Here is a 62102-nt window from a genome sequence, read left to right on the forward strand (position 1 = left end):
CTGTAATCGCAGCTACTCGGGAGGCTGAGGTAGGAAAATCGCTTGAACCTGGGAGGCGGAGCTTGCAGTGAGCCGAGATGGTGCCACTGCACTCCAGCCTGGGGGACAGAGTGAGACTCCGTCTCAAAAAAAAAAAAAAAAAAAAAAAATCAATGGTCAAAAACATCTCAATAGGAGGAGGAGTGGAGAAATGACCATTCTGAGAAGTGAAGTGTCTTGTAAAATGTGTGCCCAGGTCTGTGGACAGCAGCTGTAGCTGTCGATGATCTTATGTCCACTGAATGGAATGTAGCATCAGTCCTAGCAATAGCATGCTGTTAACTTGTAACCAAAGGCTCACGTCAATGTTAGAGTCTCCAAAACACAGAGAATTATGAAGATGTAAGACTTCAACTTTTCCTTGAGCACAAAGTCAAACTTTCTTGGTTCTGCACTCCTTTAAGAAGGTTTTCACCAAGCCCAGCACATGCTTGATTGGCAGCTTGGGTTGAGCCTACAGCATGGAAGGACGGGAGAATTGCTCTTGTAATGGGTGGCTGCTCCTGTCATAGTTAATAGCTGTAAAGTTGAAAAGAAGTCTGGAAATGAAACTGTGTTGGTTAAAAATTTGATAATTGTGCTTGTTTTTTCCCACAAAAAAAATAATCCAACAATTGATCAAACGCAACCCATCAAACGCAAAAGACGCCTTCAGACTCTTCACAGAACCTTAGGTAAATGAAAACTTCGTCCATACTGACGATAAGAATAGGCAGTGGCTCTTAATTCTGTCGTCTTCTGCCTCCGGTGGAGAAAGAGTGAAAATGTGTTCCCGTGTCAGGTCTACCATTGCTACAGCTCTGTGGAAGAGCAAGCCGAGCGCGCCCCCTAGTGGATAACTCGATGCTCGCCAGGGCTTTCTGTCTGCGGCTGTTAGTCTCTGGATTCCGATTTGACATGTTTCATTTCAAAAGTCAAGTTAATTATCAGTCTTATTAAAGTGGGAGTTTTCTCTCTTTTCTAAGCCAAGTTGAAGAAGGAACAGATTTCTCTCTTTTTTTCAGGAATAACTAGAACTTCATGAGACGGTTATCAGACGCCCACATGGTAGTCTTAATCATATTGTGATAATTTTCTGTTATTTTATTTTATTATTTTGTTTAATTTTATTATTCTTTTGAGACAGGGTCCCGCTCTGTTATCTGGGCTGGAGTGTAGTAGTGTGATTATAGCTCTCTGCAGCCTTGATCTCCCGAGTTCAAGCCATCTGCCTATCTCAGCCTTTCTAGTAGCTGGGACTACAGGTGTGTGCCACCATGCCTGGCTAATTTTTTTATTTTTTTAGTTTTTAGTAGACATGAGGTCTTGCTATGTTCCCCAGGCTGGCCGCAAACTCTTACTGCGACAATTCTCTCTCTCTCTGTGAACGAGGCCAAGGAAGATTTACCAAGCTCATCCAAAGCTGCCCTGCCCCCCTTCCAGCCCTTGGAGGTCTCCCATCTGGGGCTGGGGGCTCCAGCCTGCTTTGAAGTCTTCTAGGGTGTGAGATTCATTACTTCTCATCCTTTCCCATTCCCTTCTTGATAGCTCACTTTCTAACCGCTAAACAGTCCAAACAGATTTCCCTGGAGCGCCTACCCATTGGTTCTAGTTTGTTCCCCACAGCTTCTCCAAACATCTCTCAGCCTCTTCCCAGGCCATCCTGCATCTGGCAAAGACAGGCAGGCCATGCTGGCCTCCCAATTTTCTCCAAGCTAAACTCAGGCCCTTTGACAGGTCCCATATGCCAACGAGTCAGGCACCAAAGGGCAAAGCTAGGATGCAAATATTTCTCATTTTCTTTTCTTTTTTCTTTTCTTTTTTTTTTTTTGAAACGGTGTCTTGCTCTGTCCTCCAGGCTGGAGTGCAGTGGCGCGATCTCCGCTCACTGCAAGCTCCACCTCCCGGGTTCACGCCATTCTCCTGCCTCAGCCTCCCAAGTAGCTGGGACTACAGGTGCCCGCCACCTCGCCCGGCTAATTTTTTTTGTATTTTTAGTAGAGATGGGGTTTCACTGTGTTAGCCAGGATGGTCTCGATCTCCTGACCTCGTGATCCACCCGCCTCAGCCTCCCAAAGTACTGGGATTACAGGCTTGAGCCACCGCGCCCGGCCATATGTCTCATTTTCGACTGTCTTCTTTCTATTAAACTCTTCTGCAATCCGTCTACCAATACCTGAGTATTTCAGTGTGGTTAATTTTCCTCTCTTGTCCTTGCAACTCAAGAAAATTTTTATAGTACTTTGTGGTTTCAAAATTATTTTCATGAACATTATACAATCTGTGAGGTAGGTCTTACTATCTCTATTTTATGCAAGTGGAGAAGTAGGTTGGGGCTTAGAGAGGTTCTCACTTGGGTCCTCTAAGCGTGGTCCTCTACCCACAGAAGCAGCATCTTTCAGGATCTGTGAGACATGCACATTCCCAGGCCTACCCCAGACCTACGGAATCAGAAACTCTGGGGTGGGGCCTGGGAATCTGTGTTTTCAAAAGCCCTCCCAGTGTGATTCAGATGCACACTTAAGTGTAAGAAATGCTGCCTCAGCTGTGGGTGGGTTGCCCAGGAATTTGTTAGATTTTTTAAAAAGCAAACAGAAACAAAAAAACACCAAAACGCTGAGGTTCTGTAGGCTTTATTTAGACTTTTCCCCCAAATCCTCCCTAACGCCTCACTTTGAGTCTAGAAGAAGCTACTTTTATCATAAATGCTGAAGTAATCACAGGCCGTGGTTGTTTGTAGATGAACACATTTTATCTTTTGTAGATCACCTTTCAGAGGAGAAGAGGTTTAAAGAATCCTCTCTGTCCGACAGGGATTTAAGAGAGCAGTTAACTACTGTAGATAAAGAAACACTTCAAGGGGCAGCTAAACCAGGTGGGAACCTATATGGTATAAACCAAGTATGATGCTTAAATACAGACAACTTCTGAATGTGTCTTTTGCCTTTCATGGTATTTTAACTGACACCTTTAGTTCACCCACAAAAGTGAAATAAATCTGCCGTGAATACAATCTGCAGTTAAAATTTATGAATTAAACCAACTCCAGAGGCTGGGCATGGTGGCTCACGCCTGTAATCCCAGCACTTTGGGAGGTCAAGGTAGGCGGATCACCTGAGGCCAGGAGTTCGAGACTACCCTGGCCAACATGGTAAAACCCCGTCTCTACTAAAAATACAAAAGAAAAAATTAGCTGGGCGTGGTGGCAGGTGCCTGTAATCCCAGCTACTCGGGAGGCTGAGGCAGTTCAAGAATCACTTGAACCCAGGAGGTGGAGGCTGCAGTAAGCTGAGATCGCACCAGTGCACTCCAGCCTGGGCAATAAGAGCGAGACTCCATCTAAAAAACAACAAACAAACAAACAACCGAACTCCAGGAATTTCACCACTCTTCCAAAAAGATGCTACTTTTATATTGTTTCTGCACAGCCAGGGCTTCACCCCTGCTCATCCCTGTGCCCAGACCTGTTTAGAGTGGGCAGAAACTTACCCATGCTGGCACCAAGCGCAGTACACCCCTCCACACTGCCACTCCCTGTCAAAATTATACCTGGTTGTCACTTCCTAATGCTTAGAAACTAAATGCCGAATTATTGCAGCAGAGCCTTTGAGCTGCTGGACACGCTGCCCCTTGGCATAGCAGAGCTGAAGGTGGGAGGCTGGACATGCCCTATTTTCTCCCCATCACCAAGAAGACCCTTGCTGAGCACTCCCCGTGTCTACATCACCAGCTGCCCTGGACAGCTCTCCACAGGAAACCAGCCGATACCTGGGATCCTACCTCCATGCCCGATTTCCCTGATGTCGTTTTCTTTTTTGGTCACATTATAAATGGATGCTGATGTGGGCTGAGATCTCCTTGCTTTGAGATCTAGCTAAGACTGCCGTGTTTTCCCCAGCCCGTGCTCAGCGGTATTCCCATCCACTCTCACACTTTCTGTAAGTCCTCAGAGGGGCTCAGGAGTTCAGGATCATCCGTGGCGTTGTGTTTGCCTCGTGCTGGTGCAGACGTGAGGTCCCCCAAACCTACACCCACGAGGTGGACTGTGTATGCAGTACCCCTTCCTGAGGCCAGGGGGCAGAGGAGGGGCAGCAGAGAAGAGGTTCTATCACTGCCTATGAAAAGCTGCAAACGGAATATTTGTCTCCATTGTTCTTCAAAGCCTTTGCAGTAGGATTTCTCAACCTCCTCTAGTGCCCCCGCCTCCTGTCACCCACCTGAGCTCTCCTCTGTTCTTCTCTTTACCTCTTACAAACTGGTCTGTGGAACTTTATTTCTGGTTGCTTTGTTGCGTGCCAGCCCATACCCTCAGTGTCTCATCTCCACCTCCCAAAAGCATCTCATCTTATCGCCAAATAGCAGATGAATGCATTTCCCCAAACAGCCAGTTCCTTCCCAAGAAGACTTCTGGAACCGGTGGCTAAGACGCCAAGGTTTTTATTCTGTTATGAATGGAATGAACAGGTGTCCCTTGCAGGTTTCGTCCTGGTGGTGGGGGGCCCAGCGGGGATCTCTGTTCACTCTGCGCTGTGTCTTCTCATTTAGATGCTCACTTTAGGACTATGCCCTGCAGGCAGCTTCTGCATTTCCTGCAGAGGAACACCATCATCGCCGCCATCTCAGGGGCGGTCATCCTCACGGCCACCGTGCTGTTGCTGCTTGGTTTGGCCTCATACATCAGGAAGAAACGACCATCGTGAGTAGTGCCGGCATGGCCTTCCTTCCAAGAACCTGCGGGTGTTTGAACTCACGCTGCCCCCAGGGCTTCCTGCTGATCCGGTTTAGGAGGAGGGCGGAAGCTGCAACCCTGGTCGTGCTTCGGCATCCCCTGGCCTGCTCTGTCAAAGCACACAGGACCTGGGCCATGGGTTTTAGGCACAGCCTGGGTGATTCTGATGCACAGCCAGGTTTGGGGATCCCTGGGTGGGCCAGGGTTGCCTCTCAAGGCCACTGCAGTTAGGCCAGACCTGTCCCCATATTGAGGGCTCTGGCTGAAAGATTGGTAAATAGAAATATGGATTTACAAAAGAAAGGAAAAACACAAATCTAAGGGGGCGAGGAGGGCTGAAGCCACAAAGGAGAGTGAGAGCAGGGCTGATATCAGCTCATTCACACTGACACAGCTGCCCTGCTTGTTAGAATACTGAAAGCCTTCCCTGAGCTTCCCACTGACCTCCTGATCTTCTCTGTGCTCCTGCAAATGAAGGGTTAGTGCCTGGCATAGCTGTGGCCCTCCAAGGCTCTGCTTCAGTGGTGGTCATTTTGACCGGTCAGTGCCTGTCTACACCAGTTGTTAAATATTTTGGTTAGGCCTCTAGATGAGGGAGCTCAGGCACAGAGGCACTCACCATGAGCAGGCACTAGAAAGCAAATGGTTTGCACGGTGATGTGTATGCATAGCTGCATTTTGAGATTATGTGCTTCTTGCTGCATCCCCGGGGACACGTATTCCTGACCGCAGAAGGAAGAGCAGCTCCCCACAGTCCCTCAGGTCCTGCCCGACACCGGGCTGAATGCTCAGCTTGCCCCTAGAGCAATGGGGTGGAGGCGTGTGATGAGGGGAAGTGTCCGTCCCCACCGCTACCCACCGTCTGACTCCAGAGGTAGCAGGGTTTGAATTTTCCCACAAGAGTGGCATTGCTTTTCCTCCATGCCAAGGTTCCTGGGACTGGTGATCCATTCAGGCCACCTCCCCCCATCCCCACCTCCAGCATCCTCTTCCTACCAAGGCTCATCCATTGGACCTGCCATTTTCCCTCCATGCCCCTTGAGATGCCAGCAGAAAGTGGTTAGAACTGTGGCCCCATCCCACAGGGACCAGTCAAAGCTGTGGATGGCCTGAGTTAGTTAAGAGAAAGTGGGGGGAAGAGAGTTTCCCAGAGGCTCTGTGCTGCCCAGAGGTAAAAAGAATTTCACAGATGACAAACCCTACTGATGGGAAACAGAATCCTCACCCTGGGAAGCGCCAGCCTCCACCACTGCCCAGCGAGTAGACGGCAGGAGCTCCTGTGCACTGAGCTGAGCACTATGGTTTTTATTGTTTTGTTTTAGATCTCCTCCGGCAAACACGACATATAATATTTTTATAATGAATGGAAAGACATGGTGGCAAAATTCTGAAGAAAAAAATTTCACAAAATATACAAAAAAAGAGAAACAGTTGAAGAGCAGCTCCTGTGTCTAAGCCAGGTTGCGGGGCAGTCAAACCAGGACTTGAAACCACGATGCGAGGACATTTCTCCATCCACACACCACAGGGAGGCAATTCCATTTCTGCCCGGGGAGGTGTATTCTACAAAAATGTCTGCTTCCCGTCCCAATTTGAATGGACCAAGAAAAACTGCTTTGCCACAGGACACCTGTGGCAACATGGCACTGATGGCCGGCGTCGGCGAACCCAACAGACTATAGACTTATCATTTAATAAAGCATTGATTCATTTATTCAGTCATTCATGGAACAGATATTAATAGACCACCTCACATGCTGACAATATCAAAATACAATGAGGAAACTTAAGAGTGACCCAGATATGCATTCTGTCCCAAGCAAGATCATAGTCCAGGGTGTGAACACAACCACACTAAACAGCTTTTATGGGAGGTGGGAGTACAGAAAGTTTTGTATCTACAAAGAAACTGCTAAGAATTATGGAAGCTCCCCACGAGGTGATTTCCTGCTTGCATGACCAGGAAGAAGAAATGGGGTAATTGAGAGTGTCATGAAGTGGGGTTATTTATTTATTTATTTATTGAGTTGGAGTCTCGCTCTGTCACCCACGCTACAGTGCAGTGGCGTGATCTTGGCTTGCTGCAACCTCTGTCTCTGGGTTCCAGTGGTTCTCCTGCCTCAGCCTCCTGAGTAGTTGGGGTGACAGCTACGTGCCACCATGCCTAGATAATTTTTGTATTTTTAGTAGAGACGGGGTTTCACCATGTTAGCCAGGATGGTCTCGATCTCCTGACCGCATGATCCTCCTGCCTCGGCCTCCCAAAGTGCTGGGATTACAGGCATGAGCCACCGCACCTGGCTGAAGTGGGGTTATTTATAAAGCTGTGATCAGGGTTAAGGGAAACTGATGAAGAGTGGCGCGGCACCTGGAGCGAGCGGGAGCGGGAGCTGATGCCATTAGGGGAGGCTAATGACAGGCTGTAACCTTTGGTGGAGGAACAGGGACACATTGGAACCACTCAACAGGGAGAGATCAGGGCGATGAACACCCTGAACGCCTGCTCTTGGAGCCCTTTGATTTCCTACAAGTGAATTCCATTGGCCATACGTATGGCCACTTACCAGGATGACTTTCCTCAATGCACAGTCACCGTGGTAAGTGGCCACAGGTCCCCTTGGAGACCACTGAGAGAAAGATGAACAGTGTACATTTTTGACAGTGTAGTAGGGCTCTTCCTCAAGGAGATCCAACCTCCCCATCATTTAATGGGTTTGGGGTATATAACCTAGCTCATGTCTGGGAAATAATTGAGGGACTGTTACTCTCTATTTTGCTAATTCAAGTTAGACGTCTAATTATACAACATGGAACTCTGCTTGCACAGATCAAGTCAGAATTTAGTAGATTGCTTATCTACTTCTTTTCTAGGGACATCATGATGAACTAGACAGTGCCAAAGGTCCCTGTGAGTTCGACTATTCTGGCTGACATTTTGACACCACTGTTCATAACAGCAGCCATATCCACCTTGCCTTTGACAATAAGTATGGCCACTCAGACCTCACCGTCCTGGGATCCAACTATCTGCATTGCATTTTGGGATCCCAGTTTGATGGTAGCCGTTTCCATCGTCATTTCTGACCTGCAGAAAGGAATTACTACAGAGCTCTCAAGGACTCTGGAGCCCTCCTCACCAATTTATTTCTCATAGTCATGATAAAAGGTGTATTGTTTGGACCCTTCCAGGGTGGGTGAGCAGGTCTTACATGATAAATCCACTCTAATATTCCAGATTCCTTAAGCCTTTGGGTCCCTTCCTCTACAGTATAAGAATAGAGTTCTGGCATTTCAACTTCATTTACTGTGGGTTATCTTTGGACTCATGTTTCAGCTAACCAACCAAATGGAGCCCTTTCTAATCCCTCCAGCTAAAACACGGAGCCCAGAACCTCTGCTCAATGGGCTCATACCAATAAATGCAGCCTGATACAATGCCATGTTCCTTCCATCATTACCCCACATCCTTATATCTATGTCTATGCACATTCCTCACGTTTACGTCAGTATACATTAGAAAAATCATGCAGTTCTTTCAGTGCTTAGTGTACCTTTTGTTGTATGGGGTGCTTTATCCTCACTCTTTGGGACCTGCTGGAATTTGAGTCTAGTTATGGGTCTAGAAGCAAAGAGGAGTGGTAGAAGTGGGTCCTGAGGAGAATTGGTGGGGTCTTGTTAGAGGACCTTGGGAGAGGCCATTACAGGGTTCTACAGAAAAATCAGGGTTAACCTCCTCAGAGAGGGTGGAAGGGCTACTTCTGCTGGCAAACAAGACTCAGCAGAATTTAGGGGTTTGATACTCCCAACTTCACTGGGATCTTCCCATATGTCCCCATTCCAGTTTTTTAGGATACCATTCATTTTCAGTCAGTTCTCTCACTTTAACACAAGACCAGTCTGCAAGGCTAGGCATTCAGGTGCATTGCAATTCAGTCGCTTTGGGTTTGGTGTTCAGAAATCTCAGCCCTGCAGCTACAGGAGATAAGGATTTCTTTCAGGACAGACATAGGAGTTTTTCTCTTTTTCTTTCTCTCTCTCTCTTTCTTTCTTTCTTTCTTTCTTTCTTTCTTTCTTTCTTTCTTTCTTTCTTTTTCTCTTTCTCTCTTTCTCTCTTTTCTTTCTTTTCTCTTTTTTTTTTCTTTTTTTGACAGAGTCTCACTGTCGCCAGGCTGGAGTGCAGTGGCGTGATCTTGGCTCACTGTGACCTCCATCTCCCGGGTTCAAGCAGTTCTCCTGCCTCAGCCTCCCGAGTAGCTGGGATTACAGGTGCCCACCACCACGCCCAGCTAATTTTTGTATTTTTAGTAGAGACAGGGTTTCACCATGTTGGCCAGGATGGTCCTGATCTCTTGACCTTGTCAGGATGTGCCCACCTTGGCCTCCCAATTTTTTTTTTTTTTTTTGAGACAGAGTCTCACTCTGTTGCCCAGGCTGGAGTTCAGTGGTGCGATCTTGGCTCACTGCAACCTCTGCCTCCCGGGTTCAAGCGATTCTCCTGTCTCAGCCTCCTGAGTAGCTGGGATTACAGGCGCCTGCCATCACACCCAGCTAATTTTTGTATTTTTAGTAGAGATGGAGTTTCACCATGTTGGCCAGGCTGCTCTCAAACTCGTGGCCTCACGTGATCTACCCACCTCGGCTTCCCAAAGTACTGGGATTACAGGCGTGAGCCACCGCGCCCAGCCCATAGAAGCTTTCAGTTCATTTATGCAGAGTTTAAGCTGGGAAAGTGAAAGCCTAAACTCATCCCTTTCTTTCCCCACTTTCTCCAGCAACCAGTGAATATTTATTGTACTCCTCAGTTTAACTAAAATGTTCTCAGGTGTCATCAAACACATGGGCACCCAGAACCTTGCCTTTTATATGTGTTTGATTGAGAGTATCCAATGGTAATATTTTGTATATCTCTATTGCCACATCATGCTATGGAGTACCTAAATGCCCCCTTGGCCACTGGAAATAGATTTAAGATTCTGTTCCTGGCCAGGCGCGGTGGCTCAAGCCTGTAATCCCAGCACTTTGGGAGGCCGAGACGGGCAGATCACGAGGTCAGGAGATTGAGACCATCCTGGCTAACACGGTGAAACCCCGTCTCTACTAAAAAAAAATACAAAAAACTAGCCGGGCGAGGTGGCGGGCGCCTGTAGTCCCAGCTACTCAGGAGGCTGAGGCAGGAGAATGGCGTGAACCCGGGAGGCGGAGCTTGCAGTGAGCTGAGATCCGGCCACTGCACTCCAGCCTGGGTGACAGAGCGAGACTCTGTCTCAAAAAAAAAAAAAAAAGATTCTGTTCCTGTCTTCTAGTACCAAAATTTGTATCAGTCAGCATCCCGTGAGAGAAACAGAATTAGTAGGAGGATATGTAGAGTACTAAGAGATTTTTTTCACTTTTTGTGGGTACATAGCAGGTGTATGCGTTTATGAGGTACATGAGGTATTTTGATACAGGCATGCCATGCATAATTACCATGTCAGGGTGAATGGAGTATTCAACACCTGGAGTGTTTATCCTTCATGTTATAAACAATCCAATTATATTCTTTTAATTATTTTTAAGGTACAATTAAATTATTATTGACTGTGGTCACCCTACTCTGCTATCAAATACTAGGTCTTATTCATTCTTTTATTTTTCGTACCTATTAACCATCCTTACTTCTCCCCCACCCCCACGACTCTTCCCAGCCTCTAGTAATCATCCTTCTACTCTCAATCTCCAGGAATTCAATTGTTTTAATTCTTAGCTCTCAGAAATGATGAGAGCATGCAGACTTTGCCTTTTTGTGCCTGGCTTATTTCACTCCACATCATGACTTCCAGTTCTATGTATGTTGGTGCAAATGAGCATTTTTTGAATGGCTGAATAGTACTCCATGGTGTAAATGTACCACATTTCCTTCAGCCATTCATCTGTTGAGGGACTGTTAGGTTGTTTCCGGATCTTGGCTATTGGGAATAGTGCTGCAATAAACATGAGAGTGCAGCTGCCTCTTGGATACATGGATTTCCTTTCTTTTGAGTAGATACCCAGCAGTGGGATTGCTGGATTGTCTGGTAGCTCTATTTTTAGTTTTTTGAGGAACCTCCAAACTGTTCTCCATAGTGGTTGTACTAACGTCCATTCCATACATTAGCAACAGTGTATGGGAGTTTCCTTTTCTCCACATCCTCGCCAGCATTGCTAACACCTCAGTTTCAGACTCTGGCCTCAGTGACAGAATAAATTTTTGCTGTTTTAAGCCACCGGGTGTGTGGTGATTTGTCATGGTAGCCCTGGGAAACGAGTACATGGCCACGCAATCTTTCTCTGATACTTTGAGTCTCGAGGGTACATGAGATGGATTGGGCTGGGCCCAGGGCCACTGCAAGGCGTGGGAGAGTGTGTTTAGGGAATCAAGGGACGTAGGTCATGGCCCTGGTGCTTGTGGTCAGCAGGTTCGCAGATTCCTGGGGGCAACTGTTGGGTCTGAAGGGTTCCTGGCTACCTTCTCCATTCATGGATGGGCTCTGGGAGCTGGGCCTCAGGAAAGGCAGGGGGAGGGGTGGTCAGGAGAAGCTCAGAGGTGGTCCAACTGGGGCCTGAGAGCTTTGGACCTATCTGCATGGGGAGTGAAGACGAGGTGGCCCTGAAAGGCTCTGCAGTTCTTTACCAAGATGGAAAAACAGCTCCTCCCTAGAAAAACTGTTTCCACCACATCGGGCCATTAGTTAAAAACTGCCCAGTTAGTGGTCTTGGGACTTTGGTCCTGCTGTAGCCACAGAGGGCCTGATGTACTGGACAGAGCTGGCTCCCAGGCCTACCCAACCCACCTCCCAAATCAGGGGCTTCGAGAACCAAGAGTCCCAGTCCAGATGCTTGTCTCATTCTCAAGGATCCCCCGACTGCTTCGGACATTTGGACAGAAGCTCCTCTAATGTAATAATTTCCTTCCTTCCTTCCTTCCTTCCTTCCTTTTCTTTTCTTTTTTTTCTTTCTTTCTTTCTCTCTTTTTCTTTCCTTCCTTCCTTCTCTTTCTTTCCCTCTTTCTCTCCCTCTTTCTTTTTTTCTTTCTTCTTTCTTTCTTTCTCTCTCCTCTCTTTCTTTCCCTCCCTCCCTCCCTTTCCTTCCTTCCCTCCTTCCTTCTTTCCTTCCTTCCTTCCTTCCTTCCTTCCTTCCTTCCTTCCTTCCTTCCTTCTTTCCTTCCTTCCTTCCTTCCCTCCCTCCCTCCCTTCCTTCCTTCTTTCCCTCCCTCCCTCCCTTCCTTCCTTCTTTCCCTCCCTCCCTCCCTTCCTTCTTTCTTTCTTTCTTTTTTTGAGACTAAGCCTCACTCTGTCACCCAGGCTGGAGTGTAGTGGTATGATCTCCCCTCACTGCAACCTCCGTCTCCCAGGTTCAAGCGATTCTCCTGCCTCAGCCTCCTAAGTAGCTGGGATTACAGGCACCTGCCACCACGCCCATTTTTTTCAATGTCATTTGGTTGTAATGTTGATAAGAAAAAAAAAAAAACGACCAAACCTGATTCCCAGCTGGGGCCACTGTCTGTGTGGAGCATGCACGTTCTCCCCATGTCTGCAGGGGTTTTCTCTGGGAACTCCGTTTCCTTCTACATCCCAAAGCTATCGGTGCATACGCGTGTCTAGTGTCCCAGCGTGAGTAAGCGTGGGTGTGTGTGAATGTGTCCTGAGAGGGGATGGGGTCCCGGCTGGGGGTGGTTCCCACCCTGCGCTGTCCTGAGCTGCCGGGCTGGGCTCTGGCCCCTGCCACCCTGAACTGGGTAAGTGGATAAATCATGATCTGACTTATTTTTTAGTAATCATTCTTAAAGGTATGTATAGCTTGCAATTATTTTAATGTTTAATATTAAAGTATTTGGGGTCCTTATGTAGATGGTTGGTGATGTTTTTGTGACCAGGAATATGCCATAGGAACTTACCTCTTGTCTACAGCAATTAGCCTATGGGAAAATTGGTTTCCCTACTGCACTTCAAGTTGCAGTCTCCAAGAACCTATCGGTGAGCTAAGTGAGGACTCACTGGACCCGCCATGTGCCTCTGCCTTTCTGGCCATTGGGAGGCTCAGACCCCTTCCTGTCTATCCGAGCAGCCGCTGCCCTCTGTGCCGAGGGGACGAAGCTCCAGTTAGGTGCTTCCGAGGAGGGTTATCAAAATCCCCAGCTGTGCCTGAAGGGCCCCCGCCTGACCTTCCTGGACTGGCACTCAGGGTGTGGGGGGTGTGGAGGGGGAGCACTGGGGGACTGTGGGGAGGGTGGCTCGGGGTGACGGAATGGGGTGGCAGAGACAAAGGGGTAGAGTAAGCTGAGAGAGATGAGGGCCGGGATAGGAGAAGGGAGGAGGGCAGGACAGTGGTGTGGGTGGGGAAGAATAAGGTGGAGGGAGCGGGGAGAATGAGCTGGGGGAGTGGAGTGGGGAAGAGGAAGGGAGAGGAATGGGGGAGGGAAGTGGAGGAAGCAGGAACAATGTGGTAGGTGGGAGATTTGAATGGAGGAGGTGTTGGAAGGAGGAGGGTTAAGGGGAGAGAGCGGTGAGGGGAGGGAGTGGTGATGGGCCAGGAATGAGCCCCAAGTAGTCGGTTCAGCCCACTTGTTCCAAGAGGGTGAGGAAGAAGAACTGGGTGGGGGGTGGGTGGCTGCGTGGAGAGCTGGGGCAAGGGAGAGCCCACTCCCTCGCCAGCATCAGCAGCATCAACAACGGGTGTAACTTACCAACTGGTTTCTGCTCAAGTCAGCACTTACTGGGCACCTCCCCATGCCAGGCACAGTGCCCAGGCGGGCAGGTACACCCCGCCGTGTGGCCCTCCCAGAGCTCTCCACTGGGGGTTAACTTTGGAGCCTGCCCTGGCATCTGTGCTCCAGCCCCTTTGCTATGAGATGAACACCACCCTTTCCATTTCTCAGATGGAAGCCGGCGGGGAGGTGGGGAGAGTGGACTCCCCAGGAGAGTGGGGCCCGGGTCCCCCCGAGGACCTGCCGGCTGTCCAAAGGTCTCTGAGTGCTTGGCCAAGGCAGGTGCCCCAGGAGAGGATTGCCGGCAACTGAGGTGTGGCCTGTGACACCTGGCATTCGCCTGCCTGGACCTCACAACTCTGGGAGTTTCCCAGGCATGGTGCTGCGGAGCTGGGCTTCAATACTGGTCCTGCCTGGACCTTCTCAGACCCTTGGCTTCCTCTTCTTGGCAATGAGGCTGATAATTTACCCCCTTTTTTTTTTTTTCCTTGAGACTGAGTCTCGCTCTGTCGCCCAGACTGGAGTGCAGTGGCCGGATCTCAGCTCACTGCAAGCTCCGCCTCCCAGGTTCACACCATTCTCCTGCCTACCTGCCACCACACCCGGCTAATTTTTTGTATTTTTAGTACAGACGGGGTTTCACCATGTTAGCCAGGATGGTCTCGATCTCCTGACCTCGTGATCCGCCCTCCTCGGCCTCCCAAAGTGCTGGGATTACAGGTGTGAGCCACCGGGCCCGGCCAATTTACCCTCTTTACAGTGCCATTGGGTGGTCTGTTCAGCAGCACGCGTTTATCAGACACCTGCCGGGTGCCAGGCCCTGTGCTGGGCTGGATGTGGGGTGGCTGTGGGGCAGCAGGTGACTGGGGTCCTCTCTGCTTGGAAGGAGATGCAGTTGCCCCAGCCTGGGCATACAGCAGGCACAGCAAGCATACCAGATTTTCCTTGAGCTCTCAACAGGTTGCACGTGCACCCTCGCCCCATCCTCACTGCAACCTGTTGGGACCCAGCCCTGACAGGCAGCTCACCCTTCTGCTGGCCTCCTGCCTCTACCCTGGGCTTGCATTTGAGGACAAAGCCCCATCAGTGCCTACAGCCTCTGCCAACAGTCCCCGCGTAGCCCTGGGCCCCTGGGAGCTGCCCTGCGCTAGCATTTCCATTTCCCTTTCTCCATCAAAGAGGTGGCTGCCTTTGCGCTCTCAGTCTGCCTTCACGCTAAGTGAAGCCTTGCAGCTGTAGCTCAGGGTTGGTTCGGCCCGCTTGTCCCTAGCTTGATGAGAGCAGTCACCCTGATCGCACAGGGGATTTCAGGGTGGAGCCCTATGGAAGCTCCAAGCTCCCTTTGAGCCAGGAGGTCCCAGGCTCCCCACTTACTAGGTGTGGAATTTCAAGCCTAAGTTTCCTCTTGGACTCAGTTTCTAGATCTGTAAAATGAGGCTAATCTCCTACTCGCTGGGGCTGTTGTGAGCGTTAAATGTACCTGAGCTGGGGCCAGCATGTAGTCGTGCTTGATAGAAAGGAATAGATGCATTTAAGCTGTTATGAATATTCTGCAAGACTTTGGCGCTTTGCTTGCCCACCCAGCATCTGTCGTCCCTCCAGCCACTCCTTCCTTCCAGACTGTGCTGTGGGTGCGGCCTGTGGCCTGGTCCTAAGCCACTTCCCCGTGCCATCCGCTGGCATCAGGGATAGGCTGGGGGATGGACATGTGATCTACTCAGCCAATGAGCTGTGTTGGGGGTTTTTCCAGTAATACTGAGAAATTGATTCTAGCTCCTGGAATAGGATTTGAAGTTGAGTCACTTTCTTGGACCATAGGAAGAAATCTTGTCTGAGAATGAAGCCAGCAACCTTGGGGCCATCAGTTGAGCCCAGAGCAAGCTGTTCCTGAAGCACATATGTGGGATTTTTTCACCCATCCATGCAATATTTATTGAGTGCTGTTGTGTTTGGTACCACTCCAGTTGCTGGGGCCACAGCTGGGAACAAGACAGTTCCCACCTCACAGATACCACAGTCCCGCTTAAGACATTTGTTGGGAATGCTGCTCTTCCCCCAATATCGCTGTGGCTTTCTCTTGCATCTCCTTCAAGTCTTTTTTTTTTTTTTCCTGAAACAGAGTCTCGCTCTGTTGCCCAGGCTGGAGTGCAGTGGCGCGATCTGGGCTCACTGCAAGCTCCGCCTCCCGGGTTTACGCCATTCTCCTGCCTCAGCCTCCCGAGTAGCTGGGACTACAGGCGCCGCCACCACGCCCAGCTAATTTTTTGTATTTTTAGTAGAGACGGGGTTTCACTGTGTTAGCCAGGATGGTCTCGATCCCCTGACCTCGTGATCCGCCCGCCTCCCAAAGGGCTGGGACTACAGGAGTGAACCACCGCGCCCAGCCTCCTTCAAGTCTTGATTCACAGGTTATCCCCTCCGAGGCATGCCCTGACTGGCTCAAAATTACATGCCCACAGACCTCGCCTACCCTTTCTGATTTATTTTACTCCTTAGCACCTGTAACCATGTGACATACTCTATGAAATACTTATTTTGTTCATTCTCTGTCTCTCCCACTAGAAAGTCAGCTCCACGAGGGAAGGGATTTTCATGTGCTGTTCACTGCGGATCCATAGAACAGAGTACCTGGAAACGAGTCTGGCATAGCACGGGTGCTCAGTGTTGAATAAATAAGCAGCCAGGGGGTCTCAGGAGGTGGCAGTGCCATGGCAGTTTGAAGGCTTCCGAAGGTGCCATCCATTTGAGAAACCCCCAGGGGAGAGCACAGCATGTGGCTGCTGTGGCCCAGCAATTCTCTTCTGACTTAAACCAGCTGGATTCATTTTTATTTTAATTTTTATTATTTCAGGGCAGGGCGGTGGTCACGTTCAGCCTTCAGGGAGGCCCGAGTTGTGCTCGGCAGCCTGCAATACTGGAGAGCTGCCTCTGGAGGGCGCACGGGAGTCTCGTTGCCGCGCTGGGGCGCGCAGTCCCTAGAGGTGAGAGAGGACCGTGGTGGGGGCAGTAATGGAGCATTTGCCTTTAGGCCTCTTTTCGCTTTCACAGCAGCCCTATGAGTCAGGTACCATTATCCCCATTTCCCTTTTTTTTTTTTTTTTTTTGAAAAAAAAAATGCTACTCTTCCCCCAGTATCTCTGTGGCTTTCTCCTGCATCTCCTTCAAGTCTTTTTTTTTTTTTTTTTTTTTGAGACGGAGTCTCGCTCTGTCACCCGGGCTGGAGTGCAGTGGCCAGATCTCAGCTCACTGCAACCTCCGCCTCCCGGGTTCAAGCCATTCTCCTGCCTCAGACTCCCGAGTAGCTGGGACTACAGGCGCCCGCCACCTCGCCCGGCTAGTTTTTTGTATTTTTTAGTAGAGACGGGGTTTCACCGTGTTAGCCAGGATGGTCTCGATCTCCTGACGTGATCCGCCCGCCTCGGCCTCCCAAAGTGCTGGGATTACAGGCGTGAGCCACCGTGCCGGGCTCATTATCCCCATTTCCTAAGGGAGGAAACCAAGGCGCAGGGAGGATAAGTAACGTGCTCATGGTCCCTCAGGGTTAAGTGGCAGAATCAGAAAAGAACTAGAAGGAAAGGAGATACAAGTCACCATTTTTCTGTACACCCAGAGGGAATCCAGGAGGGACCCTGGATGGAGGGGCTGTCGTCTTTTGAGGCTCATTGTGCTGGGGTGTGACTCCTCTTGGGCCTGCTGCAGCCTCCACCCCGTCTCCCTGCTGCACGTCTCCTAGCAGTGGCCTCTGTCCTCTTAACTGTGCAGCCAGATGGGACCTGCTCAGCTCCAGGTGAAATGGACAGAAGGCCCCATCCCTGCCTGGTCTGAGGATTGGGAAGGGTTCCTGGAGGAAAACATGCTTAATTGGAGACCTGAAAGAGGACTAGGAGACAGGCAGGTGAAGAGGTGTGGGCAAAGACCTGAGGGTACTGGGGTGAGTGATGAATTTCTTCAGAGCCTCTTGGCATGAGTAGAGTGAATGTTTACCCCAACCCAATGAGGCAAATGCACCGCAACTTTCCTAGCCCACATTTCCATCTTTGCCCTTTACCGTAAACATTCAGAAGATGCATCCGCCTCCTTCCACTCGGGCAGAACAGAGGACGTTATCTGCATGCCAATCTCAGGTTATCTGTAGCCCAGTCTCAGAAATGTCTGAGCACTGGGCTTTGTAGTTTCCTGACCAGCCTCCGGGACAGGAAGCAGGGGGGCTCAAGGGCTATAGGGCCAGTGCCTTGCCGAGGCTGGGAATCCTCTTCTCAGGATCCAAAGACCCTGGAAACTGGAAGTCCCCCACCCACACAGAGGCACCCTGTTCCATGACTGGCTCAGCTTCCAGCTCTCTGGGGAGCTGGCCCCCTTTGGGGAGATATTTTACAACCAAAGTTTTCTTCCCTTATGTCCACCAGCATGTGGGTGTGGTCAGGCTGCCTGGGCTGCAATCCCACCTGACCACTTGGCATCTCTTAGTTAACCTCTCTGGGCTTTACTTACCTTATCTGGAAAATGGGTTGAATGGCTTATTAATTGTGATGTGCCTATAGCAATGTCTGGCATATAATCAGTGCAACTCTCATTATTGTAGTATGAATGTGATTTGATGCTGTAATTTCTCCTCTCTTTAGTGCGCCAGGGTCATCTTCTCTGAATATTCCAAGAAATGAGTGTCCAGCATGGATGTGAAGGAACGTTTTCTACGCCTGGAGTTTCAAGATGCCGCTGGGGAAAGCGGAGACTGCTAGCAAACACCATTTTGGAGGGGGGCTCTATGTAGAAGAAAAGTATCCTAGCTTAGAGGTCGGAACTCAGATTTTCTAAAGGGGATTCAGGTGGCCAGAGGATAGTAGAGGCCCAGAAAGGAGGTCCCCAAGAAGGGGTGGGGCATGAGGGGATCCTCAGGCCCACTGGGGAGCTGAACCTGTTGTAACCGAGCGAGTTAGAAACGCCACACTTTGAGATGAATTCAGGAGTCCTTTATTAGCCGGCGACCGAGAGACGGTTAGTGCTCAAAATTCTCTCAGACCCGAAGAAGGGGCTTGATTTTCTTCTATACTTTGCTTTAGAAAGGGGAGGGGGCAGGGTCTAGTTAAAATAATCTTACAGAAGTAAAGCAGGCAAAAAGTTAAAAGGATAAATGGTTACAGGAAGGCAAACCGTTCCAGGTGCAGGGGCTTTAAATCTATCACAAGGTGAAAGACACGGGGCTTTGGGCGTTACCAACCGGACACAAACACGGGGGCTCTGGGTACTATTAACCAGGAGAATTCCTGGGAACTGCGGATAAAGCTTGCCACAGTATCTTCTCAGTTAATTGCATTTTTGGATGTGCTGGGAGTCAGCTTGCACAAGTCCTTGAGGAAGGAGGGTGGGTAAACGGCTGCAAATGAAATGAGCCAAGATGGAGTCTGTCTGGCTCTCTTAGCAAAGGGAGAGTCAATTCAGGCTAAAACAAGGTAGGGTATCACAAGCCCACTTAACAAGAGCAGCAGGACCCCAAGAAGAAGAGCTTTAGGCATCTCCACAGTGGGCCCAGGGCAGTTCCACACAGGTCTCTGAGACCCCACAGACAGGAGAGCTGTGACGACTCCTAGTGCCCAAGAAAGCAAGGAGGGGGTGGGCGAGAGACTCCCAGAGGCCTTGGGGCACTAGAGGAGAGATGGAGCCGGGAGATAGTGGCTCTGCAGGCCCCCCTCTGAGAGAGTGCGTGAGGTGTGGCCCCAGGCCCAAAGGTGGGTGGGTACCGTCGTGGGGGGTGCACGGGGTGAGGGAAGGGAGGACAGGAAGAGGAAGAGGAGGTGGTGGCCACAGCGGCGTGGTGCTCAGCCAGATTCAGCTTCGTGGGAAAAGTCCCCGGTGGGCCGGGCTGGCACTGGGGGTGCCCTGGCTCTGTGTCTCGGCTGGGTGGCTGACTCCTCCTGGAACGCATCCCTGACATCCTCTAGGCGGGGCTGGGGCTCCTATGGGGACACACAGTGCCCAGGCTTCCAGCCTCCCAGCGCTGGCTCCCTGTGGACCCAGCTGCCCCCCACAAGCCTGCGAGCCACCGGAGAGCGAGGGCAGGCTGTCCTTGCCGTCCAGATACCTGGCACAGGAGGGGGTCTCAACCTTCAGGGTATGGGCTGACTCAGTGGGTTTCTCCTCTCTCCAGCTCTAACCTGCCTGTGGAATAAATAAACCACTCCTCTGGGTCGTCTGGCTGGTGCAGGCCCCGGGGCAGTGCCCCTTTGAGGGGAAAATGGGGCATTCTAGTTTCCGTGAGCCCTGGGACTCCTCTCCCTCCCACCACTGCTGCCTACCCTCCCGTTCCAGGCACGCAGGCTTCCTTCCGTCTGGCGAGTCCTGCTGGAGTCGTCCTTCCTGACCCCTGCCTTTGCTTAGCCTCATCCCCATCTCTCAGTCCCATCCTGCAGCTGGGCAGGCAGTGCTGGGCCCCGGAAATGCCCGCTTCCTCCCTGGCGCACGTGGCCTGTGATTTTCCTTGAGCACAGCACTTTGTGACTTTGATGTAAACATCAAACACAGCCCCCTTTCCTGTCTTCGCATCCAGGAAATAGGTTAGTTTCAGACAAGCCTGCTTGCTGGAGCTCAGCAGACACCAGGCCTTCCGGCCAGGCCTGGCCCACCGTGGGCCTCAGAGCTGCTGCTGGGGCATTCAGGTGAGTGACTGTCCTCGGGCCGTCTGCCCGTGTCCTGCCACCAGGGCCACCCCAGGGGGCTGTGGGAGACCTGGCAGAGGGTGAACACCCCATCCATGAGTGAGAAACCCTGGCGGGGTGTGACGTCCTCCCCCAGAGTGTGTGCGGAGAGTGTGAGTGGCAGGGCCTCCCTCTCAGGCTGGGGGCTCGGCCTGCAGGGAAATCTAGACTGGCTTTGTAAGTCCTGATTCTTCACCCAGAACCGGCTCTCCGTTGGCGTTGGGACCAGAGACCCCACAAGTGGCCTGTCTGCCTGGACATCCACCTGTACGTCCCCAGGTAAGTGGTGCCTGGGTGGAGTGGCACCTGGCCACCGTCTGCATGGTGGGCTGTGTCTGGAGGAGGAGGAAAGAATATTAACCGGGAGTCAGGAGGCTGCTGGGAGGACCAGGAGGGCTGGAGGACTGGGCTGGGTGGTGACCGGCTGGAGATGGAGGCAGACAGGGCGTGTGGCCATGCTGAGGGAAGCAGCTCCCCCTCCAGAGGCTTGGCCAAGCCGGGCTGTTCAGGGGACACAGCGAGGCCTGCTTGGTTCCTGGGCTCCTGCTGGGCCCTGTCTGGCTGCATCCTTGGCTCCCGGAAGCAGAGAAAGCTCCAGAGAAAGTGCAAGTGCACTGTAGTCCCCAGGCCCTGTGAAGATAAGGGGGCTGTTCACCAGGGCCATGAGCTCCATCAGCAGAATGCTGTCATTCCTGTGAGGGGTCCAGGGCAGGCTTGAGCCACTTGTAGCCGAGCTCAGGTTAGAGGAAGACCTGGGGAGAGAAAGAGCAAAACCCCGGGTTCTGCTTAAGTACTGTGTGTTCTTGGCAAGTTGCTCGGCCTCTCTGACCTCAGTTTGTGCATCTGTTAAATGCACATGCAGATATGGGCACCTGGCAGGTGCTTGGTTCCTGACTGTTGACGAGAGGCTGGGAAACGTGTCCCGGGTAGGAAGGATCCCCGACAGGAAGAACAGGGGTTCATGAGGGGAGCAGCTCGAGATGATTCATGATTCTCGTCTTGGTTAGAACAGCAGGCAGACAGGAGGTGCTTAATAATGCCTTGCTGAGAGATCAGGGTCAGGGACTCCTAAGGTGCCCCCTGTGAAGGTGCCTCCTGCTGAATCCGGAGCTTGCTTTCCCTCTTCTCACCGGCCCTCCAGCCTCAGCCCCGCTGCCCTGGCAGTGTTGGCGGGGGTGTTGATGTGCACACTCTGGAGCCTGGGGGCCTGGCTTCACGTTCTGGCTCTGCCACTCACCAGCTGTGTGAGTGGACCAGTCACCGCATCACTCTGTGCTTCCCTCCCAGTCACCGCATCTCTCTGTGCTTCCCTCCCAGTCACCGCATCTCTCTGTGCTTCCCTCCCAGGGCTCTCGGGAGGATAAAGAGACTGACTGTATCCACAGTGCCTGGCACATACAGGTGTGGAGAAACGTCTCGCTAAAACCCTCATTATCCTCACTAGCCCTGGGTGGCCTTGGGCTCTGGACTCCACAGTTCCTATATATTCTCTGGGGCTGCAGCACCTAGACCATCCCGTGCTGACCATTCCCTGCCCCACCCCAAGCTACAGGGTTAAGGCAGCCGTTCTCATCAAAGCCAATTTTGCCTCCTCCCATCCCCCCGGGACAGTTGATAGTGCCCGGAGACGGTTTGGGTTTTGACCCAGCGGGTGTTACTGGCATCTAACAGGTCCAGGACAGGAATCCTGTGAACAGCCTACAAGGCCCAGCACAGTCCCACGCTGTCCCCTTGTCTCTTTCAGCCCCTATCCTCCCGACTCACCCGCCTTTTCCCGACTCCCTTTTACAGTCACAGAGCCTGAGGCCCAGAGAGGGACCGCTGGTTGCTGAGGTCACACAGGCAGTGGAGGGCGGAGTTGGGGGCCTCCCTGGAGGGGCGGTGGAGGGGCGTTGTTCAATCCACAGACACTTAGAGAGTCTGCTGGGTTCGGGAATCTGACCCTGACCCCGCCCCAGCCCGGCTCTCCAGGGTCTCCTGATAGCCATTTGCTGGAGAGGTTAGTGCTGCCTGCTGCGTTGGACACACCTGGGTTCCAATCGTGGCAGCCCCTTGCAGGCTGCATGTTCCGAGCGTGACATTGACCTCTCTGAGCCTCAGTTTCTTTAGCTGAGGAGTGGGATAACAGTCCCCACCAAATGGAGTTATGGTGAGAATTAGAATAAATGACTAATGCTCGTGAAGGGCTAGGCCGTCCCCAGCACAGAGGCTGTTGTGGTTGTCCTTACACACTTGACAAACATTTGTTGGGAGGAAGCAGGAGCTTCCATAGAAAACAAGACAAGAGCCGTGGGCCCTGCCTCGGGGAGCTCAGCCTGGTCACGGACCGAGGAGCAGAGACAGAGGCCATCAGGACTGTGATGCGGCAGGATGGGGACCCTGGAAGCCTAGGGGAGGTGCCTGACCCAGGCTGGGGAGGGGGCAGGGCCCATGGGATGCTTCTGGGAGGATGGGACAACGGAGGAGGCCTGAAGCCTGAGGCCCAGGAGAAGGATGCAGTGCTGTTCTGGGCTGAGGGAACAGCCGGTGGCCAGGATCCTCAGGACGGGCCCCTCCTCTCCCACCGTGGGTCAGTGGAGGAAGTCCCTAGGTCCACCGTCCCCCACCCAAGGAAGCCCCTGTAGCCCTCACCCCTCCCCAGGTGTCAGGTTCCACGGGTGTTCAGAGGCGTCCCCACCCCCCCCAGCGGACTGCAGACCTTTGTAGGTACCTGGTATATTGAGCACCTACTCTGTGCCGTGCTGGTATAGGTAGGGGAACGAGACAGTCTCCACTCCTGTGGTGCTTACATTCTGGCAGGGACAAAGGTACTGTGTCACCAAGTTGATACAATGTCATCTTTTAGGTGGCGAAGAACCATAAAGTTGGGTCAGGTCTAGAGAGAGAAGGAGAGGCTATTTTAGAGAGGGAGGTCAGGGAAGGCCTCCTGGAGGAGGTGACTTAGGCAGAGACCTGAATAAAGTGGAAGGTGTTGGGGGAAGAGTGTCCAGGCAGAGGGAACAGACAGTACAAAGGCCCTGAGGCTGCACCATGCCTGGTTTGTCCAAGGAACCTGAAGGAATAATACGAGGATGCCCGTGTGACTGGAGGGGAGCGGGTGACGGGGGGTGACGGGCATCATGAAGGGCCTTGGGGGCCACCCTGAGGACTTGCATTTTCACCCCAAGTGAGGTGGGTGAAAGCCTAGAGGGCTAGAGGGCTTCCAGCAGAGAAGAGGAGGATGTGATGGCATGACGGGGGGCCAGCAAGTCTCACCCCAGGGAGTCCCTGCAGCCCCAGGCTGGGCACCTTCGCTGGCCCTGCTTTCCAGAGGTCTGGCGAGCTTCACTCGCTGCTCAGGCTGCACCGTGACCATGTGGTGGCTCCACGATCCCATGGTTTGAATCCGATCCCTGCAGTCAGGAAAGACATATGAAAGAGGAGCCTGTCGCCATGGCTAACTGCTGCTGTGTGGCTCATGGTTCCAAGCTGGCATCTGCTGATGACCAGTGCCTATGCTGCCTCTGTTGGTAGGCACAGGCAGCCCAAGCACATCTTGGGGATTAAGGAGCAGGAAACACGGCTTCAGAGGGACTTAGGGTCTCAGGCGAGGACTGGGGGTTCAGAGAGAGAGAGCCAGGAGTGGGTGTGGGAACAGCATGGTAGGGGGGCAGTAGGAGGAGGTGGGGGCAGTAGGGGGCCGGGGCCCCGTTCCAGCAGTGCCTTGGGTGGGGACATGTCAAGCCTCTGGCTGGGGGGACACGCGGAGCCTCTGGCTGGGGGGACATGCGGAGCCTCTGGCTGGGGGGACAGGTGGAGCCTCTGGCTGGCGGGACGTGGAGCCTCTGGCTGAGGGGACATATGGAGCTCGTGCTGCTCCTGCCCGCTCCCACCAGGTCCTGTGGCTTTGGCGTGATAGCTCTGCTCTGACGATGGGCATGTAATGGGGGCTTTTGATGCCCAGAGAATGTCCTGTGAAACAGTAGACCTTCACGGCTTTGTTGAATAGGTGTGGGAATTAAGTGACGCTGAAAGGGGTCCTTCCACGTGGTCTTCTCGGAGCCTTTAATGTGCTTTTCACAGCATTTGAAACTGTATTTGACCCCTTGACTCTTTTTTCCTTTGAAGCATGTTTGGGGAATCTGATCTCTCCGCAACAGCTGTAATCTAGCACTGCCTTTACCCCAGGAGGCCGGGTGAATGGTGGGGTTCCAGGCCTTTACCCCAGGAGGCCGGGTGAATGGTGGGGTTCCAGGCCTTTACCCCAGGAGGCCCGGTGAATGGTGGGGTTCCAGGCCTTTACCCCAGGAGGCCCGGTGAATGGTGGGGTGCCAGGCCTTTACCCCAGGAGGCCGGGTGAATGGTGGGGTGCCAGGCCTTTACCCCAGGAGGCCCGGTGAATGGTGGGGTTCCAGGCCTTTACCCCAGGAGGCCCGGTGAATGGTGGGGTGCCAGGCCTTTACCCCAGGAGGCCGGGTGAATGGGGGGTGCCAGGCCTTTACCCCAGGAGGCCGGGTGAATGGTGGGGTTCCAGGCCTTTACCCCAGGAGGCCCGGTGAATGGTGGGGTTCCAGGCCTTTACCCCAGGAGGCCCGGTGAATGGTGGGGTTCCAGGCCTTTACCCCAGGAGGCCCGGTGAATGGTGGGGTTCCAGGCCTTTACCCCAGGAGGCCGGGTGAATGGTGGGGTTCCAGGCCTTTACCCCAGAGGCCGGGTGAATGGTGGGGTTCCAGGCCTTTACCCCAGGAGGCCGGGTGAATGGGGGGTGCCAGGCCTTTACCCCAGGAGGCCGGGTGAATGGGGGGTGCCAGGCCTTTACCCCAGGAGGCCGGGTGAATGGTGGGGTTCCAGGCCTTTACCCCAGAGGCCGGGTGAATGGTGGGGTGCCAGGCCTTTACCCCAGAGGCCGGGTGAATGGTGGGGTTCCAGGCCTTTACCCCAGGAGGCCGGGTGAATGGGGGGTTCCAGGCCTTTACCCCAGGAGGCCTGGTGAATGGTGGGGTGCCAGGCCTTTACCCCAGGAGGCCGGGTGAATGGGGGGTTCCAGGCCTTTACCCCAGGAGGCCGGGTGAATGGGGGGTTCCAGGCCTTTACCCCAGGAGGCCGGGTGAATGGTGGGGTGCCAGGCCTTTACCCCAGGAGGCCGGGTGAATGGGGGGTTCCAGGCCTTTACCCCAGAGGCCAGGTGAATGGTGGGGTTCCAGGCCTTTATCCCAGGAGGCTGGGTGAATGGGGGGTTCCAGACCTTTACCCCAGGAGGCCCGGTGAATGGTGGGGTGCCAGGCCTTTACCCCAGGAGGCCGGGTGAATGGGGGGTTCCAGGCCTTTACCCCAGAGGCCAGGTGAATGGGGGGTTCCAGGCCTTTACCCCAGAGGCCAGGTGAATGGTGGGGTGCCAGGCCTTTACCACAGGAGGCCGGGTGAATGGGGGGTGCCAGGCCTTTACCCCAGAGGCCAGGTGAATGGTGGGGTGCCAGGCCTTTACCCCAGGAGGCCGGGTGAATGGGGGGTTCCAGACCTTTACCCCAGGAGGCCCGGTGAATGGTGGGGTGCCAGGCCTTTACCCCAGGAGGCCGGGTGAATGGGGGGTTCCAGGCCTTTACCCCAGAGGCCAGGTGAATGGGGGGTTCCAGGACTCTACCCCGGGAGGCCGGGTGAATGGGGGGGTTCCAGGACTCTACCCCAGGAGGCCGGGTGAATGGGGGGGGTACCAGGCCTTTACCCCAGGAGGCCGGGTGAATGGGGGGTTCCAGGCCTTTACTCAAGGAGGCCGGGTGAATGGTGGGGTTCCAGGCAGGTCCTTCCGACCAGGCTCCAAGGCTTCCTCCCATCGTCCTCTCAGGGCCTGGGCTGTGAGCGTGGGGCAGGTGCCCCGTGGCTGCTCTGCTGTGATCTTTCTGCTGGGATCCTGGGGCTGTAAGCTCTGGGAAGGCCAAACTAGGATCTCTGAACTGTGAGCTCAAGAGGAAGCTGGCTGGGGTCAGCCTAGGGAGAACCGTAGGCCAGGCTTGGGGGATGAACAGGTTCACTGGGGACTGAGGGTGGGGCTCCTAACCTAAGTCCTGCCCGTTGGGGTGGCCCAGGCAGGACGAGGGCCGGGGTGGGTCTCAGGGTGGGTGACTCCTGGGAGGGCCGCGAGTCTGCAGGGACACAGCTGAGAACAGAAACATCTGATCCCCTGCCTGGGGTCTGGGGTCATCCCGGGGAGCTGTAGATCGGTGCAGCTCACTGACAGCAGACACTCTGGCTAACCACTGCGTGGCAAATGCTCCCCCTCTTGCCCCCGGACTTTTCTTTTCTTTTCTTTTCTTTTTTTTTTTGAGACGGAGTCTCGCTCTGTCGCCCAGGCTGGAGTGCAGTGGCGCTATCTCGGCTCACTGCAAGCTCCGCCTCCCGGGTTTACGCCATTCTCCTGCCTCAGCCTCCCGAGTAGCTGGGACTACAGGCGCCTGCCACCTCGCCCGGCTAATTTTTTTGTATTTTTAGTAGAGACGGGGTTTCATTGTGTTAGCCAGGATGGTCTCGATCTCCTGACCTCGTGATCCGCCCGTCTCGGCCTCCCAAAGTGCTGGGATTACAGACTTGAGCCACCGCGCCCGGCCGCCCCCGGACTTTTCATCTCTGCCACCTCTGCCCACCTTCTCTGGCCTCCCCAGCATCTCTGGCCATGGGGTCCCTGGGAACTTGGGCCCCATGTTTTACTAGTGAGGACAGTCCAGAAAGGCCCCAGGGGTGGAAGAGGAGCCGCCCACCACCCGACCTGCCTGCTATGGGTGGTGCTTGTGATTACGGTTGTCCTCGTGGGCCGTGGGACAGCGACGCTGGGATGCAGCCGAGATGCACAGGAAGAGAGCCTGCCTCTGGGACTCCTTAGCCTCAGGTCACGGATGGCAGCCCTGGGCTGGGCGCCGAGCCTCCCTCATCTCCTCTTCTGCCCTAACCTGCTTCCAGCTACCCAGGCTGCACCTGTGGCCACGTGGGGAGGAGCTTCTCAAACTGTGTTGGCGACAGTTTCCTGCCACAGCTTCCGGCCCCAGAGACCAGCTTTGCTACCCTGCACCCATGGTCCTTGGACAAGCCCTCAGTTTGTTGCCTCATCCTGCGTCCTCATGCTTTGTGGGAGTGACTCTAGGAGTCTTCAAGGAAGGGCTGGCTGGGCTGGAGAAGACGGAGGGGAGACGGAAGGGTGCACTAGGTGGAGGGTGCTGTGTGGATAAAAGTATGAACGTCCTTTGAAGGAAAGCAAGTAGCACAGCTCAGCTGGGGCAGCGGGCTGGGGAGGTCCAATGCAGTAGACAGTAGGGTCTTCAGCAAGGGAGGCCTGGGGGAAGAATTGCCAAGGAGCAACTTGCAGACTGTGGAGCTCAGCTCTGTGGAAATGGACTGTGGGGTTCAGCCAGCCACAGGCAGCATGAGCGTGCCATCTGGATCTTAGTTGGTTGTATTAATGGAAGCAGTTGGTGGAGATCAAAGGAAATGATGCCAGCACCAACCGACCTCAGTCAGGCGAGAGATCTGGGCTCCGGGAGAGGTGGGTGTGGCAGCATGTATGGCTACTGACAGGATGACCCAAGTAAGGGGACAGTGAGCAGGATGGTCAGAGGGTGGAGGCAAGCCACGGGGTTGTGAAGGACCAGAGAGGTCTATGAGGCTCAGGCAGGAGGGAGGAGTCATTGGTGTCGGCCACTCAGGGGACCCAGGATTGAGGAGGTCACAGAGTGCTTGTCTGGTGCACACAGACTGCCAGGGGTGCTATCAGTGCTGGAGAACAGCCTAGGGGGTGGGCGCAGACCGTGGGTCTGGCTGAGAAGGCTGGGAGTCAGGGACATAGGGATGGGAGTGTAGACAGCCCTTAATCACTTTTCCTATTTTCATTAGCATTTTTAGTGTCCATTGTGTTTGTATCTTCCAATTCCTTTCCCCCTTAATCAAAATTTGGGGTATAAGTTACATACAATAACATTTTTATATCATTTTAGTGAAAAATTCTGAGATTTGACAAATGCGTACAGCCCAGAGACTACCACATCAATCAAAATACAGACTGTTCCCCCAAATTCCCTCCTGCCCTCTGTCATCACTCCTTCCCTAATCCCCAGCACCCAGCAACCCCTGGCGCATTTTCTATCCCTGCAGTTGTGTGTGGAATCACAGTTTGTAGCCCTTGGAGCCTGGCTTCTCTCACACAGCCAGAGGCCTTTGCGATGTATCCGTGGAATCGTGTGTCTCCGTATGTCGTTCCACATATTGCCAGTAGAATTCCACGGTAGGCATGTCCCACGGTGTATCTCATTCATCTGCTGGGAAACATTTAAGTTATTCCTAATTTTTGGCAATTGTGGCTAGAACTGCTATAAAGGTTCCTGGGTAGGTTTTTGTGTGAATGCCAATTTCCATTTCTTTAGAGTGAATACCTAGGAGCCCTCATGACTTTTTTTTTCTTTTTTTGAGATGGAGTTTTGCTCTGTTGCCCAGGCCGGAGTGAGGTAGTATGATCTCAGCTCACTGCAACCTCCACCTCCTGGGTTCACGTGATTCTCCTGCCTCAACCTCCTGAGTAGCTGGGACTGAGTAGCGTGGTGCCCGCCACCATGCCTGGTTAATTTTTGTATTTAATTTAATTTATTTATTTATTTGAGATGGAGTCTCGCTCTGTCACCCAGGCTGGAGTGCAGTGGCACCATCTTGGCTGCAAGCTCTGCCTCCCGGGTTCACGCCTTTCTCCTGCCTCAGCCTCCTGAATAGCTGGGAATACAGGCGCCCGCCACCACGCCTGGCTAATTTCTTTTTTTTTTTTTAGTAGAGACAGGGTTTCACTGTGTTAGCCAGGATGGTCTTGATCTCCTGACCTCGTGATCCGCTCGCCTCAGCCTCCCATAGTGCTGGGATTACAGGTGTGAGCCACCATACCCGGTCCTTAATTTTTGTATTTTAATGGAGACGGGGTTTCACCATGTTGGCCAGGCTGGTCTCAAACTACTGGCCCCATGTGATCCACCTGCCTTGGTCTCCCAAAGTGCTGGGATTACAAGCGTGAGCCACTTCACCCAGCCACTTCGTGACTTTTTAAAAAACACTCTTGTGGAATGGTGACCTGTTTCTCCAGGTGGAGCCACAAATGCAGTCCCTTATGAATCTTTGGAACACCCACCTGTCTGTAACTGTTGGGCCATCCAGGACCCCCCTCAAGCTTGGCCCTCCCAACCTCACCATCACAATTAATCGGGTTACAATGCAGATCCTGGCCCCTCCTCCAGCTACTCTGACCCAGACCTCACCTGATTCCCATTCCAGTACCTTCCTTTCAGCTCCAGAGCCCATCCCTGGACACCCCGGGCAGAGAGAGCCTCTCCTGATTCACAAAAGCATTCATTTTACCCCTTGGTTCCATTTGCATAACTAAGAAGGGCACCCAAGGTCACTTCTCCAGTGCAAACTTATGCCTGAGTAGCCTTGCTGGACCTCTCTTAGTAGAGAAACACCTCATAACCGCTATGGAGAGGTATTTTTTCCCAACATTCTATGAAAACTTACCAATATGCAGAAAATAGAATTAACTGTACACCAATAACTCACCTGCTAGATTCAACAGTTAATGATTTGCTATAATTGTTTTATCACATACAGTTGATCAACACTGTTTGTGAAGTTCTTATTTGTGAATTCTCCTACTTGTTAACAGTTATTTGAAACCCTAAAACCAACGTGGCACTTTTGTGGTCATTCTCAGACATACAGAGTGGCAAAAATATGAGTCACTCGACACATATGTTCCCACTGAGGATGCACAAGGCAAATGCTCTCATGAGGCAGACAAGTGTCTTTTTCATGTTCTTTTTTTTTTTTTTTTTCTTTTTGAGATGGAGTCTCGCTCTGTCACCCAGGCTGGAGTGCAATGGCGTGATCTCAGCTCACTGCAAGCTCCACCTCCTGGGTTTACACCATTCTCCTGCCTCAGCCTCCCGAGTAGCTGGGACTACAGGCGCCTGCCACCACGCCTGGCTGATTTTTTTTTTTTTGTATTTTTAGTAGAGACAGGGTTTCACCGTGTTAGCCAGGATGGTCTCCATCTCCTGACCTTGTGGTCTGCCCGCCTCGGCCTCCCAAAGTGCTGGGATTAGAGGTGTAAGCCACCGCAGCTGGCTAATCTTTTTCATGTTCTATTTGGTGGTGCCACATATTTTGTTTTTATATTTTATGTGTGTTTTTTGTGTGTGTGTGTGTTTTTTTGTTTTTTTTTTTTTTTGAGATTGGAGTCTCACACTGTTGCCTGGGCTGGAGTGCAGTGGCAGTGGCGCGTTCTCGGCTCACTGCAACCCTCTGCCTCCCAGGTTCAAGCAATTCTGCTTCAGCCTCCTGAGTAGCTGGGATTACACGTGCCCGCCACCACGCCCGGCTAATTTTTTGTATTTTTAGTAGAGACGGAGTTTCACTATGTTGGCCAGGATGGTCTCCAACGCCTGACCTTGTGATCCACCCGCCTTGGCCTCCCAAAGTGCTGGGATTACAGGTGTGAGCCTCCGTGCCTGGCCTATTTTATCTTTTTAAAGACAGAGTTTCGCGCTTGTTGCCCAGGCTGGAGTGCAGTGGCCTGATCTCGGCTCATTTCAACCTCCACCTCCTGGGTTCAAGAGGTTCTCCTGCCTCAGCGTCCCAAGGAGCTGGGATTACAGGTGCCTGCCACCACCTCTGGCTAATGTTTTGTATTTTTAGTGGAGACGGGGTTTCACCATGTTAGCCAGGCTTGTCTCGAACTCCTGACCTCAAGTGATCCACCCGCCTCAGCCTCCCAAAGTGCTGGATGACAGGCATGAGCTGCCGCACCCGGCCTCACATATTTTGAATGTTTGTGCTTTTTGTTGGTGATTTCACTGGTTAATGTGGCCCCTGACCATAGTGCCGAAATGCTGTCTAGCATTCCTAAGGGCCAGAAGGCTGTATGTGCCTTACGGAGAAAACATGTCAGATAAGCTTATCGTTATAGTGCTGTTGGCTAAGTGTTCAATGTTAGTGAATCAACCAGGTATATTAAATAAGGTGCCTTTAAGCAGAAACTCGCAAAAAAACAAGGTTATGTCTTGATCAGTTGATGAAAATGTAAACAGAGGCTCCTAGGAATCTAACTCTACATTTCCCCTAGGACGGATAGTTCTCTATTTGCTAGTTCAGTGTTTGCGTTGACTTTACAGAACTGTGGAGAACAACAGGAGTCAACTGTGTCTCTCTGGCTGTCTAACCTTTTATCCGTCCCTCTCGCTCTGTGTGTCCGTCCATCAGTGTTATTTTGGGGGGTGCTCTCAAACTAGATTACAGTCCTCAGTTCCCATCACTCCTAAACATTTCTGCACACAGATTGTTACCTAGGGGTCAATATTTTATGTTTCTTTTTTAATTGAGGGAGGCAAATACAATTAAATGAACACATCTTAAGTGCAGGTTCTCTTAGTTGTGGCAAGATCAAACACTTGTGTAACCCAAGCCCTGTGAATATACAGGACGTCACCATCACCCCAGAAAGGTGAGGGCAGGCAATTTTAAGTTATCTGCCTTACCAGATGTCCATCTGTCTAAATAGCCTTAATTCCTCCTCCCCTCAATCACACGTTTTGTTTAATAGCTGTATCAAAGTTCACGTTTTGTTTAATAGCTGTATCAAAGTTCACTTTGAGATTAAACCCTAATGTATTTAACCAGTCCCCTAGGGATGGATATTCAAATTAGCATATGCTCCGTAGAAACTTGCCAAGGAAGGCAGAGGGCAAGGCGAGGGGGGCCTGCTAAGGCCGAGGGGAAAGGGTCAGTGGAAGGGACACGGGAGGCTGAGAGGTAGGGCCCTTGGGTGAACAAAGCTGGGTGCGGCCTCCGGGCTTCTGTGCATGCCGTCCCCTCTGCCTGATGCGCTGTCCCGCGAGCTTGTTGAAAAGTTGGCTCCTCCTTCAGATCTCCACTCAAATGCTAGCTCCTCGGAGAAGGTGACCGTCCTAGCGAGAGCCACCTCCTCTCTCTCTTAATGTCACTCCACTTATTTCCTTTGTAATGCCGACCTCAGTCTGTAATGATTGTTTTTGTTTCTTTCTCAGTTTATCTCACGGCTCTCCCTCCATAGAGCCGTTGCGTTCCCGAGGACGGGGTGGGGACCGTGTCTGCCTCCAGCGTGCATATCCCCAGCACTGGGCCTGAAACACAAGAATTCAGCACGTAGTTGGGACACGAAGGGATGGGTACCGGTGTTGGTGCCTGGGGACCAGTTGGCGTGCCTGAGTGTCCACATAATGTCTCCGGAAAGTCAGAGGGGGGGGTTGGGACTTCTGGATCTGTGCCCAGCAGGCTGCGGCTTCTCTCCAGGTTGACGGGCACAGAGCAGGCTCTGCCCCCTTGGCGCGCTCAGCCTGCGGCACTGATGCCCTCCACGCGGAGTCTCTTGGGCCGTCTCTGGGCCCCACGCACCGGGTTCAGGAAGGCCCTGATGTGCCTCCGACCCTCTGTGAATCCGCAGGTTTGGGGAGGCCCAGGGGCGATGCCAGACCCCGCGGCGCACCTGCCCTTCTTCTACGGCAGCATCTCGCGCTCCGAGGCCGAGGAGCACCTGAAGCTGGCGGGCATGGCGGACGGGCTCTTCCTGCTGCGCCAGTGCCTGCGCTCGCTGGGCGGCTATGTGCTGTCGCTCGTGCACGACGTGCGCTTCCACCACTTTCCCATCGAGCGCCAGCTCAACGGCACCTACGCCATCGCGGGCGGCAAGGCTCACTGCGGACCAGCCGAGCTCTGCGAGTTCTACTCGCGCGACCCCGACGGGCTGCCCTGCAACCTGCGTAAGCCGTGCAACCGACCGTCGGGCCTGGAGCCGCAGCCGGGCGTCTTCGACTGCCTGCGCGACGCCATGGTGCGCGACTACGTGCGCCAGACCTGGAAGCTGGAGGTGAGAGCGCGGCCTGGTGCGCGGGATCTGGAGAGGCGTGGCCCGAGGGGGGCAGTCCGGGGTTTTGGGGGATAGGAGGGAGGAAAAGGTCGTCTTCCCCATTCAGTCCCCTTTGGAAGCTGGAGAGGTGGGGCACTGGTTGGGGAAGAACCTGAAAGGAGGCCTCAGAGGTAGGGGCTCCGTGGTGGCGGTCGCCTTCCGCAGGCTGAGCGATGCTATGGTGCGCTACTGTGCCAGATGGGAAGGTGGAGGGATGCACTGGGCCGGGCGAAGGCGAGGCTTGGACTGGGGGCGGGGCTGGGAGGAGGGTGCGTGGGGCCAGGGTGAGCCCTTAGGGTAGGGCGGCTGTCCGGGAAGATGGGCTGTAGTCTTGCACAGCCTGAGTGACGCCACCGTGCACAACCACCTGAATTAGATCTTCAAGCTGGAGATACACTTGGGGCCGTGCTGGAAGGTGGGGGTGGTTCCTCCCTAGCTGGACTGGGGAGGGGACCATGGAGGTGGCAAGGAAGTGGTCCTCGACAACCTGCATAACACGCGCTAGGGACGCCTGGGTGAGGTGGGGTGGGGAGTCCTCTGGGACGGGGCTCCCGGAAGGGGATTCCTGTGGCGAGCACTTGGCCGCACCTACAGACCTTCTTGACTCTCCTTTTATAGGGCGAGGCCCTGGAGCAGGCCATCATCAGCCAGGCACCGCAGGTGGAGAAACTTATTGCTACGACGGCCCACGAGCGGATGCCCTGGTACCACAGCAGCCTGACGCGTGAGGAGGCCGAGCGCAAACTTTACTCTGGGACCCAGACCGACGGCAAGTTCCTGTATGTGGGGCCCGGGGTTTGGGTGTGGTGAGGACTGGGGCTCGTTGGCAGGGATCCTGGGGACTGGGGCAGACGTGAGCGTGCAGGTGGGCCGTGAGGGTGTGCCTGTGCTCCCGTGTGCAAGTGGGTTGTGCGTTTCTGATGTGCAAAGGAGCTTGTGCATGGGGAGGTAGAGGCAGTAACCAGGAAAGCCTCCAGAGTGGGTCCCTTGGCCTGGCTTGGAATCCCGCTTCTGCCACCTGCTGGCTGTGGCCCTTGGGCAAGTAGCAGACCTTGTTTGTCTGCCTGTTTCCCCTCCTTCAATCAACAAATATTTACTGCATACCTACTGTGTATCAGGCACTGAGCACATGGCGATGAGCCAGACAGACACAGTGCCTGGCTTCATGGGGCAGGTGGACAAGAAAAGGAATCAATAAAATAGAGACCCTGTCAGATGGTAGTCAGTGCCATGTGTGCAGGTGGGGAGGGGTCGCAATTTGAGATTAGGTGGTCGGAAGAGGCCTTCCTGAGAAGGTGGCTTTTGAGTAAGGGAAAGAAGCTGAGGAGTGAGCTGTGCAGCTTTCAAGGGGAAGGGTGTTCCTGGAAAAGCAATGGCTGGTGCAAAGATCAGGAAGCAGGAGTCCACCTGGTGTGTTCCGGAAACATTGCCATGTGCCTGGAGCTGCGTGAGTGAGGCGGAGAATGGGAGGAGGTGATGGGCAGGGCAGGGACTTCAGCTTTTCCCCCAAGTGAGATGGGATCCCCGGGAGAGTGATGAAGCAGCCCCTCTAACTGTCCTGTGGTTGACAGCGGTACCTCCCCCCGGGGTCCTCTAGGAGGATTACATGAATTCGTACGTGTGAAGCGAGAGGATGGTAACTGACATAGGAAAAATGTGGTAAATGTTAGCTTTTATATGTGGGTGAACGTGCGTGTCTGAGCCGCAGCTGAGGCCGTGTGGCTGTTTGTGAATTTGTTAATGTGAAACAAATCTCTCAAAAGCTCTTTTCAAAACTCTGAGTGTTCGACAGCCCTGCTGGGGCTGTTGCTTTCTGGTTTGGACACGGGATCTTTTCTATAACAGATGGTGTCCAGGTGCAGCTGAGGTCACTCCGGCCTCAGAATACAGAGAAACTGGTGCTGCCTCTTTCCCATGACCTCAGGAAGCCCAGTGTTTTCCCCCAAGAAATCTGTGGGGACAATTCCTGGGCCTTCCTTCTCGTGAGTGCTTCTTGGCCCGAGCCCCTGCCCGGCAGATCCCTCGGGTCACCTGCTTCCCCCAGGGCTGTTTCCTCTCCTGAGGTCAACCCACTTGGAGGAAATGACCACATCCCTTGATTTTCCTCACCCATGTGAAGTTTCTGTAGATTGCCTGCAGGCTTCTTCGCAAGATGCAGCTCCCTCTCCAAGATTCTGTTGTGGACTGATAAAACAACTCTTTTTACCCTACCATACAGATTCAGATTTAGGCTGTAAATTGGAGTGGAGTTTCCAAGGCTTCTGAGGGAGTTCTTAGATACATGTTGCAGATAATGGCACAACTTCTGAACAGCTCAGGACAGGGCTGTTTTCTCTAAGAGGAAACCTTTGCATTTGTATCAGTTAGCTTTTGCTACGTAACAAACAGCCCTAAGATTTATTGGCTCAAAATGAGTTATCACTCTTCCCGATTCTGTGAGCTGACTAAGCAGTTCTGGTTTGGGTCATCTAGGCTGGTCCTGAATAGGCTGGGATGGATACACTCACATGACTGGCCATTGGCTCAGTGTCACCTGGGTGATGGGGATGAGCTGGCCCAGTGGAGTCATCATCCAGCAAGGAGCTGGGGCTTGTTCGTGTGGTGGTGGCGCAGGGTTCCCAAGATCAGTCAGAGAGGAGAGGGCAAGTTCAAGCCTTTGTTTCTGTAATGTCACTGATGTCCTATTGGCCAAAGCAAGTCACACGACCAAAACCAAAGTCACTGTAGGGAAGGGACTCCCTAAGGGAGAGGAATGCAGGGAGCCATTTTTGCAAAAGGTTGGTTGTAGGATTGGACCAAGGGGGTTGTCATGAAGGTATGGGCATTGTGAACATGGGTGTTGGGGGCTGTCTCTCTTTTCTTTTGGACTGTCAGCCTGAGGGCAGGGGCTGCATCTGGAGGGCTCCGTCTTGCAGTACATGGTGATGGCTGGTCCAGGTGTTACCCACCTTTCTCTAGATGTTGCATCACCCCACCCCAGGTGTGACCCTCGCCAAGAGGTTACTAACATTAGCTCACAAGTCTCACATGCTCATATCCCCCTCGTCCAGACATGCTACCCCAGGTGCCTGAGAGCCCAGGGGCTCTCCCCAGGCTGGACACAAAGAAGGCTCTAAGCCCTTCCTATTGATGTAACTGATTCTTTCCTCCCGTCTCTGCTTTCTCCTTCATAAAATGTAAATTCATCTGTCTTTGATTTTATAATCTGAGTTTCTACTCTGGTTTCCCCCTACATCCCCAACGTAGCTTTTCATCCCCGCAGTCTCTGCCTCTCTTCTTAGTTTTCCTTTCTTATTCTCTTTCCCTCCCCGCCCCCATCTCTCTTCTTCATCCTGCACTCACACACACACATACAGGTCATAATTCTGCCACTGTAATGGCTTAAAAATTTCCCCCAGATTCTCTAAAGCCTCCTGAGAGTGACAGAGGATTCTAGGGGGTGGGAGAGTGAGCGGAGGATTGAGCAGGTGGGATTCAGGCCCCCATTCCACTTGAATGACAACAGCAGCTCGGCTTTGATCTGTTTGCTATCTTAGGCTTCCATATACAGTATTGTGTGGCAAAGGTTTCACTGCCCGAAGGAAAAGTTCAAACACTTTTTGTGTAACACAGCAGAGCTCATGGCAGGCTTAGAGTTAACCAGTCTACTGAGATTAGAGGAGTCTCAGGAGAGCCAGGGCCAACAGCTGTAAGCAGCTGTCTGTGCATTGCATGTCAAACTGGCATGCAGTCTCCCAGGCCAATAGGACCAGCGTTGGTGGTGGGAGGGTGTGGCTAGGAAGGAGAGATGCCCAGCATCTGGGCATGACATAGAGCCTATGGCTGGCAGTGAGGTCCAGAAACAGCTGGCACAGTGGTATGAGGGACAGTGATCATTCTGGGTAAATGTCAAGAGACCAGAAGCAGCTACAAGGAACCCGGCTCCTGGAAAATTAGGCAAGGCACGCTTTGGACAGAAACTGTGAGAGCTGCTTCTTACGGTTCCTGAAGTCTATAACAGCTTTCTCAGGGCTCGGGGTGTGAGAGAAAGACACGTGCCACTCAGGCCTGGAGTGAAGACCAGGACCATGCTTACCGTTGAGCACAGTTCATAGTTGCTGAAGAACAGATGGAATTGTACCCAAGCCTGTGCGCTGCCAATGCTGGCCTGTTTCTGTGTTATTGGCAGCATTTTATGGAATCGGCTGATTTGACTTGAAAAGAAACTTGCCCTGGAAAGGGCCTTTAAGAGAGTACATTGTCCAGTGTTTCTTTTTTTGAGACAGAGTCTTGCTCTGTCACCCAGACTGGAGTGCACTGGTGCAATCTCAGCTCACTGCAACCTCTGTCCCCCGGGTTCAGTGATTCTCCTGCCTCAGCTTACCTGAGTAGCTGGGACTACAGGCGTGCACCACCATGCCTAGCTAATTTTTGTGTTTTTGGTAGAGACTGGTTTTTGCCATATTGGCCAGGCTGGTCTCAAACTCCTGGCCTCAGGTGATCCACCCGCCTCGGCCTCCCAAAGTGCTGGGATTACAGGCATGAGCCACCACGCCTGGCCTGTCAAGTATTTCTTATCCTCTCCTGGAGCGCAGACCTCTTTGGAATCCTACTGACTGCCCCTTTCACAATCCCCCAAAACATATTCACCTCAAGGACTTTGCAGACAGTTATACAAGATCATGGTTGGTCCTGAACCTCATCCTTCGAACCTGTTTCAGGTCAAGAAGTTATGATTTAGACCAGTTATCTCATTTTATACATAAGGAAACCGAAGCCCAGCGAGGATTAGCAGTTTATTCAGGGTTTCACAGGTAATCTGTGACAGAGCTGGGTGTTAGTTCTAGGTAGCAATTAACTGTACAGTCAGAAATGCATTTGAATCCTGGCTCCACTTCCCACCTCTTACCAACTCTGCAGTTTAGGCAAGATACATAATCTTGTGCCTCAGTTTCCTCATCTGCAAAATGGAGATAACAATATTACCTACTTTGTGGGGAGTGCTGTGGTTATAGGACAAATATGTGAAGAATTTAGAACCAATATCTTAATAAATAAATGGTAGCTCTTTTGTTTTACAATCATGAACCAGAGACAGATGCAGCTCTTAAAGGTTCTACGTATTATTTTAAGAGCAGAGATACAAATTGATTTTTTAGCCTGTACTTCTGGCTTAAGTGCAAGTCCCAACTGCAAGAACAAAGAACTGCCACTATCTAGCATTTTTTTTTTTTTTAAATAAAGTAGAACTTATGGTACTGAAATATATGTGGTGATAACACCAATGTCTTAGCCTGTGTGGTTATTATCTGGGAATTTACGGCTGCTCTTTATGAACTCACGTGTCTCTTTCCAAAGAGTGTATTGGTTAGCATTTGCTGTGTAACAATGTGCTGTATTCACACCCTGAAATGTAGTGGCTTAAAACGATGGTCATTTACAGCTGGGTGTGGTGGCTCACACCTGTAATCTCAGCACTTTGGGAGGCTGAGGAGGGCAGATCACCTAAGGTTAGGAGCTTGAGACCAGCCTGGTCACATGGTGAAACCTTGTCTCTACTAAAAATGCAAAAATTAGCTGGGTATGATGGTGAATGTCTGTGATCCCAGCTACTCGGGAGGCTGAGGCAGGAGAATTGCTTGAATCCGGGAGGTGGAGGTTGCAGTAAGCCAAGATCGTACCATTGTACTCCAGCCTGAGCAACAAGAGCAAAACTCTGTCTCAAACAAACAAACAAACAAACACCAGTCATTTATTCACTCTTGTTTTACTTGGCAATGTGGCTGGTTTGCTTGGTAATTTGGGCTAAGTTCAGCTGGGTGCCTCTTCTGCTGGGTTTTTGAGCTTACTCATGTGGCCACAGCCAACTGGAAGATTGGCTGGAGCTGGATGGTCTCTGGGATGGCCTCACTCACATGAATGGCTATTGGACACTCATTGGTTGGGGCACATTGAGTGTCTATTGGCTATTGGGGCACATTGGTTCTCCTCCATGGGCCTTCTCTAGCAGGCTAGCTTGGACTCATTCCCATGGTGTTTGGAGAGCTGCCAGGAAAAGCAAGTGAGGGCAGGCCAACCTCAATGCTCAACTACTTTTCAAGTCTCTGCTTGTGTGATGTTTGCTAATGTCCTGTTAGCAAGGCACATGGTCAAACCCTGATTCAGGAGACAGAGGAGGAGACCCCACCTATTGATGTGAAGAGCTCCCTAATATTGTGGCTGTTTGTCTCCAATATTCCACACAGAAGTTTAAATAAACAGGGAGGAAATTATTAGTTCCAGAAGAAAGAATGAAAGAGACAGACGGAGGGCCAGACATGGTGGCTCATGCCTGTAATCCCAGCACTTTGGGAGGCCAAGGTGGGTGGATCACAAGGTCAGGAGATCAAGACCATTCTGGCTAACACGGTGAAACCCCGTCTCTACTAAAAATACAAAAAATTAGCTGGGTGTGGTGGCAGGCGCCTGTAGTCCCAGCTACTAGGAACCCAGGAGGCAGAGTTTGCAGTGAGCCGAGATCGTGCCACTGTACTCCAGCCTGGGCAGCAGAGCGAGACTCCATCTCAAAAACACAAACAAACAAAACAAAAACAAAAACAAAGAAAGAAAGAGACAGAGGAGGGGAGATGGGAGGGGAGGTTTGCTGTTTGTTGGTGAGTGACTTGGCATCGAGTCTCCGTTGTCAGTTTAAACTTCAGGTTGTGACCCTTAGGAGGTGTTTTCACGTCTCACAGTCCCTGGAGACCATTGCCTCCCGGCCAGCCTGCCAGCTGCCTCTGACTTCCACAGCTCTGAGACCCCCAGGGCCAACAGCCCTCCCTCCTCACTGGAAAGCTGCACTTTACAGGAGCTTTTGTGCCAGTGACTCAGAATAGAAATGTTTTGGGGGAGATGTTGACTGGTGTCACCGTGGGGTTTCACGTGATGGCATTGCATCTGCTATCCCAGCCTCATGTCTCTGTGGGATGTTTGTTTCCTAATTTGTGGCAGGCTTCTCTTCCTTGCCCTTTTGTGTGCCCTCATTGCCCCCTGCCTTGATTTCCCACCTCTCCACGTTGTCTCCAGACTGTTGTGGGCTAGCCTGGGAACTGCCCCACCCTTCACTGTGCTGTTCTTTGGGGAACATGCTGTCCAGGAATGGAGGGGATGGTCACAGCTGGACCTCTCTGCCTCACTCAGGGGACATTTCCTAAGGAAGGGCCTCATTGCAAGGTGGGCCCACGGCTGCCTTGCTCACTGCTGTATCCCTGCACTCAGAACAGTGCCTGGCCTGTGGTCCACAGTCCGTAAAGACTTGTCCAGTGAATGAACACCCGCAGGCAGGGCCAGGCCCGGTCTGAGAATTTGCACCTTGGAGGGTGCAGCTCACAGGCCATCCCAAGGGCTCTTCTGTAGGGCAGTGCAATCCCTGAGGTCAGGAGTTGGCTGCTTTTGCCTTCCACAGCTTCCCTGGGGCCAGCTGCCCTCCCTCCTCACTGGAAAGCTACACTTGATCCTGCAGTAGACGCTTGTGCCAGTGACCCCAGACAAAACTGTTTTGTGGGGGATGCTGACTGGTGTCACCGTGGGGCTTCATGTGAGGGTGCCAGTGTCCGACACTAAGTTGGTCTGTGTGTATGGGGGATGTGTGTGTACTCAGGGCTGGAGGGGATGGGGGGACAGTTTCTCACCCCACAAACACACCACCTTTGAGGGGCTCAATTCCCATCACAGACATGGAAGATTTATATATTTATTTTGACAAAATTCCAGCAGAAAGCAATCGAGGGTCTCATTCTAGGAAAGGTCCATCTGTTATGGAACTGGTCAGTCTTGTGTTGAGAAAGTGACTTGTTCTGATTTGCACAGGGTGCCCTGTGAGCTGGTCATGAAGCTGCACCTACCTGTGTGTGTCTAGGTGGAAAAGGCTTTTTCTCCCCAGGAGAATGGTGCTAGGTCCACCTGTTGAAGGCTCTGTGTCTGTCGTAGAAGACCAAGTGCCCCCCATGGTTGGCTGACTGTGTGGCCAAGTGTACCCTCAATGAGTGCCTGTGGATGGCTCTCTCCCTGTGGATGGCAAGTGTCTGGCCACGGATGGCCAAGTGTTCAGCCATGGGGGACCAGGTGTTCCCCAGTGGATGGGTGTCCCCCTCCTCCATGGCTGAGTGTCCACTGCGGGTGGTCAGGTATTCTCTGTGAATGGCCATCTGTTGGCTCTTGGAGGACTGTGCATTTTCCTGGGAACACAGCCATGGCCCCTGCACCGCCCTCTGCCACTTAGCCCATCATCAGCAGATCTGGAGGCGATGGGGGCCTGGCCTGGCTTCCCCAGTCCCTGCAGCTTCTCTGCAAGGCTCCTGGGTGTGGAGCCCATAGGGTGTGTGTGGGGGGAACCGGGGCACGGTAGGAGGCCCCCAGGTGGCTCTAGGGGTTACATCCCTTCCCTTCCCCTGCCAGGCTGAGGCCGCGGAAGGAGCAGGGCACGTATGCCCTGTCCCTCATCTATGGGAAGACGGTGTACCACTACCTCATCAGCCAAGACAAGGCGGGCAAGTACTGCATTCCCGAGGGCACCAAGTTTGACACGCTCTGGCAGGTAGGCCGCCCGTGCAGCTTGTTCTGGGAGATGCTGTGCTCTGATGGGGTGCCGGGCTCTGGGGAGTTGAGGAGCCTCTGCCAGCTGCCTGCTCCCTGCAGCTGGTGGAGTATCTGAAGCTGAAGGCGGATGGGCTCATCTACTGCCTGAAGGAGGCCTGTCCCAACAGCAGCGCCAGCAGTGCCTCAGGTGCCTGCAGCGGGCGGGCGGGCGGGCGGGCGGTGGGCGGGGCGGCAGAGACCTGGTCCCCAGCCCTCACTGGCCCTTCTGCTCCCCCAGGGGCTGCTGCTCCCACGCTCCCAGCCCACCCATCCACGTTCACTCACGTGAGTTGGGGGCACCTGGAGTGTGGCCTTGGGGACGGAGCTGGGGGTGGCTGTGGGGTAGGCTGGGGTGGAGGCTGGGGTGCCTGCGGTGGACATGGGTCTCCTGAGAGGGGATGGACATCCCCAGCTCAGGCCTTGCTGACTCTGTGGCCTTTAGCCTCAGAGACGGATCGACACCCTCAACTCAGATGGATACACCCCTGAGCCAGGTGAGCGGGCAGAGGTGGGGTGTGGGTTGGGGCTCATGCCAAGCCGAGAGCAGGGTCCCTGTCAGGGCTGTGGGGTTTCACGGGGATGCTGTGGGCCGGGCCAGGCTGTGGCAGTTGGCTTGGTTAACCCCTGTGACACACATGCGCATGCCCATCACGCCTGCCTGTGCACACGTACATCCCAGTGCGTACTGATGTGCAGGGAGCACACCTGGCCCCGCCTGGGGCTCCCCAGACACACGTTTATTGAGCGCCTACCATGTGTCAGTCACGTTCCGAGGTCACTGTGTGTATGAGCCACCGAGCCCTTCTGACATGCCTTATGAAGTGACTATGGTGATTACCCTCACTTTACAGATGAGAGAGGGAGGGCTCTGTCTACGGGGATGTGGGGCAGTGGTGGGGGCGGGATGTGAACCCAGGATGGACCCCAGAGCTCATATTCCTAAAATGCTGCAGGTGCTCCTGTGTCTCATGGGTGGGTGCAGACCTGAACACATGTGTGCACCGAGAAGATACATAGTTACATGTACACCCAGAAGCTCACCTTCGGAGGCCTTGTAAATGTGGCTGTGTGCTGCATACACGGACAGGGACAGGCCTGGCCATAGGTGTACACGTACGAATGCACACACATGCACACCCCAGCTGGCACAGTAACGGTGCCATGTGGATACCAATGCACCCGCCCCTAGAGTCCACCCTCCTGTGGCCGCACGGTGCACCCACAGCTGTGGCCAGGAGTGTATGCCAGTGCCTGCGTGTGGATGTGCAGGAACACGCATGGGCACCCACCTGCCTGTGCATGCTCCAGGGACGGCACCCTTGTCTGGGGCTGGTGCTTGTGGGGGCTGAGGCTGCCCTGCTCCCCACGCCCCTGCCCCTGACCTGGGAGTGTACGGCTGTGTGTGCCCAGCGCGCGTAACGTCCCCAGAGAAACCGCGGCCGATGCCCATGGACACCAGCGTGTATGAGAGCCCCTACAGCGACCCAGAGGAGCTCAAGGACAAGAAGCTCTTCCTGAAGCGCGATAACCTCCTCATAGCCGACATTGAACTTGGCTGCGGCAACTTTGGCTCAGTGCGCCAGGGCGTGTACCGCATGCGCAAGTATGGCCGCCCCTGCCGTGGTGGGGCCTCCGCCGCATGGGGACAGAGGGGAGCGGCTTCACTAGGCTGTGGGGTGGGAAACGGGATGTCTGTCTCACAGCAGTTTGCCTGGGAAACAGACTCTGGGGCAGGACATTGCACGCTGGAGGATTCCCTGAGAGAGCTTGGGACACCTGACGGGGGTGGGATGTGGGCCTGGGCAGGGGGAGGTGGCTGAGCTGCAGTTACCCAACCCAGCGGAGCCGCAGTGGGGTCCCCGATCCGTGAGTCCACTGGCCCCTGACAGGCTGCCCCTGGGGAGGGTGTCACTTTGGATTCCTTTTGGCAATGGGCCGTTCCCTGTGAGCAACCCGGCTGGGAGCTGTCCTCAGCAGACACTCCCGGCCGCAAGGACATTGAGCGCCTGGGTTCCAACCTGGGTGGCGACCGCAGTTGTCTACCGCACAACTCAAGGGAGAAGAGAGATGGGTAGGTGGGGGTGTGGGGCCGAGCAGGGCCGGTGCCCCTTGCCCACACGCCTCCCGTGGCCGGGTCGAGCAGGAAGCAGATTGACGTGGCCATCAAGGTGCTGAAGCAGGGCACGGAGAAGGCGGACACGGAGGAGATGATGCGGGAGGCACAGATCATGCACCAGCTGGACAACCCCTACATCGTGCGGCTCATTGGCGTCTGCCAGGCTGAGGCCCTCATGCTCGTCATGGAGATGGCTGGCAGCGGGCCGCTGCACAAGTTCCTGGCCGGCAAGAAGTGAGCACCAGCACCGGGTGGGCCCAGCCATCGGGTGGGTGGGGCCCGGGCTCTGCCTGGGCACGGTGGACACACACCCGCACGCATGCATGTGTGGGAAGGACCTGGCTCGGGGGCAGCGAGGAGGAGACAGTGGGAGACAGTGAGGAGGGAACAAGGGCCTGGGCGGACCTGACGGTTCCTGCCTGGGGGTCCAGGTGAGTGGTGCCGTGGCTGCCTTCTGGTGGCAGAGGCAGAGGCGAGGAGTGCGGTGGGTTCTGGGGAGATTCTGATGGCAGACCTGCCAGGGTTTGCTGACGGATTGGGTGTGAGAGAAAGAGGAGCTGCTGGAGCGGACAGTGGAGGAGCCACGTGGGTGTGCACGTGGGGACAGGGACAATCAGGCCACATTATCTTTGAGATGCCCGTGAGACCTCAGCACGTCACGGGTGCAGGCAGAGGTCTAGACTTGGGAGTCATGGCGTGTGGGTGATCCCTAAAACCTCGAGACTGGATGAAGGCAGGCATTTTGCCTGTTTTGTTCACCGCTGTGTCCCCAGCGGGTACTCAATAAGCATTTTTGAACACATGGTCACCTGGCTCATGCCCAGCTGGGTCAGAGAAGCGTGCTTTGCCCCTGGGAACTTGGCTGGTCTCCCAGCTGACCCCGCCTTCCCCGCCACCCCAGGGAGGAGATCCCCGTGAGCAATGTGGCCGAGCTGCTGCACCAGGTGTCCATGGGGATGAAGTACCTGGAGGAGAAGAACTTCGTGCACCGTGACCTGGCGGCCCGCAACGTGCTGCTGGTTAACCGGCACTACGCCAAGATCAGCGATTTCGGCCTCTCCAAAGCACTGGGCGCCGATGACAGTTATTACACTGTGAGCCTCTGCCCCTGTGATGCCCAGGTGGACAGGCTGGGTGGGTAGAGGGTCCCCGAGCCCTGACCCGGCAGCATCTCCCCCTCCCCAGGCCCGCTCAGCAGGGAAGTGGCCGCTCAAGTGGTACGCACCCGAGTGCATCAACTTCCGCAAGTTCTCCAGCCGCAGCGATGTCTGGAGCTACGGGGTCACCATGTGGGAGGCCTTGTCCTACGGCCAGAAGCCCTACAAGGCAGGCGAGGGCAGAGGCGGGTGGGCGGTGCGGTGGGGAGGGGGAGGAGGAGGAGGACCCTGGTCACTCACAGGTGTGTCGGCCCTGGTTTGAGCAGAAGATGAAAGGGCCGGAGGTCATGGCCTTCATCGAGCAGGGCAAGCGGATGGAGTGCCCATCAGAGTGTCCGCCTGACCTGTACGAACTCATGAGCGACTGCTGGATCTACAAGTGAGTGCCGGTGGGGAGGGGACCCGGCCGGGCTGACCCCTGGGACGTCCTGGTGCCGGATAAGTTGATGTCGACATAATGCCATCCCACCCAAAGCCCTTCACCCAGTTCATGGCCCTTGCATCTACCCCCTACCCCCGTCCCCAGCTCTCTGACACACCGGGGTTTGCTGTCCTCCAGTGTGCCCTGCCCTGCCACCCCACCTGTGGGCCTGTGCCTCAGCATCTAAAACCTCAGTCATCACTCAACACATGGACCCTGCAACACACAAACACATCCATACTCTGCTACTCAACCTGTGACACCAACACTCAGGGCATGAGATGGTTCTCCAGTACCCAACACTCCAGTCCCCACCAGCCAGCACGCAGCACCCAGCTACCAGACAGGCGAGCACTGAGATACCAAATTCTCATCTGTTCCAGCCCCTACCTCTGCCTGGTGGAAGCCCAACCTTCAAACATCTCAACTCCTAACACCATCAATATCCCAACTTCCCATCAGACAACAGGCAACACACACCCAAACAAGCGGACACCCTAGACTGCCCATGCAACGTGTGGACACTCTAACGCATGACTCCCCACCGGCCAGCACTTAGGACACTGACACCCAAATACCCAAGCAGCCCAACAGATAGACACCGTCTCTGGCCGGTCCACCCTCCTGTGACACGTGTTAATTCGACCTCCATCAGGAAACACCCAGGGTACCACACCCCAGTAGCCAAAGAGGCTAGCACCTAGCACCCCAACACAGTCCATGGATACCCCATGCCCAGTACCATTAATACTGCAGCTCCTCACTGGCCAGACCCACTGCCGTGCTCCAGGCTTCTGCTGCTCACCAGCCTCACGCTCCCTCTCGTCTAAGCCCTCGCCCAGCCCACTGATACCCTGGCCCCGGGTGCATGCGCAAAGCATTAGCTTTCTGTATCCCAGGTCCCCATGGTCAATAGCTGCCACTCTGACACCAAGTACACTCAGTCCCCTGAGTCCTCACTGGTTAACGCTCAGTAGAGGGTCATCCCCGCACCCTGTGTGTGGGCAGCTCTGCCTCTTAGGCTGTGTGGCATCGCCCAACGCTCTCACACCCCAGAGGCCTCTCCACCACCCCAACAGCCCTGCTGACTCTCTGAGCCCCGAAAGTCTACCTCAGCCAAGCACTGTGCATGCCCACCCTGTAGTGAAGCTGGGTCCTGGGGGTGTGGTCAGCAGCCTGGATGTACCCCACCCCCACAGGTGGGAGGATCGCCCCGACTTCCTGACCGTGGAGCAGCGCATGCGGGCCTGTTACTACAGCCTGGCCAGCAAAGCGGAGGGCTCCCCGGGCTGCGCGCAGAAGGCCGAGGCTGCCTGTGCCTGAGCTCCCACTGCCCAGGGCCTGCAGCCCTCCACGCCGGCTCTTCCCCTGCCTCGGCCCCACCCCAGGCCCTGCAGCCCGGCTGAGCCCTGCTTGGTTGTCTCCACACACAGCTGGGCTGTGGTAGGGGCGTCTCAGGCCGTGCTGGCCTTGCATCCCCTGCCTGACCCCTGTCCCGTCTGGCTGCGGAGCAGGGAGGCCCCGGAGGCTGGGGCCGTGCAGCCTGGGCTGGTGGCTCCCGGAGGGCCCTGAGCTGAGGGCGTTGCTTACACGGATGCCTTCCTCTGGGCCCTGACCCTGGAGCCTGGGTGTCCTCGGTGGTCGGGTGTAGATAACCAGAATAAACTCAACTTCCCTCTTGTCTGAGCGCCCTCATCTTTTCCGGGGTGGGGGTAGGTGCCAGGGGAGGGGTGGGTTATGAACAGTGCAGGGAGGTGACTGTTCTTGTGTGGACTGAGCCTGGAAGGGACCCCCGGGAAGACGGAGCTGGGTCCCACTCTCCACCCTAGGGGCACCTTCATGTGAGGGAGGGGCTGGGGTGGAGTGGGGAACCTGAGGCCAGGTGGGTGTGGGCCCAAGGGCTGCGTGCCCCGCTGAGCCCAGCTCCCCTGCCTGTGTGGAGACGGGTGTGCTCCATGCCGGGTGCACGTTCGGATCACCTGGAGCGATTTTAACCGATGCTAACCCCCTCCCCCATCCACATGGGGTCTTCACCACCCCGGGGGCGCCTCGAAAATCCTGAGAGATACCGTTTTTCCTGGGTGGATGCACGTATTAGCTCCCACATAAACTATTACTGAATTTGAAAAATACCAAAATGCAAACATTCTTTTTAAATTGTTTTAAAAAATAATGAATGAAGAAAAATTACATCAGTTACTTTAGTGGTTGCTTAAATCATCTGGTTTGCAGACAGTTCCGTTTTATTAAAATTCACTCGTGAGTCGCTGAACAATGACTTACATTATTATGTAAAATATATCGGACAGCAAATAAATTTGTGACTTTCTTTCATGGTCATCATTCTTGCTGAAAGTAATTTTATTTTATAAGAAGGAGGCATTGAAAAATGGTCCTCTAGGTGTCAAGTACACTGGGGACGCTAACGGACCCCCCAGAAATGTCCGGTGAGGAACCAATGAAAGAGGGTGCAGTTCCGCAGAGCACCCTCCAGAAGGCGATGTTCCCCCAGGCCGGGGCCAGCTCGGGTCAATCCTGCCCTCACCTCCTGCCTCACCTCTGGACCGCAACTTTTCTGCCAGCAGCACGACCTCAGGCCCTCACCTCCAGGTCCCCATTCCTGTCCCCTGTTGGGGTGAGCAGACCCAACGCCAGGTTGTGAGGGTGACAAAGTCTGGCAGAGTCAAAGGATTGAGAAAAAGATAGTCTGAGAGATAAAGATAGGACACCAGGGGGCCGTCGCGGTCCTGGAGGCTGCCAAGGCCCTGCGCTCTGGGAGCCCACGGTATTATTGATAAGCCCACAAAGAAACAGGTGGTGAGAATGTGGAGGTCAAAAGGACACGTTGCATTCGGCGCATGATTTACAGCTGTGATGGTTTAGCATTTATAGGGAACATGTTCTGCTACTTGAGATAATGGGAATACAATCGATCTAGGAGCCTAGGAGGGCTAGAAGCAAGGAGCCAGCAAGTCTAAACACATTCCAGAGGACATTATTTCAGTCCTGCAAGCCCTACTTCAGTTTCCCTCCCAGCACTGCCCTGCAAGGTGCTTGCAGGATCTTTTCTCCTGGCAGCTCTGACCAAGCCCCTTCGCCCTCCTCCAGGGTTTCCAGCGCCCGCAGGGACTCCCCTCTGGGCCTCTGCATTCACTGCTGCGGCTGCCTGGAAAGCTCCCCGTCCCCACCGGGGTGGATGGTCGCTAGGAAAACTCTCCTTCCCCCCCCGGTGATATCCACTAGGAAAGCTCCCGTTCCCTCCGGTGATATCCACTAGGAAAGCTCCCGTTCCCTCCGGTGATATCCACTAGGAAACCTCCTGTCCCACTGGCTGATGTCCGCTGGGAAACCTCCCCGCCCAGGCTCCCGGGGTACGAAGGAGAGGGGCTGAGGGATGCAGTTTCTGATCACTGCTTGCACACCTCCGGTGATGGGCAGCTCATCCATTACCTCTCAAGACAGCCTGGGCTGGTAAGTGAGTTACAATTCTCAGAAAGGTGTTCCAACTGTTGACACCAACCTGGACCCCCATTCCCTTCACCATTCCAAGACCATACCCCTTCCTCCAGATATCTCACTCCTCCTCTGTCAATCATGTGCCTATTCCAGACGTGTGTGTCATGAGGCCCACGGGCCCAGGGTGATAACCACTGGCATGGTGGCAGCCCACTGGGCCCTGGAGGTCCAGAGAAGCTCCTGAGCCAGCTGAGAGGGGCCAATCTGGTGGGCTTCCTGTAGGAGGGAACGCCTTAGCTGAGTTCTGAAGGGTGAGTGACATTGGTTGGGGACGAGGTAAGGAAAGTATCCCAGGGAGCAGGAATAGTGTGTAGCTGGAGAGAATGTCCTTCTGGAAACAGAGATTTTGTGGGGCTGGAAGGCTGAGTTTGGACATGGGAGGAAAACAGGAGGCCTGGTGCGGTCGGTGATCAAGGTGGGAGGCGAGTAACATCCTCTTTGTTTCATATTTCCTGATTGCTTGGCCAGGAAGCAACTAACATCCCCGTCTACCAGGTCCATGGCTTCCTAGCATTGAGTTTTACCATTTTAAAAACATTTTTGAATTTTAGGTGGGAAAAATATCTCATTGTGTAAATGAAGACAAATTAGCATTTCTCTCGTGAGTGGCGAAGTTGAACAGTTTTCAGATGTGCGCTGGCTTGACAGATGCCACCTCTTGCTGTCCTCACACCCAGGACAGAGCTCGCCTCTTCTCAGGCCCCATCCTCTGCTCTGAGCAAAAGGCCAAGGGCGTGGGCTGCCCTGTGGCCACAGGGGTGAGGACGTGGTGAATCAGTTTCCTGTTCTGCTTCCATCACCTTTTGTCCCTTCAGGGTTTCAAATTTCTCTCTTCTCTGTTGGAGGCTGGGGTCCCACATGTCCGTAGCTTTGTCCTTGTCTAGGACTGAGCTCAGATTAGAGGGCTGTGAAGCCCCAGGAAGGTATTTGTGGGAGGCAATGCTGATGTGCTGTGTGCCTCGAACACACAACTTCCTGTTTAATTCTCAAAACATCTGCCTGGGGTGGGGACTCTGGAGCCCATTTTACAGTTGAGGAAACCGAGGCTCTGAGGACTTAAGTTACAAACCCAGCATGCCTACTATCACTATTCCATGGCCACTCTGTAAGAGGCAACTCTACTGGCAGCTTTTCTGGGCTTCATTTAACAAACTCTTCTGTAGACATTAAGGTTCTGTTTAATTCACGTTCTAGAGGAGTGAGGTTGTTAGCTCTCCATCTTGAGGTGAAACCCTTTGTCCCGTCCTGCCCAATCAAGGCATGGAAGCCTGTTTCTCATCTAGGAAAGGGCTGTGGTGTTCAGCTCAGCACCAACCTTATATTTCAGTGAGAGAAATGGAAAAGAAAAATAAGGGAGAAGAAAGCACATATATTCATCCTCCTCGGAACCAAACTCCTGAGTTAGGCCTTGGTTCTGGCTCCAAGGCTGCCACTAAAATTCTACATGGCCTTGTTAAATCCCTCCCACCTCTGGCTCTCTAGTTTCCCTTCTGTGGAGTTTAATTCTAGCAACGATACTTTTCACACCTAAGCTCCTGGTTCTTTTTTATATCTGCCTGCTTTTGTCTCATAGTCTCCTGTTATTTTTTTGCTTTGAGATAAAGTTTTGCTCTCATTGCCAGGCTGGAGTGCAGTGGTGCTATCTCGGCTCACTGCTATCTTCACCTCCCGGGTTCAAGTAATTCTCCTGCCTCAGCCTCCCAGGTAGCTGGGATTACAGGCACCCGCCACCATGCCCAGCTAAGTTTTGTATTTTTAGTAGAATGGGGTTTCACCATATTGGTCAGGCTGGTCTTGAACTTCTGACCTCAGGTGATTTACCTGCCTCAGCCTCCCAAAGTGTTGAGATTACAGGCATGAGCCACTGCACCCAGCCTTCTGTGCTTGTTTATGGCTGTTATTCCCTTCTTTTTCTGTTTGAGTTTTTAATATGTTTCTTGCAAAGTCCTTTTAAGTTTGCACTATTACTCCCTATTTCCTCAGATGTAAATTCTTCCAGTTGGGGAGTTTGTGGAAATTTCATGAAGTGGTTGTGAATCCACTGTCTCTTCAGAATATTTATTGCATGTGTACCTGGTCAGGGCCGTATGTGAGAGCCTGTGCTCTTGGCTTCATGCATTAGGGGGCTCTGCGTTGGTACTAGCCTCCTAATGGGTGGGGGGTGGGGAGCTTCAACCCTTGTCTCTGGGCACCTCTGCAGTGGTCTCTTGTGCACCTGGTGTTTTCCTGTCATTGCTAAGTGTTTAAAGAATGGTTTCTGTGTGTATTTGGTCTGCCATCTTGAATGAAAGTCCAGTTTCACCATCTGTAAACATTTCACAGATGAGGCATGGGAAGTTCAGGGAGGTGGCCTGACTTGCCCCAGTGCACACAGCTAGGAGGGAGAATTTGAACCCAATGAAACCCTATCCACTCCCGCTCCTTGGCAGGCCTCGGCCTGGTGCTCCCCTCAGCTCTGACTCATTGCTAGCTCTGCGTTCCCTGGACACCTTCTTCCTCAGTGAGCTGGGAGAATGGCCTCTACCCTGCAGACATGCTAAACAACTCAAAATTTTGTCCTGCTGGAAGAAGTGAAAAAACCCAAAACTGGCAGGTTAACTCGGTATATTGACAAGGCCCTGGACTCTGCAGTCTGGCTGTGTGACCTCAGGGAGGTTACTTAACCTTGGGGAGCCTCATTTTTCTCATTTATCACATCATGATAGTAATTGTATTTACTTTTCTGGGTAGTGATATGAAGTGAAAAAATGCATTCGTCTAGCACTTAGTAGCTGCTCATTAAATGTTCCTTCTTTCCATGGAGGAAAGCAAACTGGGGATGGGACCAGGAGAATGTGATAGCTGATCCATCAAATTCCTGAAAGGTTTCATGGGCCACAGGGAGGAGAGCTTTTCCATGGTCTGAAAAGGAGAACAGGGAATAACGTGGAAGGATTCAGGGAAGGCAACACAGCTGCTAAGTCTGTTCACTGGGGGGAAGAATAATCACTTCAACAAATGGTGCATAAGGATTTCCATAAACAAAACAAACAAAAAGACTTCTACCTCACACATACACAAAAACCAACCAAAGTGGATCAATGACCTAAATATTAAATATAAGAACCAAAACCATAAAACTCTTAAAACAAAGGGGTAAATATTCTTGGATTTCACAGTGGATTCTCAGGTATGACACTCAAAGCACAAGCAATAAAAGAAAAATAGATAAACTGAACTTGACCAATATAAAAATCTTTTAATTTTAATTTTTAATTTTTATTTATTTTATTGTTTTTTTTGAGATGGAGTCTCGCTCCGTCCCCTAGGCTGGGGTGCAGTGGTGTGATTTTGGCTCACTCCAACCTCTGCCTCCCAGGCTCAAGCAATTCTCCTGCCTCAGCCTCCTGAGTAGCTGGGATTGCAGGCACCCATCACTATGACCAGCTAATTTTCATATTGTTAGTAGAGATGGGGTTTCACCATGTTGGCCAGGCTGGTCTCGAACTCCTGACCTCTGGTGATCCACCTGCCTCAACCTCCCAAAGTTCTGGGATTACAGGTATGAGCCGCTGTGCCTGGCCAAAAAACCTTTTAATTTTTAGATTAAAGGACATCATCAAAGGGTAGCCCAGAGAATGGGAAAAACGTTTGCAAATCATTTATTTGATAAGGATTTAAAGTGTAGAATGTACAAAGAATTCCTACAATCCAACAACAAAAAGATATTCAACCCAATTAACTGGGCAAAAGACTTGAACAGATATTTCTCCACAGAAGCTATACAAATGGTTAACAAACCCATGAAATGCAAACCTCACTAATCATAAGAGAAATGAAAATAAAAACCGCAGTGATAAGCCATACCTCACACCTCCTAGGATGGCCGTGTGCAGTGTACACACCGTAACTATAGCTGCTGAGGGTGTGGCGAAGTTGGAACCCTCGTACGCTGCGGGCGGGGATGTGAGATGGCGCAGCCTCAGTGGAAAGCAGTTTGATGTTTCCCCACAAGGCTCAACATGGGCCGACCATCCGACCCGGCACTTCCACTTTTAAGTATACACGCCAACGAATTGAAAACAAGGTCTCAGAGCATAGTAAGCCAATGTTCATTGCAGCATTGTTCACGATAGCCAAAAGGTTGAAACAACCCAAATGTCCAAATGATGAACGGATGAACAAAATGAGGCGTATACGTTCCATGGAACATTATCCAGCTGAAACAAGAGGGAAACTGTTGCCTTCTACAACGTGGAGGAACCTTGAAAATATGCTAGCGAAAGAAGCTAGACACAAAAGGACAAATATTGTATGATTCCACTTACAGGAAATAACTAGAACAGGCAAATTCATAGAGACAGGAAGCAGATAGAGGATACCAGGAGCTGGGGGGAGTAGGCATTCCCCAATGAGGAATCATTGATTGACATTTACAGAGTTTCTATTGGGGGTGATGGAAAAATTTCGGAAATAGATGGGGTGATGGTTGCACAACACTGTGAATGTAATTGATGACACTGGGTTGTGTACCTAAAAAGAGTTAAAATGACAAATATTGTTAAATATGTTTTACTACAATTTTAAAAATAGCTTAAAAAGCCCACCACCACCACAAAATATACAGTTACTCTCTGTAAGTCCAGTGAGGATTAAGATACAGCAGAAGGTCTCTTGCTCAAGCACACCCAACGTTGTCTATGCCACAATTTATAGACCTGTGTTTTTGTGTTTTGGCTTCAGCAAGGAGGTGAACAGAACTTTCAGAGGAGGCTAAGGGCTTGGCAGATTTTGCTGGTGACACACCCGGACAGGAGTAGCCTTGATCTTGGTTTTCCCAGCTTCCAGAGCTGGGAGCAATACATTTCTGTTGTTGATGAATGACCCAGTCTAAGGCATTTTGTTACAGCAGCACATACAGACTAAGACACAAGAGCACCAGCAACAAAAGAAAACAACAGAGAAGGTGGACTTCATGAAACTGAAACTCTTTGTACAAGAAAAGTATATCAAGAAATTGAAAAGAGAACTCACAGAATGGGCCGAGTACTTGCAAATCATATATTGGGTAAGAATCTAACATCCAAACTGTATAAAGACCTTTGTGTAAATCAACAATAAAAAGACAATCTAAGTAAAAAATGGACAAAGGATATGAACAAACATTTCTTTAAGACATACCAATGACTAATGAGTGCATGAAAAGATTCTCAACATTATGAATCACTAGGGAAATGCAAATGAGATAGTACTTCAAAAAAAAAAAAGGTAAAGGAAAAATGGGCAGAAACAAGTGTGGGAGAGGATGTGGAGAAATCAGATCACTCATGCATCGCTGGTGGGGATGTCACAAAGTGCAGCTGCTTTGTAAAACAGGTTGGCACTTCTTTAGAAATTTAAACATAGATGGGCCGGGCGTGGTGGCTCACACCTATAATCCCAGCACTTTGGGAGGCCGAGGCGGGCGGATCATGAGGTCAGGAGATCGAGACCATCCTGGCTAACACAGTGAAACCCCATCTCTACTAAAAATACAAAAAATTAGCCGGGCGAGGTGGCGGGCGCCTGTAGTCCCAGCTACTCGGGAGGCTGAGGCAGGAGAATGGCGTAAACCTGGGAGGTGGATCTTGCAGTGAGCTGAGATCTGGCCACTGCACTCCAGCCTGGGCGACAGAGCGAGAGTCCATCTCAAAAAAAAAAAGAAATTTAAACATAGATGAACCATCTGACCCAGCAATTCTACTCCTAGGTAATGGAAACATGTTCACACAAAAACTTGTACATGAAGGCATTATGTAGACAGTGGCATTATTCACAGCAGCCAAAAAGTGGAAGTAACTCAAATGTCCATCAACAGATGAGTAGACAGATGTGGGGTATACACATACGAGGAAGCCTTATTCAGCCATAGGAAGGAATGAAGTCCTGATGCATGCCGCAGCAGCTGCTAACCTCAAAGACATTACCTAGGTGACAGATCCAGACACAAGAAGCCACATATTGTGTGATTCTATTTATATGAAGTGTTAAGTATAGGCAAATCCAGAGAGACAGAAGGTAGATAGTGGTTGCCAGGGGCTGGGGGCAGGACAGTGGGTAGTGACTGCCCATGGGCATGGAAGTTGGTTTTGGAGGTGGGGGAGGTGGCAGTGTGGATGAAATGTTCTGGAATGAGACAGTGGTGATGGTTGCCCAACATTGTGAATATACTAAAAAGCAGTGAGCTTTATACTCTAAAATGGTTAAAGTGCATGTATTTGATGTGAATTTTGTCTCAGTGTGAAAAAATCCTGCTGTCAGAAGAGTATCTATTGGACCTGGCCTGTCCTGGCACGAGGGCGGTTTTTTTTTTGTAAAGCTGTTGGTGACTGGCCGAGCCATCTGTTGTGAAGATGGCTGCTTTGTAGTGTGGAAGGCTCTGGGCAGGATGTGTCTGCCAACTCGAATACAGACACTTGCCAGGAACTAATGACGATGAGTCCTTGTAATGCATCTTGGAGCCAAGCGCCTAGATTTTAAAACCCCAGTATGGGAGACACTGACAGTGAAATTTCCCAAGTACTGGGTGGTCTGTACCCAATCCACAAGGAGAGAGTGACAGGCAGTGGCTGCTCCGCCTGACTCTCCACGTCTGTGTGGTGTACAATATCTCACCTGGGGCCATGTTTCTCACCTGTTGAAAGTTTATGAGCACAGGGCAAGGGCAACGTTAGGAACATTTATTCACAATGTCGATGATGGACTAAACCCAGCTCAGTCATGGCTGGGGGAAAACCAGTTCCTTATAATCGATGTGTTGGTACAGGATTTATAACAAATGATTGAAAACTGTTAATCCACTTGGCAAGTTTAAAGCAGGTTTTCTTTGATCAAGAAGACGCTCAACTGTGTGTTTTTAAGAAGTCGTGGCTCTTCCTTCTCTCTGTAATTTCGTGTTGGTCTGATTTTCATCAGGTGAGGAGGCAACAGGCTAGTGGCCATGAATAGTCAGTTCTGCTTCCCGGCCTGCCATGGGCTGGGCTAGTGAACGGCAGACGTGCTCTCCACGGAGCAGAAGAACCAGCGTCTTCCTCATGTATGATGCTGCTAGACTGACCCCTGGTGGCCTCTGTGCTGTGACTGGTGCGTGAGGCCTGGTGTGGGTTCTGGGCCATCTCCTCATTCCGTGTTCAATGCCATACGCCAGCTGGGCGGGGTTCCCTCCCACTCAGGGTGTGCTCAGTGGGGCGCCTCCCCAGCCTGCAGTCTCCAAGGTTCACACCACCTCTAAAAGACACTGGATTCTAATTTGATAAAACATACAGCTCCGTAGCACTGTAAGGCCAAATTTTAGTTTCTTTTTTTTTTTTTTTGAGACGGGGTCTCGCTCTGTCACCCAGGCTGGAGTGCAGTGGCCGGATCTCAGCTCACTGCAAGCTCCGCCTCCCGGGTTCCCGCCATTCTCCTGCCTCAGCCTCCCGAGTAGCTGGGACTACAGGCGTCCGCCACCTCGCCCGGCTAGTTTTTTGTATTTTTTAGTAGAGACGGGGTTTCACCGGGTTTGCCAGGATGGTCTCGATCTCCTGACCTTGTGATCCGCCCGTCTCGGCCTCCCAAAGTGCTGGGATTACAGGCTTGAGCCACCACGCCCGGCCAAATTTTAGTTTCTCTGTACGGCTTCCCATGACATCGCTCCTGAAAGCAGAGCTACAAGCTTCCCTCCAGTGGGAGCCCATGAGCCGGGGGCTGATCCCCGATCTCACACGCTCTCCTTAGGTCCGTGATGGTTTAGTCCGGGAGTGCATTCGTAGAGGGGGTATTGCTTATAGGGGATGTGACACCTCCCGTTTCTTACAAAAGGGGCTGACTAAGAGCATGCACAGTGTGCTGTCTGTGTGGGAAAGGAGGGAGATGGGAGCGCTTTTCCCAAAGGGACATTTATAGAGCAGGGACAAGGGGATGATGGCAATAGGTCTTTTTTTTTTTTTTTTGAGATGGAGTCTCGCTCTGTCGCCCAGGCTGGAGTGCAGTGACACGATTTCGGTTAATTGCAAGCTCCGCCTCCCGGGTTCACCCCATTCTCCTGCCTCAGCCTCCCGAGTAGCTGGGACTACAGGCGCCCGCCACCACACCCGGCTAATTTTTTGTATTTTTTAGTAGCGGTGGGGTTTCACTATGGTAGCCAGGATGGTCTCGATCTCCTGACCTCGTGATCCGCCCGCCTGGCCAGCGATAGGCCTTTCTAGGCAGCAGCAAGCCCTGCTGGCTCTGGAGTTCTGGGTGGACGAGGCACCGTCAGGGCTCGGGTCTGTGAAAGCTGCTGGGAGCGTGCATTCTGGAGAAGTGGGAGGGGGACTGAGGGCAAAGCAATTAAGTTGCAGAAGGATCCTGAATGCATGCAAACTTGCAGCCCCACACTGGCTTAACTGGAAAAGGAGGTGGTGCTTTGTGGGCATAGGAATCTGATGCGTCCTCCTCTCCCTGCTGCAAAAGATCTGGCTGGGAGGAATGGTCCAAATCCAGTCCCTCTAAGAACCTTGTCCCTGGAGTTGCTGCCACAGGTGTGTTGAGAGGCGGGGCTGAGGCAAATGGCAGCCCAGGGTGGTGGTGGACCCAGTGGTGAGGGTGGGATGGATGAGGGTGTGGGAGGAGGGGCCCCAGGAGATGGCGAGGAGCTCAGGAGGCTCCAGATTGGTGGCCTTCTGCCCCCTGGCAAATGAGTTCCATCCCTATCAGGAAGCTGCCATTTCTAGGGGATTAACACTTGAAACGTCTTTGGAACACCACAGTAACAGACAAGAATAGGAAGTGCTGCCATTTATTTATTCGGCCTCATGCTTCACACCATCCTCCTGAGATAGGGTGTTTGTTTTGCGTATGGGGAAACCGAGGTTCTGGGAGGGGCAGAGAGTGCTCAAGGGCCATGACTAGTAAATGGCAGAACCAGGACTGGAACCCAGGCCACACCCCTCCATGCCCCTTCGCCCATGTGTGCACCCAAATTGTCAACGTCTTTCCCGGAAGAGCAGCAGCAACGGCCTGCAGTGAAAGCAGCTGGACTTGTCGCTCCCTGCAGCAAGGGGGGCCTCCACAACAGCGAGCTGGGGTGTCTCATAAGAGGGTGTTAGCAAGTAGCAATTGTAGGATGTGGGCCTTGGTTATGAGCTTATTTGGGGGGTGGGTCTATGGAGTCAGGGCTTGCTTTAGAGTACAGGCTGGTTCAAGAGTGTCTGTTGAACACAGTCTACAGTTACACCAGAGTTAACAGCTTTTTCCTCTCTGTTGTAAAGCGAGTTGTTGAACCGCATGACATAAGAACTGTTGTGCGGTAGCATCTGAAACTCGAGACAGGAGATGCTAGCTGACCATTTATAGGTCATTATGATAAACGCAATGACTGTCAGTTCTCGTAACCGGTCTGCAAGACAAGGGCCTAGAGCACCTCCAGGTAATGGAGCATGTTCCAGAAGCCAACTGAGTTGGCTTTAGAGGTCAAGGGCTTTTACTAATAGTCAAAGCTGTCCTGTTCCCCTGTGGTGTTTTTCTAGGTATAAAAAAGAAGTATTTGCTGTGGCATGACCTGTCCCTTTGCTAAGAGGAAAATAAAATAAAGCTTATATGACTGTCCTTGGTAACTCTAACGAATGGACTTGGTCGGTTGGACTTTCAGAGCAGAGCGGTCTTGTTTGTGGCTTTAGCTAAAATTACCAACGAGTTTTGAACTCTGTCTCTAGTCGTTTTATTCCCTTGGTGGGAAGTGTAGTTTGCAGGGTATGCCTGAAGAGCAAATCAAGGATCACTCCTGGAAGGTTTTGGAATCATCTATGATAATTTTACGCTGGATCGCTGGGTACTCTTTCAAAGAATGCATTACTGGATACGTGGTTGTTGTAAATATCTGAACATATCTAACCACTCTGAATATACGTGAGTGTGTGGCAGACTAATATAAGCCTGACATGGACTGATAAGACGTAGTGTCCCGCTGATGTGCAGATTGTATGGGGAGCATATTATTGTAACAGGAATACATTTCGTGTCTTTGTGGGCCTTTTGTGTAGAAGCTGCAGATCATGTAGAGGCGGGTGTGTTTTGGATACACTGTACAGTTCATGTTCATGTTGAGATAAAGCTGGAAATAAAATGTAATCTGTCATGCGCGTCCGTGTGAAGAGACCACCAAACAGGCTTTGTGTGAGCAATAAAGCTTTTTAATCACCTGGGTGCAGCGGGCTGAGTCCGAAAAGAGAGTCAGCGAAGGGAGATAGGGGTGGGGCCGTTTTATAGAGTTTGGGTAGGTAAAGGAAAATTACAGTCAAAGGGGGTTGTTCTCTGGCGGGCAGGGGTGGGGGTCACAAGGTGCTCAGTGGGGGAGCTTTTGAGCCAGGATGAGCCAGGAAAAGGAACTTCACAAGGTAACGTCATCAGTTAAGGCAGGAACCGGCCATCTGGATGTGTATGCACAGGTCACAGGGGATGTGATGGCTTAGCTTTGGCTCAGGAGCCTGACATTCCTGTCTTCTTATATTAATAGGAAAAATAAAACAAAATAGTGTTGAAGGGGCGGCGAAAATTTTTGGGGGGTGGTATGGAGAGAGAATGGGCGATGTTTCTCAGGGCTGCTTCAAGCGGGATTAGGGGTGGCGTGGGAACCTAGAGTGGGAAAGATTAGGCTGAAGGAAGATTTTGTGGTAAGGGGTGATATTGTGGGGATATTAGAAGGAGCATTTGTCATATAGAATGATTGGTGATGGCCTGGATGTAGTTTTGTATGAATTAAAAAACTAAACGGAAGAGACAAGATCTGAATAAGAGAAGGAGAGAAAACAGGTGTTAAAGGACTAAGAACTGGGAGGACCTAGGACATCTAGGAGCGCCTAAGGAGGCTCAGCATAGCCCTGCCAGCAAAGATTATTTATTTACTTTAAGAGGGAGTTAAGAGTGGCGGTTTGGGGATAGCACCAGGAGATACCAGCTGTGATGGTTTGGAGAAACAGTGTACACCGGCAGTGTAAACACGAGCGGGGCATTTATGAGTAGTTAAGAACGGTGAATAGGAGTATGACTAGAGAGAAGACAGTAGGGATGACTAGTTTTTTGGGGCACAGTCCAAGTTGGTCTGGTGTCTGGAATGAGACTGGGGCTTAATAAAAAGGAGCGTCTATACAGGAGCTCAAATGGGCTGGAACCTGTAGCATTCCGCGGACAGGCCTGAATTCTGAGAAGGGCAAGTGGTAAAAGTATTGTCCAGTCCTTTTTAAGTTGGTGGCTGAGCTTGGTGAGGGTGTGTTTTTAAAAGACTATTACTCTATTCTACTTTTCTTGAAGATTGAGGACCGTAAGGGGTATGAAGGTTTTACTGAATACTAAGAGCCTAAGAAACTGCTTGGGTGATTTGACTAGTAAAGGCTGGTCTGTTATCAGACTGCATAGAGGTGGGAAGGCAAAACCGAGGAATTACGTCTGACAGAAGGAAAGAAATGACCGCGGTGGCCTTCTCAGACCCTCTACCCATCCAGTGAAAGTGTCTACCCAGACCAAGAGGCATTTTAGTTTTCGGGGCATGTCAGTAAAGTCAATTTGCCAGTCCTGGGCAGGGGCAAATCCTTGAGCTTGATGTGTAGGAAAGGGAGGGGGTCTGAACAATCCCTGAGGGGCAGTAGAATAGCAGATGGAACACTGAGAAGTGATTTTCTTGAGGATATATTTCCATGATGGAAAGGAAATGAGAGGTTCTAAGAGACAGGCTAGCGGCTTGTAACTTACATGGAAGAGGTTATGAAATGACGACAGAATAGAATGGGCCTGTGAGGCTGGAAGGAGATATTTTCCTTGGTCTAAGAACCATTCCCCTTGTGTGGGAAGAGATTGATAGGTGGAAATTTCAGTGGGGGAGTAGGTGGGAGTGACTAGATGAGAAGGAGGAAAATTGCCGTGAGGGATAGAAGCTGGAACACTAGCTGCTTTTTTAGCTAACTTATCAGCATAAGTGTTGTCTTGAGTGATGGGATCTGATGCCTTTTGATGGCCTTTGCAGTGAATGACTCCAGCTTCCTTTGGCAGTAAAGCGGCTTTGAGAAGCATTTTTATTAAAGAGGCATTGATGATGGAGGACACCTGTGTAGTGAGGAAACCTCTTTCAGCCCATATAACAGCATGGTGATGCAGCATATGGAAGGCATATTTAGAGTCAGTGTAAATATTGACACGTAATCCTTTTGCAAGAGTGAGGGCCTGAGTTAAGGCAACTAGTTCGGATTGCTGAGAGGTAGTGGAGGGGGGCAGAGCGGTAGCCTCAGTGATAGGTGTGGAAGCTACTATAGCATAGCCTGCCTTTGCTGGTGAGTGGCGATTAGGCCTGGTGGAACTGCCATCAATAAACCAAGTGTGATCAGGGTGAGGAACACGAAAGAATATGGGGAAATGGAGTGAATGTCAGGTGTTTCGGAGAGATACAGTCATGGGGGTCAGGTGTGGTATCTGGAATAATGTGGGGGGCCGGATTGAAGTCTGGGCCAGGAACAATGGTAATTGTGGGAGACTCAGCAGAGAGTGAGTATAGCAGAAGGAGCCGGGGAGCAGAAAGTATATGTGTCAGGTGGGAGGAAGAAAATACATTTTGGAAGTTATGAGAACTGTAGAGAGTGAGTTGAGCATACTTTGTGATTTTTAGGGCGTCTAACAGTATTAAAGCAGCGGCAGCCGCTGCGCGCAGACATGAAGGCTAGGCTAAAAGAGTAAGGTCAAGTTGTTTGGACAGAAAGGCTACAGGTCGCGGTCCTGGCTCTTGTGTAAGAATTCTGACTGCACTAACCATGCCTAGGAAGGAAAGGAATTGTTTTGTAGAAGGGATTGGGGTTTGGGAGATGAGCCGAACACCATCAGCAGGGAGAGCACGTGCGTTTTTATGAGAATTATGCCGAGATAGATAAATGAGGAAGAAATCTGGGCTTGACTGAAGTAATGGGGGCTGTCCGTGAAGCCTTGTGGCCGTACAGCCCAGGTAATTTGCTGAGCCTGATGGGTGTCAGGGTCAGTCCAAGTGAAAGCGAAGAGAGGCTGGGATGAAGGGTGCAAAGGAATAGTAAAGAAAGTATGTTTGAGATCCAGAACAGAATACTGGGTTGTGGAGGGGGGTATCGAGGATAGGAGAGGATATGGCTTTGGCACCACGGGGTGGACAGGCAAGACAATTTGGTTGATAAGGCGCAGATCCTGAACTAACCTGTAAGCCTTGTCTG

At 52.3% G+C, this 62102-nt stretch overlaps 2 protein-coding genes across 3 annotated transcripts in view; both read left to right on the forward strand.

Annotated features, from left to right (window-relative positions):
- C13H2orf92 (chromosome 13 C2orf92 homolog) overlaps nucleotides 1-6467 on the forward strand; it is a 41750-nt gene extending 35283 nt beyond the window's left edge. Inside the window, exons 9-11 of the mRNA XM_028832198.2 lie at nucleotides 2783-2893; nucleotides 4564-4714; nucleotides 6070-6467. Coding sequence (XP_028688031.2) covers nucleotides 2783-2893; nucleotides 4564-4714; nucleotides 6070-6202 — 395 coding nt within the window. The 3' untranslated portion in view covers nucleotides 6203-6467. The remainder of the gene's footprint in view (nucleotides 1-2782; nucleotides 2894-4563; nucleotides 4715-6069) is intronic.
- A 12848-nt stretch (nucleotides 6468-19315) lies between these two features.
- ZAP70 (zeta chain of T cell receptor associated protein kinase 70) lies at nucleotides 19316-47068 on the forward strand. 2 transcript variants are annotated; one of them, XM_015112920.3, is made up of 15 exons: nucleotides 19316-19578; nucleotides 20014-20122; nucleotides 20362-20440; nucleotides 32637-33059; nucleotides 33717-33877; nucleotides 41514-41652; nucleotides 41754-41841; nucleotides 41932-41978; nucleotides 42136-42187; nucleotides 43104-43296; nucleotides 43837-44043; nucleotides 44711-44903; nucleotides 44995-45135; nucleotides 45233-45345; nucleotides 46587-47068. In XM_015112920.3, exons 4-15 carry the CDS (start codon nucleotides 32658-32660, stop codon nucleotides 46708-46710), a joined length of 1860 nt encoding a protein of 619 aa, XP_014968406.2. In that variant the 5' UTR covers nucleotides 19316-19578; nucleotides 20014-20122; nucleotides 20362-20440; nucleotides 32637-32657; the 3' UTR covers nucleotides 46711-47068. The 2 variants fall into 2 exon arrangements, with proteins under 2 accessions (XP_014968406.2, XP_028688033.2); XM_028832200.2 differs by lacking the exons at nucleotides 19316-19578; nucleotides 20014-20122; nucleotides 20362-20440; nucleotides 32637-33059 and adding an exon at nucleotides 33370-33513.
- Nucleotides 47069-62102: the final 15034 nt, after the last annotated feature.

Source organism: Macaca mulatta, chromosome 13 (assembly GCF_049350105.2).
Source record: "Macaca mulatta isolate MMU2019108-1 chromosome 13, T2T-MMU8v2.0, whole genome shotgun sequence".
Taxonomy (NCBI): Eukaryota; Metazoa; Chordata; class Mammalia; order Primates; family Cercopithecidae; genus Macaca; species Macaca mulatta.

Coding starts and splice junctions, on each gene's coding strand:
- ZAP70 (XM_015112920.3), top strand. CDS start 32,658: ATGCCAGACCCCGCGGCGCACCTGCCCTTCTTCTACGGCAGCATCTCG. Junction 43,297..43,836: donor GGCGTGTACCGCATGCGCAA/GTATGGCCGCCC, acceptor CGGGTCGAGCAG/GAAGCAGATTGACGTGGCCA. Junction 44,904..44,994: donor CCGATGACAGTTATTACACT/GTGAGCCTCTGC, acceptor CCCCCTCCCCAG/GCCCGCTCAGCAGGGAAGTG.